The 72,089-nt window shown below is 40.8% G+C and overlaps 3 protein-coding genes across 3 annotated transcripts; all 3 read left to right on the top strand.

Moving 5' to 3' along the window:
* The first annotated feature begins 12,029 nt into the window (after positions 1-12,029).
* On the top strand, positions 12,030-13,426 carry LOC120033639 (zinc finger protein 239-like). The gene is made up of 2 exons (XM_038980074.1): positions 12,030-12,152; positions 12,429-13,426. The coding sequence occupies exons 1-2, from the start codon at positions 12,056-12,058 to the stop codon at positions 13,253-13,255; spliced, it is 924 nt and encodes a 307-aa protein (XP_038836002.1). The 5' UTR covers positions 12,030-12,055; the 3' UTR covers positions 13,256-13,426.
* A 6,528-nt stretch (positions 13,427-19,954) lies between these two features.
* On the top strand, positions 19,955-30,947 carry LOC120033489 (gastrula zinc finger protein XlCGF17.1-like; the record flags this gene model as incomplete). Its single annotated transcript, XM_038979857.1, has 2 exons — positions 19,955-20,000; positions 29,443-30,947. Coding segments are annotated over 2 exons (951 nt in total), but the record flags the coding sequence as incomplete, so codon positions are not given.
* Positions 30,948-69,724: 38,777 nt separating this feature from the next.
* Positions 69,725-71,026, top strand: LOC120033651 (zinc finger protein 271-like; the record flags this gene model as incomplete). Its single annotated transcript, XM_038980085.1, has 2 exons — positions 69,725-70,226; positions 70,311-71,026. Coding segments are annotated over 2 exons (1,218 nt in total), but the record flags the coding sequence as incomplete, so codon positions are not given.
* Between the last annotated feature and the right edge of the window lie 1,063 nt (positions 71,027-72,089).

Consider the following 72,089-nt stretch of genomic DNA (forward strand, 5'->3'; position numbering starts at 1 on the left):
AACTGACAGAAAAAAATCTTGAATTGTTGCATCACGTTGTGTTGTTGTTCTCCGGTGGTTAGTTAGCTAAAATCGTCTCTTTCCTAAATTAGCCATGGATGGAGAGAGAGATTTTGACTTGTGGCTTTACTTAATTCTCCATACTGGCCAATGATTATAACAGCGGTTCTGATCCAACCATACATTGCGCCCCTGGCCTGAGAGGATGGAAGTCCAATATGTAGCTAGATGTAGTATGCTAATCTTATCTAGCTGATAATGGTGTAAAGTACTTGAATAGAAAATACTTGAAAGTACTACTTTAGTTTTTGGGGGTGTCTGTCCTTTACTATGTATATATTTTTGCCAACTTTTAAAGAAAATAATGTACTTTTTACTCCATACATTTTCCCTGACACCCAAAGGTACTTGTTACATTTTGACAGGAAAATGGTCCAATTCACACATTTAAAGAGAACATCCCTGGTCATCCCTACTGCCTCTGGCGGACTCACTAAACACAAATGCTGTGTTTGTAAATTAATGTCTGAGGTGTTGTAGTGTGCCCCTGGCTATCCGTAAATTTAAAAAACTGTGCCGTCTGGTTTGCATAATAGGAATTTGAAATTATTCATACTTTTACTTTTGATACTAAATATATTTTAGCAATTACATTTACTTTTGATACTTAAGTATATTTAAAAACCAAAAACTTTTACTCAAGTAGAGTTGTACTGGGTGACTTTCACTTTTAGTTGAGTCATTTTCTATTATGGTATCTTTACTTTTACTCAAGTATGACAAATCGGTACTTTTTCCACCACTGCTAGCTGGCATGGCGCATCGTTGCCCATGAAAGTAAGTTAGACGAGTGAGCAAGCATTTTAGCCAGCTAGCCTAGAACAACAGAAACTAAAAGTGTTTCGTGTATGACAGAGTCATAGACCGTTTAGGCAACATGAAAGAAGATGGCATTGGTGTTTCTCTACAAGTAGGGTGAGACAACATGTTTATCTACTTGCATGCATGCACCCACAGAAATCAGTACTATGGACAGCCATATCATATTTAGCTTAGGTATTTTTTTGATCCCTGTATTAGTGTAAGCATAGGTGATTAGATTATGTTGAAATGTTGAAGTTGAAATGGTGCTGGAATAGTGGAGGCAGCTCTTGTTTTCTTTGTGACTTGCGGTAACTCTTGCGGTAGTTCTAAATCAATAGTTGTTTAGTAGTCCGAAACATTACCTTGCTTGAACATGCTCTAGGTAATGTAACGTTTTGTTACACACTATGTTTTGTAGACTTCACTGGACAGATGTTGCTCTCCGGTTTTGGAATGAAAACAAATGTGTGGTTGAATTTATTCTGCCACTGTGTCTTCTTATTGTCTCGAGCCTCAGGCCTATATATCACGGTGACAAGGCATATGAACTTACAGCTATAGCTGTAGCTGTAATTATCACAACACATGGTTTGTAATATTTTTTTACCTTCCTCAGTGATTTTACCCATGCACCACTTTTTGGTAAAAAGGATTTCTATTAATTTCACATTATCATTAGAAAGTTGTGAATGGCAGTTGTTTTGGAGAAAAGCATTGATTATCCTATAAGATACACATTTGCACAGGTGTTTTTTCTTGACTGGTTTAACTGGTCAAACAATTTGAGTGATGTGGTTATATTGTATGTCATATCATTAAACGAAGCGCACCGCCATTTTACCATTTTTTTTACACACAAAGCCAAAAACATGTAAATACATCGACTCTTTATTAAATTACATTTAAATGATACAAGTTCAAAAATAAAAAACCTACACCTCTAGCTACGTGATTTATAAAATCATTTATCATGTTTTCCCACTCACTCGGTTTGACATAAATAACACATACAACCTTTAGAAAACGTGGTAATACCTTGACGGATTTGTTACCTAGCATATGTTCTTTCGACATTAGAAAGTTTAAACGTGCTATTACATACCTGTAGTAATAAATAGAAACAGACTCAAAGGTTACCGTCTTCACAGCACAGTTCTAGCGCTTCCTTTATCTGAAGAATGGTGCGCGCTTCCCCGGAACTACTTCTTCTTCTTCGGAGTTTAACGGAGGTTGGAATCTAATATGTTACATTACCGCCCCCAACGGGACTATAATATAAACCCATTATACTTTTGATACAAAATGGGAAAAGGGGAAAAGCAAAAACGTTTTAAAAACGGCACAAAAATAAATAAATAAATACTTATAAAAAAACACTCAACTAACACTACACTCATTAAAAACCCAGTACCCCATTCCACTACGTTGACCCTATCTGCTCCTGCACCACGCCAATGGCCTGGGAGGACAGGACACCACCACTCAACACACCCTGTACCTCTTCTGAAGTCAAATCGCACACTGCCTGGGTTGTGCTGGCCTGGCTGAATTGGGCTGGCGTGGGAGGACAGGACACCACAATGATATGAATGCATAGGCCTCAATTCACACCAAAGCAAAACTCTATAATGGAAAGTCACATGTTGAAGATGACATAGGAGTCAGCCAAAGTTACTTAGAAGTAACTCAACTTTATTCTCTGCATCTCTGAATGTCCACAATATTGTAAAACATGTTACAAAGTAGACAGTCCCCGTTGCCTATACCTTCCCCTATATTGTACATGGTATGACACTGATGGGGTGATTTTAGAATTTTGTTCAGTACTATTTACAGATTGCTGAAAACAATTAACCGATTACACACTTTTCTGTTCTGATGAAAACAGAATGCATTCGGGGGTCTCTATTAAGGCGCACAAAAACATATTTAATGGGCCTAATAATAAGAAAGTCAATTCAATGGTTAAAATTAATTCCTGTTTAATGTGGCATCAACATAACCAGTCATGATATTTTCATCTGATTTGTCAAACAAATCACTTCAAAATGTTTGCTACTTTTGTGCATGCTCTTCCACTCCCAATTTATTTCCACATCCAAACTGCATGTGAAACCTACTAGCGCCATTTGATGAATGGAAATAGACATCTGTTACAAAACACCAAAAAGTTTGCCTAAAGAAGTTCATCAATTGCCATTTGATTCGGCCTACATTATTTGGTGCAACTTGCAGACAAATTGACATTTTTTGTTGTCTGAAAAGTCTAATGTGCCTACAGTATATCATATATGTAGCCTATTGGGTAACGGCAAAATCATTTGGGCTTTTTTGGGCTTGGGCTCATTAAATGTGGTTAATGTTAATGTAGGTAGGGCTCATTAAATGTATTTAATATATGTCTCATCAGGCTCCGGTAGCATCAGGTTTGAATTTTCATGCTGATCAAAGCTCCAATCAAATCCAGATATTTATATGCTTAATAATGCTTTTGAATGACACTTTCGGTTTTTGCGGGAAATACCTGGTTACGCGGGAGGAAAGTGATTTATTCTCGGGATGGAACATTTGTAAGATACCGTGAAAATATTGAACCCTAATGAGCATACAGTTTGATTCACAAGACACCAACCAAGTCACTTACATATACTGTACCTTCAACAGTTCTAATGGCATTTTATGTCCATGATATGAAGTTTGTTGTAGTGACTGAGTAAGCCTAATTGTAAATGTAAGCATCAAAAGTGCCATGTTTGTACAGTTTATTATGTGGAGGAAACATTAAGGCAGCCAGGACCATACGCCAGGCCCGTTCCGTAGGCCGTACTGTAGGCCTACCTCTCACTGCAGTCCAGTGCCATGGATGGACATCTTTGAAGTTTGTCCTCTAGTAATTTAGGGGGGCAACTTGATGAAGGCCTCCTCACAATGGCCTTATTATACAAGGCTCTACAGAAAGATACAAAAACGACACAGGCTATTTTTATTGTTCACATTATTTGTGTTGATGATGTATTGAAGTCAAGTGGTTCAACATTCAAATGCAGTTTGATGTACCACACAGGACAGCTAAAAGGGCGTTGAGCCACCATGAGCCAGAATAGTTTCAGTGCACCTTGGCATCCCTCATTTACTCAAGTGTTTCCATTGTTTTGGCATTTAGCTGTATTTTCATCTAACATGTGTTCCTTCCTGGATAAACTCAAGAACAAGGAGATTTTCCTCAGGAGGTCTCTGAAGTTCTACATCTGTCTGGGTGTTATGTGCTTAATATATTGTTTATTTTCTAGAAATATATCCTTAGATACATTGATGAACTCAGTTGACAGTGGGAGTTAGCTAGCTATATAGCTATTCCCCAGCAGTTTCATCCTAGCTAGCTACCTAATGGCCTTTTTATAATCTGGATAGATAATACAAATGTATGAAGTTTCCCCTCGCATCTAGAGCTGCCTAATACAGCAAGCCAGTTGATAGTACAATAGCTAGGATGAATGCAATGTGTGACATTACTAGCTATATGGGTGACATTAGCTAACCTTAGATAATTGAGTGATGAAATCCAAAGAACGACATCACATCAGAAAAAGGTTTATAGCCAGACTGGAATTACTGAGTCTACCATTACAGATATCCACTGACAAATCTTTACATAAATGAGATCATCAAAAACATGTTGAAATAGCATTTGGCTGAATTAGCTAGCTAGATTTCGTACATGATAACAAGCACCTTGCTGTGAGTCCACCATGTTGCAATGTAAACATCCTGTTGTATGGGTGCCACCACCCATTTATCTAGCCAATCAATGGCATTATAACGAAAAGTGCAGTAGTTGCATGGTAAGAAACAGAAGAGAAAAAACACAGCTCAATCAAAACCATCTAAGCTATAGCACTTTAGACACACCCACTCCTTTCCAGATGCACACTGCTTTCCTTTAGACACACCCACTCCTTTGCAGACACCTCCTACTTTCCTTTAGACACACCCACTTCTTTGCAGACACCTCCTACTTTCCTTTAGACACACCCACTCCTTTCCAGATGTCTAATACTTTCCTTTAGACACACCCACTCGCCCTTACTCCGTTAGCCATATAGAGCCCCACAGTGGAGGTGTAATAATACCCATAAAACCTAGCAGTCAAACAGGGAAATAGTTCCAATCGTTTTTTCCACCATTCATTTTTCGTTCATTTTAGAAACACTTAAGATAAGGGCTGTGTTTCGTGTAGGCTTACCCTGGCGTGACATTTTGATAACCATGTAAATCTCTCTCGGACAAGGTGACTTTTAGTAATATATTCGGCTCTATTTCCTATGAGATTATATCATGTTAATTAGCATCGAAGTAGACATCATGCAAAACTACAAATCCCTGCAAGCTCCTGCACATCATCTCTAGCTGACACCTTTGCTAACAGGCATTATGTTAATTTAAAACTATCACAATTCCCAGAGTGCCCTGTTTGGGTGAAAGAGGTTGAGGTGTCAAGGATCAGGACTGTACAGCAAATCTCCTATGTGGAGGTGGTGAAGAGAGTTATAGTGGCAAGAGGCCCCAGTTCTATAGAAGACATGGTGGTGGATGCACCGCAACCAGTTGCAAATGTTGTACGTCAATCAAGTGATCTGGATACACTTATTGTGAAGAAGGTGGATATTTTAGTATTTATAACCACAGTTATGAATTCTACTGCACAAGAAGTCCAAGAAGCTGGACATCATTATATCTGCAGCTGAGAAGTTTTTGGGCCTCCAAGACTTCACGGAAGAAGCACTGCAAGGACTACTGTCGCCAGAAAATGTTTCGCCCTTAGAGGATCCTTCTGAGCCTGTGTAGGAACCTGATTAGAACAGAAAAGCAGGCTGATTTTAGTTTAATTTACATTTTGTAATTGATATTTTGTATTATTTTTGTATACTGTATGTACTGAACAAAAATATAAACGCAACATGTAGTGTTGGTCCCATGTTTCTTCAGAGAAATGTTCCATACACACAAAAAGCTTATTTCTCTCAAATGTTGTGCACAAATTTGTTTACATCCCTATTAGTGAGCATTTCTCCTTTGCCAAGATAATCCATCCACCTGACAGGTGTGGCATATCAAGAAGCTGATTAAATTGCATGATCATCATTACACAGGTGCACCTTGTGCTGGGGACGGGAGTAGCTGAGTAGGTGCTGCCTTGGCAGCAGCTAATGGGGATCCCTAATAAATATAAATAGTACAATTCCACTCAAATGTTTAGTTTTATCACACAACCCAATGCCACAGATGTCTCAAGTTTTGAGGGAGCATGCAATTGGCTGTTGCCAGATAATTCTATGTTAATTTCTCTACCATAAGCCACTTCCAAGTTGTTTTAGAGAATTTGGCAGTATGCCCAACAAGCCTCTCAATTGCAGACCACTTGTATGGTGTTGTGTGGGAAGCATTTGCTGATGTCAATGTTGTCAACAAAGTACTCCATGGTAGCATTGGGTTATTAGCAATTGCATTTTATCGATGGTAATTTGAATGCACAGAGATACCATGACAAGATCCCGAGGCCCGTTGTCCTACCATTCATCTGCCGCCCATTTCTGAAGGATCTGTACACAATTCCTGGAAGCTGAAAATGTCCCAATTCTTCCATGGCCTGCATACTCACCAAACATGTCACCCATTGAGCCTGTTTGGGGTGGTCTGGATCGACGTGTACCACAGCTTGTTCCAGTTCCCGCCAATATATAAACTCAGCAAAAAAAGAAATGTCCTCTCACTGTCAACTGCATATATTTTAAGCAAACTTAACATGTGTAAATGTTTGTATGGAAGTACCAAGATTCAACAACTGAGACATAAACTGAACAAGTTCCACAGACATGTGACTAACAGAAATGGGATAATGTGTGCCTGAACAAAGGGGGGGTCAAAATAAAAAGTAACAGTCAGTGTCTGGTGTGGTCACCAGCTGCATTAAGTACTGCAGTGCATCTCCTCCTCATGGACTGCACCAGAGTTGCCAGTTCTTGCTGTGAGATGTTACCCCACTCTTCCACCAAGGCACCTACAAGTTCTTGGACATTTCTGGGGGGAATGAGATCCGGGCTCTTCGCTGGCCATGGCAGAACACTGACATTCCTGTATCGCAGGAAATCACACACAGAACGAGCAGTAAGGCTGGTGGCATTGACATGCTGGAGGGTCATGTCGGGATGAGCCTGCAGGAAGGGTACCACATGAGGGAGGAGGATGTCTTCCCTGTAACGCACAGCGTTGAGATTGCCTGCAATGTCAACAAGCTCAGTCCGATGATGCTGTGACACACCGCCCCAGACCATGACAGACCGCTCCAGAGAACAGGCCTCTGTGTAACGCTGATTCCTTCCACGGTAAACGCGAATCCGACCATCACCCCTGGTGAGACAAAACCGCGACTCGTCAGTGAAGAGTACTTTTTGCCAGTCCTGTCTGGTCCAGCGACGGTGGGTTTGTGCTCATAGGCGACGTTGTTGCTGGTGATGTCTGGTGAGGACCTGCCTTTACAACAGGCTTACAAGCCCTCAGTCCAGCCTCTCAGCCTATTGCGGACAGTCTGAGCACTGATGGAGGGATTGTGTGTTCCTGGTGCAACTCAGGCAGTTGTTGTTGCCATCCTGTACCTGTCCCGCAGGTGTGATGTTCAGATGTACCGATCCTGTGCAGGTGTTGTTACACGTGGTCTGCCACTGCGAGGACGATCAGCTGTCTTAGGCATCTCACAGTATGGACATTGCAATTTATTGCCCTGGCCACATCTGCAGTCCTCATGCCTCCTTGCAGCATGCCTGAGGCACGTTCACACAGATGAGCAGGGACCCTGAGCATCTTTCTTTTGGTATTTAAAAAAAAAAAAAAAATCATAAAAAAAAAAAATTATTGGTGAGGCGGGTTGCAGGAAAGTGTTTTGAAGTTGAGTTTTTGGAAATAATCTTTGAAAGACAGGGTCCTGAAAAAGGGACGTTTCTTTTTTTGCTGAGTTTAGCAACTTCGCACAGCAATTGAAGAGGAGTTCCAGCAAGCAAAACCCTGCCCTTACTGGGATGACGCTGGGCCAATCGTGCGTCGCCTCATGGGTCTCCCGGTCGCGGCTGGCACGGGGACGCACTTCGCACTGCTTGATGAGGCAGGTAGCCTAGTGGTTAGAGCGCTGGGCCAGTTACCGAAAGGTTGCTGTATTGTGTCCGCAAGCTGACAAGATGAAAATCTGCTATTCTGCCCCCGTCATTGGCAATACGAATTTGTTCTTTACTGACTTGCCTATTTATATAAAAGGTTACATTTTTTTTTTAAACGACCTGCTGCGCTGCTCGGGAGGCTCCATCTACAAAGTTGTTAATGCTTATCAATTGTCTTGCACAAAGTATCAAAATACTAAAATACAACATAAACAGGACTCTTAAAAATTAAAGAATTTAAATGTTAATCAAAAAAATTATCACAAGAACAATGAGAAAATATGGAAAAATATATAATTAATGTAATTTTAATTTTATAAAGCTGCCAGAGAGTAGACCCAATCGGCCCGAGACCCAAGTAATACATTTGGGTCAGATAACTCTCACCGGAATCGGCCCGAGCTCAGTCCCCGCATCCTAGCCATAAGTATTACTGCCCGGGCCAGACTCCAGCCACATGACTTCGGCCGAGTCTGATTCTCAGCCCAGATCCACTGTGCTAGCTGGTGTGGGACAACGTCAGTCAGCAGCGTAGCCTAGTGGTTAGAGTGTTGGACTAGTAACTGAAAGGTTGCAAGATCAAATCCCCCAGCTGACAAAGTAGCCCGTCATAGAAATTAAGAATTTGTTCTTAACTGACTTGCCTAGTAAAATTAAAGTTAAAAAAAATGTGTCACGGAGCGACCCCTTCTCATGTAATGGGGTTTGGCGATCCCGGAAAGCACGGAAGGCGTTAGTGGGGGAACAGGAAGTTCCGGACAGACGCATAGAAATAGCCAGAACGGTTCAGTTAAGAAGATAACCTTTGTGTCCGTTTCTATTTATTACTACAGGTATGTAATAGGTTTAAACTTTCTAATATCGAAATAATATGTCATACCATTTTAGGTAATATATCCGTTAAGGTATTATCACGTTTAGTAAAGGTTTGATGTGTCATTTTTGTGTGAAGCCGAGTGAAGAAAGTGATAACTATTTTACAAGTTACGTAGTTAGAGCAGTTGGGGTTTGTCTGAGTGGATGTACATCATTTTCTCACGGTAATTTCATAAAGAATCTATTTACTTGAGATGTCTGAATTCGTTTCACAAGTTATTGGTTTTGTGTAAAATTCACGAGCTGGTAAAATGGCGGCGCCACTCGGTCTGCATCAACGCACATCAGTTCAGGCAGTGAGGGTGCAGCAGAGAGACAATTTACGGTTGCACTACGGTTTTGAAGCTGAACGTAATGATTATCAGTTTTCTACACATGTACTAATATTCAGAGACATTCAGTTGTTTCTATCTTTGTCTATAAATGTTACTATGGTGTGAACGGAATTATTTTGATTGAAATAAAACAGTGAAGACAAGGTTATTCAGGAAAATAGTACATAGTGCTGCCTAAAACATACTGTAACCTTGTACTGAATGTTTTTTGAGGCTTTTATGCAATTTATGTCAATTCAGGAAATCTACTATAAATTAAGTGCATTTAAGTTGTGTAGCCTTATTTAAAGTGTATACTTTGTCTAATGTGAATTAATTAATGTTTTGTTGTCAATGCTTAGCTACCAGATCTATTGAAGTGAGATCAGTGCTTGACTTGGACAGCAGCTCACCGGAGCAGAGTACCGTCACCTCACATTTCTACTGTTTGAGCTCATGTTCCTCTTATAGAATATTAGCTCAACAGTATTGTGGAGCTCCTGCACTTAAATATAAACACTAATTTTAGAGAAAGAAATTGCCAGAACTGTCAAGACAATAACTTTTTGTCTGTTTGTCTTTATTACTACAGGACGACTAGAATTAAGTCTGAGGCCGGTAACATCAACAGTGAGGAGAAACCCAGCCTGCCTCTCTCCTTCCACACTGAGTCCAAACCTACAGTCACTGGGTCCTGATTGTGACAGTGGAGCCTAGTTTGCAATGCAGAATCCAGAGATGGCATCAGTGAAGCTGGAAGACTGCAGTCAAACACTGGAGCTGAATGTCAACATTAAAGATGAAGAAGAGGAGGAGAAGATTGGGAAATCTGTTTCTCATGGTAAGAGCAGGTTCTATCTAACTAAGTGTGTTGTTCGTTCCAACTTCCCACTGTGCATGAAAAGTTGCAGTAGAACTGTTTCGTGTTGAACTGTTTCAATGAGAAGGTAGATGTTATTTCATGCTACTGACACTTGCATGGTTTGACACCAGTATTGCCAGCATTTATTTTATTCACTGAGCTATCTAGAGTGCTCAGAGTAGACTGAAGAAGTGAAGTAGATAAGCTGCCAGTGTTTTAAAGTTCTATGAAGTGAGTCTGTGTAGTTTTTAACTCTTGTGATAGTGAGTGGAGGATGATATAGCTCAATGTTTTTATGATACTTATAGAATAATTTTATTCCCATTTTGTATTGCACAGCCTACTGATATGAATACTTTCAGGTAGCCTAGTGGTTAGAGTGTTGGGCTAGTAACCAAAAGGTTGCTGGTTTGAATCCCTGAGCTGACAAAGTAAAAATATGTTGTTCTGTCCTTGAGCATAGCAGTTAACACACTGTTCCCCGGGCGCCGAAGACGTGGTTGTCGATTATGGCAGCCCCCCACACTTCTCTGATTAGAGGTGTTGGGTTAAATGTGGAAGACACATTTCAGTTGAATGCATTCAGTTGTACAACTGACTAGGTATCCCCCTCTCCCATTCGGAAAGTATTTAGACCCCTTGACTTTTTCCACATTTTGTTACGTCACAGCCTTATTCTAAAATGTATCAAATTAAACACTCATCAATCTACACACAATACCCCATAATGACAAAGCAAACACAAGTTTTTAGAAATGTTTTAAAATTTTATCAAAAATTTGAAACAGAAATACGTTATTTACATAAGTATTCAGACTCTTTGCTATGAGACTCGACATTGAGCTCCGATGCATCCTGTTTCCATTGATCATCCTTGAGATGTTTCTACAACTTGATTGGAGTCCACCTGTGGTAAATTAAATTGATTGGACATGATTCGTAAAGGCACACACCTGTCTATATAAAGGTCCCACATTTGACGGTGCATGTCAGAGCAAAAACCAAGCCATGAGGTCGACGGAATTGTCCGTAAAGCTCCATGGAAGGAAGAATTCACAAGCTGGTAAAATGGCGGTTCCCACTCTGTCTATGTCAACGGACTTCAGTGCAGGCAGTGAGGGTGCAGCAGAGAGAGACAATTTCACAGTTGCTCTACTGTTTTGAAGCTAAATGTAATGATTATCGGTTTTCTACATGTGTACTAATATTCAGATGTATGCAGTTGTTTCTATATTTATCTGTAAATGTTACTATGGTGTGAATGGGAAATACTATTGGTTTTTGATTGAAATAATACAGCGAATACAAGGTTATTCAGGAAAATAATACATAGTGCTGCTTAAAGCATACTGAAACCTTGTACTAAATGGTTTTTGAGTCATTTATGCGAATTTGGGAAAATCTACGAGAGGTTAAGTTCACTTACGTTGTGTAGACAAATTTAAAGCAGGTACTTTGTCTAATTTTAATGAATTTATGTTTTGTTCTCAATGCTTATATACCTGATCTATTGAAGTGAGATCAGTGCTTGACTTGGACAGGAGCTCACCGCAGCAGAGTACCGGCACCTCACATTTCTACTGCTTGATCTCATGTTCCTCTTATAGTATATTAACTCAACAGTATTTTGGAGCTCCTGAACCTAAAAATTAGTACCGGCATCTATTTCAGTCCAAGTCAAGCACTGAATTAGATAATTGAACAAGAAGAAATATATTTAATAGAGAGTAAAGAAAGTGCCGGAACTGTCAAGACAATAACTTTTTATGTTTCTCATTGTTACTACAGGATTAGAATTAAGTCTGAGGCCGGTAACATCAACAGTGAGGACAAACCCAGCCTGCCTCTCTCATTCCACACTATGTCCAAACCTACAGTCACTGAGTCCTGATTGTGACAGTGGAGCCCAGTTTGCACTGCAGGATTCAGAGATGACACCAGTGAAGCTGGAAGACTGCAGTCAAACACTGGAGCTGAATGTCAACATTAAAGATGAAGAAGAGAAGATTGGGAAATCTCTTTCTCATGGTAAGAGAATACCAAGATTGTGCAAAGCTGTCATCAAGGCAAAGGGTGACTATTTGATGAATCGCAAATATAATATATTTTGATTTTTTTATCACTTTTTTTGGTTACTACATGATTCCAAATGTGTTATTTCATAGTTTTGATGTCTTCACTATTATTCTACAATGTAGAAAATCGTAAAATTAAGAATCCCTTGAATGAGTAGGTGTTCTAAAACTTTTTACCTGTAGTGTATATCACACCAACTGACTGGTTCTTCTGATTTTGTTCACACAGGAGACCATGTTGAGACATTCTCTACATCCAGAGAGCAACAGCAGGAAGATCACAGAGCTAAGTGGTCTCACCACTGCCCACATTGTGAGGAGAATTTTTCAGTTCTATCAACACTAAAAATACACTTGAAAATACACCTAGGAGAGAATCTGTATTCCTGTACTGACTGTGGGAAGAATTTCTCAACATCAAAGGTTCTAACAGTTCATCAGAGAGTGCATACAGGAGAAAAGCCTTACTCCTGCTCTGACTGTGGGGCTAGTTTCTCTCAACTGGGCACCTTAAAACGACATGAACGTGTACACACAGGAGAGAAGCCTTACTCCTGCTCTGACTGTGGAAAGAGTTTCTCTCGACCCGATGACTTAAAAACACACGAACGTATACATACAGGAGTGAAGCCTTACTCCTGCTCTGACTGTGGAAAGAGTTTTTCTCGACTGGGCCACTTAAAAACACATGAACGTATACATACAGGAGTGAAGCCTTACTCCTGCTCTGACTGTGGAAAGAGTTTCTCTCAACTGGGTGAATTAAAAATACATGACCGTATACATACAGGAGTGAAGCCTTACTCCTGCTCTGAATGTGGAAAGAGTTTCTCTCAACTGGACAGTGTGAAAACACATGAACGTATACACACAGGAGAGAAGCCTTACTCCTGCTCTGACTGTGGAAAGAGTTTCTCTAAACTGGACAACTTAAAAAGACATGAACGTATACATACAGGAGTGAAGCCTTACTCCTGCTCTGACTGTGGAAAGAGTTTCTCTCGACTGGGCCACTTAAAAACACATGAACGTATACATACAGGAGTGAAACCTTAATCCTGCTCTAATTGTGTAAAATGCTTCACATCAACTCACCTAAAAGTTAATCAGAGAACACACACGGGAGAGAAGCCTTTCTACTGCTCTGACTGTGGAAAAAGTTTATTTTGAATGTGCCTGTTAAAAAGACACCAAGGTAAACATAAAGAAGAGAAGACTTACCACTGATCTGACTGTATGTTATTATTTTTGTAAACAACAGCTGATCTAAAAGTTCATTAGAGAACAGACACAGGAGAGAAGCATTACTTCTGCTCTGACTGTGGCAGGAGTTTCTCTGGCCAGATTGGCAATGTAAAGACACAACAACTGATACACACTTGAGAGAAGCCTTATCACTGCACTGACAGTGAGAAGAGATTCTACAATTTGGGCCATTTTAAAAAGACACCATTGTGTACATAAAGGAGAGACCTCATCATTTCTCTCAGACCAGCTAAGGTTAGTCACTCCCCTTAATTCTCATGACATTAAATAATTGGCAATGTTGAATTGGATCAAATGAAGAAAGCGTAGAACACTATTGTAATCCTATAGTTTCTCACTGTGAGAGAACTACAGAGGAAAGGGAGTGTTATAGAATGTTAGCCTCTTTACTGATCAGTGTGCACCTTGTCAGTTTTGGTGTGTTTTTTTAGCTTCTACTGTAAAGATATTGAGATGACCTTGGATTTGCCCTTAGGGTTGAATATCCTCTGTGAGGTGTCCACTATGGAGTCTGATGGTTGACTGGGTGGTAGTAGTTCCCTCTGCAGTTTTCTGTGGGAAAGAGCTGGTAGACACAACATGTACAGAGTGTACAAAACATGAAGGGACACCTGCTCTTTCCATGACATAGACTGACCAGGTGAACCCAGATGAAAACTATAATCCTTATTGATGTAGTTTTTATTATGAATTTATTATGGATTCATTATGGATCCCCATTAGCTTTCAGCAGAAAACAAGAGACTGCAGTTGCAGTGGGCTAAGAAATGGAAAGACTGGACGCTGGAGAATTTGAAAAACATTTCCTGGTCTGATGAATCCCTGTTCCTGCTGTTTCATGCTGATGGAAAGACTAGGGTATGGAGGAAACCACGTACATGCATCCAGTGGTGGAAAAATTACCTAACTGTCATACTTGAGTAAATGTAATGATACCTTAATAGAAAATGACTCAAGTGAAAGTCACCCAGTTAAATACTACTTGAGTAAAAGTATTTGGTTGTAAATATACTTAAGTATCAAAAGTTAAAGTATGAATAATTTCAAATTCCTGAAATTAAGCACACCAGACTGCACAACTGCTGTTTTTTTATATTACGGATAGCCAGGGGCTCACTCCAACACTCAGACATAATTTACAAGCGAAGCATTTGTGTTCAGTGAGTCCGCCAGATCAGAGGCAGTAGGGATGACCAGGGATGTTATCTTGATAAGTGTGTGAATTGGACCATTTTCTGTCCTGCTAATCATAAAAAATGTAACAAGTACTTTTGGGTGTCAAGGGAAAATGTATGGAGTAAAAAGTACATTATTTTCTTTCGGAATGTAGTGAAATAAAAGTAAAAGTTGTCAACAATATAAATAGTAAAGTACAGATACCCCCAAAAAACGTAAATTCATAGCCTGTTTATCATTAAACAAAAATTGTTTAGTAATATAAAATAATCCACCGAAACTAATGCTAAAAACTGATCATCACACCATCTTTATCTGATATATACGGAGTGCACAAAATATTAGGAACACCTTCCTAATATTGAGTTGCACCCCTGTTTGTCCTCAGAACAGCCTCAATTTGTCAGGGCATAGATTGTCCAAGGTGTTGATAGCGTTTCACAGGGATGCTGGTCCACGATGACTCCAATGCTTCCCACAGTTGTGTCGGGTTGGCTGGGAGTGGATCACTACTCTGAATAGCTCGTTCCATCTCCTCCCACAGATGCTCAATTGGATTGAGATCTGGTGACTCGGCAGGCCACTGCAGTAAACTGAATTCCCTGTCATGTTCTTGAAACCATTCCTGGACAATCCTTGTGGCATGGGGCATAATGCTGCTGAAGAAATCTATTTGTGTTCCCCAATCCTGGTCCCAAAAGGGGTGGACATGTATGTTTTTGCCCTAGCACTCACATACCTTATTCGTTCCAAAGCCTTGAGTTGCTTAGTTGTAAGTGTTAGTGCAAAAACTAGAAAGCGTACCCCTTTGGGTCCCCTGGACCAGGATTGGGAAACACTGCAGTACATAGCAAAAAGTGTGATGATGCAAATTATATGCAATTATCATAAAGACATTATCCACTGTACTGGAAGTTTTTTTTAAATTTAACTAGGCAAGTCAGTTAAGAACAAATTCTTATGTAAAATGACAACCCACTGTTCTTAGGCTAACTGCCTTGTTCAGGAGCAGATTTTTCACCTTGGCAGTTCGGGGATTCGATCTAGCAACCTTTCGGTTACTGGCCCAATGCTCTAACCACTAGGCTACCTGCCATCCCCAAGTTCTCTATCTTGAAAACTTGATTGCTAACATACCATATTTCTGGCGTTGTGAAAACATCCCTTTCATAGAGCCTACCACTCCATTAAAGGAGTAGTTCACTATTTTACCACTTGAAGTCCTGTATGTAAGATTACTTGGTTTGTATTCAGGGGACAAGGTACAGTATGTACTCAGGAGATGAATCTCTGATCTTAGCAGCACCATTCTTACGCCTTCACGTCATTGCACTGTGGTTCTTCAATGCTTCCGGATTTTCTGTTTAATAAACCTGGGTCAATGGAAACCTGTCTATTGATGCCATCTCTGGATCCTGCAGTGCAAACTAGGCTCCACTGTCACAACCAGGACCCAGTCACTGTAGGTTTGTAGTATGGAAGAAGAGAGGCAGGCTGGGTTTGTCCTCACTGTCAACTCTGGATATTTTCCCAGTCCTAAATAGAAGTCTGGTCCGCCCCTGTGCATGCCACACCCCTCCCATTGTTACCCTCCCATCGACTGCATTTCAACGGCCTGACCCTCAATATAGTCCCAGTAGTGCAGTATATTAAACTCTAACAATGGGGTGTTGAAAGGGTTTGCAAGTTGGAAGGCCACCTCAATTCAAGAATGAATGACCCATGTAGTGTCACTATTATTTGGTCACCTCACCAGACCTCCATTTTGGTTGAGTGTGCTCCCTGTTTCACTAATCTATCCTCTAAAATTCATAGAATAAAAAGGAAAGTTTCACATCTTCCTAAATCTGAGGGTGGTTTTAACCTTCCAGATTAGGAATTGTATCAACTCACTACTCAAGGCTGTTACTTTCGACATATAGTTAAATGCACTAAAGAGGAACAATGGGTGTTTGGTTCATATTGAAGATGTGCATGTTCATCCCCAGAATATTTTACGTGTTTATATTCAAAAGATAAAGATAAAAACATTAATAACTTCATAGTTAAGAACATTATAACAATATGGAAGAAGATGAAACGTATTCTACAAGAATCAATATCACTCCCTAGAAACCACACGAATTAGTGGACACTGTTAATTAGTGGAATGTTACAAATACATGAAACATCGTTTCAAAGCCATTGTTCAAAATGTGATCATACATACAGTACAAACGGAGGGGTGTGGCCTGCACAGGGGAGGACCAGGAAGTTGATCTCAGAGTTGACAGATTAACAGTGAGTACAAACCCAGCCTGCCTCTCTCCTTCCACACTGTAAATCTACAGTCACTGGGTCCTGATTGTGACAGTGGAGTCTAGTTTGCACTGCAGGATCCAGAGATGGCATCAGTAGACAGGTTTCCATTGACCTAAGTTAATTAGACAAAATAACCCACAGAAAAAAAATCAGGCGACATTGAAGAACCACAGTGCAATGACGTGAAGGCGTAAGAATGATGCTGCTAAGATCAGAGATTCATCTCCTGAGTACATATTGTACCTCGGCCCCTGAATACCAACCAAGTAATCTGACATACAGGACTTCAAGTTGTAAAATAGTAAACTACTCCTTTAATGGAGTGGTAGGCTCTATGAAAGGGATGTTTCACAAAAAAAACTTTATTGTAGTATTTTGTTCATTAGCACACTGCAATCACTTTCAGTACAAAGCAAAAAGTGTGATTATGATAATGATATGAAAATGACAAATGATAATTGCATGTAATTTGCATCATCAGACTTTTTTGCTGTGTACTGCAGTGTACCCTAATCCTGGTCCAGGGGACCCAAAGGGGTGTACTTTTTTGTTTTTGCCCTAAAACTCACACACTGGATTTAACTCAGCAACTCAAGCCTTTGAACTGAATAAGGTATGTGAGTGCTAGGGCAAAAACATACATGTACACCCCTTTGGGACCAGGGTTGGGGAACACTGCTGTACTGAAAGTCCTCCATCTTCAGAACTTCACTGCTGACGTTCACATTATTGGGATTATATACAGGGTGAAGAAACCAAGGTGGACACTTGTAATTTGATTGTACATTTGTAATTTGATTGCCTTAAATTGCCGTTCCTTTAGGGTTACATTTAGTTAGAGGTGCATTTGCTCTAATCATGTGCTATAAATAAACATGTATTTTATAAAGAAAAATACTTTTGTCATCTCTTAAATCATTTTTACTTAAGTACTTTAGTTTACACCACTGAGGAGGCTGCGGCAGAGCATCTATCCCCTTCTCATGTAATGGGGTAAGGGCCATCCCAAGGACCCCGGAATGCACGGAAGGTTGCACTGTGGTAGTGGGGGAACAGGAAGTTCCCGGCAGGCGGGCACCATTCTTCAGAATAAGGAAAGCGCCAGAACGGTGCAGTCAAGAAGATAACCTTTGTGTCCGTTTCAATTTACTACTACAGGTATGTAATAACACGTTTAAAATGTATGTCGAAAGAACATGTCATACCATGCTAGGTAACAAATCCATTAGGTATTATCACGTTCGATGTGTAATTTGTGTCAAACCGAGTGAAGAACGTGGTAAACTATTTTACAAGTCACATAGCTAGAGACTTTGGGTTTGTCTGAGTGGATGTACAGTTTCCTCAAGGTAATTTCATAAAGAATCCTTTTATTAGAGATTTTTTTGTTGTTGCATGTTATTGGTTTTGTGTAAAATTAACAAGCTGGGAAAATGGCGGCGCCCGCTCGGTCTGTTACTGTAGTGTGAACGGGAAATACAATTGTTTTTTGATTGAAATAATACAATGAAGACGTGGTTGTTCAGGAAAATAGTAACAGTGCTGCCTAAAACAAACAGTGACCTTGTAATGTACTACATGGTTTTTGAGTCATTTTATGTGAATTTATGAAATCTACTATAAAGTGCTCTTACGTTGTGTGTCTAATGTGAATGAATTAATCTTTTCAAATCACATTTTATTTGTCACATGCGCCGAATACAACAGGTGTAGACCTTAAAGTGAAATGCTTACTTACAAGCCCTTAACCAACAATGCAGTTTTAAGGAAATACCTTTAAAAAGTAATAGCTAAGAATAATTAAAGAGCAGCACTAAATAACAATAGCGGAGCAATATACAGGTGGTACAGAGTCAATGTGCGGGGGCACCGGTGTCGAGGTAATTATGTACATGTAGGTAGAGTTATTAAAGTGGCTATGCATAGATAAGAGTAGCAGCAGGGTGGGTGGGGGCAATCTAAATAATCTGGGTAGTCATTTGATTAGCTGTTCGGGAGTCTTATGGCTTGGGGGTAGAAGCTGTTTAGAAGCCTCTTGGACCTAGACTTGGCCCTCTGGTACCGCTTGCCGTCCGGTAGCAGAGAGAACAGTCTATGACTAGGGTGGCTGGAGTCTTGGATCATTTTAGGGCCTTCCTCCGACACTGCCTGGTATAGAGGTCCTGGATGGCAGGAAGCTTGGCCCCGGTGATGTATTGGGCCGTACATACTACCCTCAGAGGCCAAGCAGTTGCCATACCAGGCAGTGATGCAACCAGTCAGGATGCTCTAGATGGTGGAGCTGTAGAACTTTTTGAGGATCTGAGGACCCAGGCCAAATCTTTGCAGTCTCCTGAGGTGGAATAGGTTTTGTCGTGCCCTCTTCACAACTGTCTTGGTGTGCTTGGACTACGTTAGTTTTATGTGGACTCCAAGGAACTTGAAGCTCTCAACCTGCTCCACTACAGCCCCGGTGTAGTACGATTCGATCTTAGTCCTGATGTTAATCCTGTATTTGTTGTCAATGCTTAGCTACCTGATCTACTGAAATGAGATCAGTGCTTTATTTGGACAGGAGCTCACCGGAGCAGAGTACTTACATTTCTGCTGCTTGAGATCATGTTCCTCTTATAGAATATTAGCTCAAAAGTATTGTGTAGCTCCTGCCCCTAAATATAAACAGTACCGGCACCCAAAATGAGCACGGCACCTATTTCAGTCAATGTCATGCAATAAATTAGATAATTGAACAAGAAGAAATATAGTTTTGGGGAATAAAGTGCCTGATCTGTCAAGACTAACTTTTGTCTGTTTTTCTTTATTACTACAGGCCGACTCAGATTAAGTCTGAGGCTGGTAACATCAACAGTGAGGACAAACACAGCCTGTCTCTCTCCTTCCACACTGAGTCCAAACCTACAGTCACTGGGTCCTGATTGTGACAGTGGAGCCCAGTTTGCACCGCAGGATCCAGAGATGGCATCAGTGAAGCTGGAAGACTGCAGTCAAACACTGGAGCTGAATGCCAACATTAAAGATGAAGAAGAGGCGGAGGAGATTGGGAAATCTGTTTCTCATGGTAAGAGCAGGTTCTATCTAACTAAGTTTGTGTTATTCATTCCAACTTCCCAGTGTGCATGAAAAGTTGCAGTAGAACTGTTTCAATGAGAAGGTAGATGTTAAATCATGCTTCTGAGGCTTGTATGGTTTGTCACCAGTATTGTCAGCATTTGTTTTATTCACAGGGCTATCTGGAGTGCTCAGAGTATTTTATTTATTTCACCTTTATTTAACCAGGTAGGCCAGTTGAGAACAAGTTCTCAATTACAACTGTGACCTGGCCAAGATAAAGCAAAGCAGTGCGACACAAACAACACAGTTACACATGGGATAAACAAATGTACAGTCAATAACACAATAGAAAAATCTATATACAGTGTGTGCAAATGAGGTAAGATAAGGGAGGTAAGGCAATAAATAGGCCATAGTGGCGAAGTAATTACAATTTAGCACTGGCGTGGTAGATGTGCAAGTAGAGATACTGGGGTGCAAAGTAGCAAATAAATAACAGTCTGGGGATGAGGTAGTTGGATGGGCTATGTGCAGTGATCTGTGAGCTGCTCTGACAGCTGGTGCTTAAATTTATTGAGGGAGATATGAGTCTCCAGCTTCAGTGATTTTTGCAATTTGTTTCAGTCATTGGTCGCCTTTCCTTCCTATTCTCTGCTTCCAGAGGAGGAATTGGCTTTGGTGGTGACCAGTGAAATATACCTGCTGGAGCGCGTGCTACGGGTGGGTGCTGCTATGGTGACCAGTGTGCTGAGATAAGGCGGGGCTTTACCTAGCAAAGCCTTATAGATGACCTGGAGCCAGTGGGTTTGGCGACGAATATGAAGCGAGGGCCAGCCAACCAGAGCATACAGGTCGCAGTGTTGGGTAGTATATGGGGCTTTAGTGACAAAATGGATGGCACTGTGATAGACTGCATCCAATTTGCTGAGTAGAGTGTTGGAGGCTATTTTGTAAATGACATCGCCGAAGTCAAGGATCGGTAGGATAGTCAGTTTTACAAGGGTATGTTTGGCAGCATGAGTGAAGGAGGCTTTGTTGTGAAATAGAAAGCCGATTCTAGATTTAATTTCGGATTGGAGATGCTTAATGTGAGTCTGGAAGGAGATTTTACAGTCTAACCAGACACCTCGGTATTTGTAGTTGTCCACATATTCTAAGTCAGAACCGTCCAGAGTTGTGATGCTGGACAGGCGGGCAGGTGAGGGCAGCGATCGGTTGAAGAGCATGCATTTAGTTTTACTTTCATTTAAGAGCAGTTGGAGGCCACGGAAGGAGAGTTGTATGGCATTGAAGCTCATCTGGAGTTAGTTAAGTGTCCAAAGAAGGGCCAGAAGTATAGAGAATGGTGTCGTCTGCGTACAGGTGGATCAGAGAATCACCAGCAGCAAGAGCGACATCATTGATGTATACAGAGAAAAGAGTCGGCCCGAGAATTGAACCCTGTGGCACCCCCATAGTCTGCCAGAGGTTCGGACAACAGGCCCTCCGATTTGACACACTGAACTCTGAGAAGTAGTTGGTGAACCAGGCGAGGCAGTCATTTGAGAAGCCAAGGCTGTTGAGGGTGCCGATAAGAATGTGGTGATTGACAGAGTCAAAAACCTTGGCCAGGTCGATGAATACGGCTGCACAGTATTGTCTCTTATCGATGGCGGATATGATATCATTTAGGACCTTGAGCGTGGCTGAGGTGACCATGACCAGCTCGGAAACCAGATTGCATAGCGGAGAAGGTACGGTGGGATTCCAAATGGTCGGTGATCTGTTTGTTAACTTGTTTTTCGAGACCTTAGAAATGCAGAGTAGGATAGATATAGGTCTGTAACAGTTTGGGTCTAGCGTGTCTCCCCCTTTGAAGAGGGGGATGACCGCTGCAGCTTTCCAATCTTTGGGGATCTCAGACGATATGAAAGAGGTTGAACAGGCTAGTAATAGGGATTGCAACAATTGTGGCGGATAATTTTAGAGAGGGTCCAGATTGGGGACCTTATATAGACAGGTGTGTGCGTGTCAGAGCAAAATCCAAGCCATGAGGTCGAAGGAGTTTCCCGTAGAGCTCCATGAAAAGGATTATGTCAAGGCACAGATCTGGGGAAGGAAACAAACAAACAAAAAAGTCCTCACATTTTCAATCAAAATAGATAAAGCCGAAGTACGGAGTAAAGGGTCTGAATACTTATGTAAGTGCGATATATATATTTTTTTTGTATCATTGTTCAAATTTTTAATTTAAGTTCATTTTAGAAGCACTTAAAATAAAGGCTGTGTTTCGTGTAGGCTTACCCTGGCGTGACGTTTTGATAACCGTGTAAATTTCTCTTGGACAAGGTGACTTTTATCAATATATTCAGCTGTATTTCTTCTCAGATTTGAAAACGCTAATTAGCATCTAAGTAGACATCATGCAAAACTACAAATCCCTGCAAGCTCCTGCACATCATCTCTAGCTGACACCTTTGCTAACAGGTATTGTGTCAATTTAAAACTTGCAGTAGACAGTTCACAGAATTGCCCATTTAAATAAATGTAACCTATTTATTCATTACTACATTTAGCTAACATTAGTTAACCCAGAGATCCTTACCTTGGTCTTGATTTGTCAGTCTTGTCTAGACCATCAGAATTTATAGTTGTTTATGATAGGCACATTAGCAGCTAATTACATGTCTTTTTGTGGGGTAAATACAGGCAAGTATATTGATAAGTCATCTTGTCCTAGAGAGATTTACACGGTTATCAAATCGCCAGGGTAAGCCTACATGAAACGCATGAAAAATTATTAGAACTATTTTCCTGTTTGACTGCTAGGTTTTATGCATATTAGGATGTATACCATGGTACTCGATTGGTATGCAGCTACCCGAAGCTAGTGGGGTGTGGATGAGCTGGATGAGCTGAGACACGTGGTAAAATGAATGGGGGATTGCACAAGCCTGGAAGATCTGATGGAGAAGATGGTGGACAAAAAGGATAAAAGTGGAATGTTTTGAGTTAGTGTGAAATGGAGGATCACACAGAACTTTTAGAAGAGCTACAGGAGGAAAGTGAACATGACGGGTGATGATGAATTAACTGCTGTGGCAGGTGCAGCGATGACCGCCGAGAATGAGCTGAGTGTAGAGGGAAGTGGTGTGGTGAGGAAAGGAGCTGAGTGTAGAGGGAAGTTGAGTTGGTGAAGGTAACTCGATGGTGATTTATTGTTTCTCCTATGTCCAGAGGGAGTGAGCGTGATTAGGGACAAGAATTGACTTCAATTGCTCTGCGGAATTGAAATGAGTTATAACGGGGTTAGGTTTAAGTGTTGAGGAGGAGGAGCAGTTGAAATGGAAGATTCCAGATGTCTGTGATGCCCGCCGTTTGGTGAGAGAAGACATCATCATGCGGAGTTCTGATGCAGAGTCTCTGTCAGAAAGGTGAAGGTAGGAAGTGTCAGTTATCCCGTGAATGCTTTTGTTCTGTAAATACTACAGTGTTTTAGGTCTCAGGTTTATGGACCTGTTGCAGCAGTGTGTAGGAGTGAGATGCCTAGATGTGAGAAGTGTGCAGGAGGGCATGAGATGAAGGAATGTGTGGTATCGTGGAGAAAGTTCTGTGTGTTAGTTGTGGGGGGGCCAATGGGGCTGGAGATCTGAGGTGTCAGGTGAGAGAAAGGCAGATTGAGGTTGCCAGGGTTACAGTAGTACAGAAAGTGTAGTCTGCCAAAGCAGTGAAGAGAGTGGTAGAGGAAGATGGGTACAGGGTGAGGGATCTTGAGAGGATTCCTGTGAGTAGGCGTAGACTGAGAGTGTGATGGGAAGAATATGTGCTTCAGCAAGGTGGGCTTTTTAGCATTTATAGCTGTGGTTGTCAATTGTACTGCAGAAATTGACAACTTATTGCTCTCAAATTTGTGTACAAATTACTCCCTTGGTGAGCTTTTCTCCTTTGCCAAGATAATCCATCCACCTGACAGGTGTGGTGTATCAAGAAGCTTATTAAATGGCATGATCATCATTACACAGATGTACCTTGTGCTGGGGACAAGAGTAGCTGAGTAGGTGCTGCCTTGGCAGCAGCTAATGGGGATCCCTAATCAATACAAAAATGCCACTCTAAAATGTGCTGTTTTGTCACAACACAATGCCACACTCTCAAGTTTTGAGGGAGCATGCTATTGGCAAGCGGACTGCAGGAATTTCCACCAGAGCTGTTGCCAGATAACTTAATGTTAATTTCTCTACCTTATGCCGCCTCCAACGTTGTTTTAGAGAATTTGTCAGTATGCCCAACCAGCCTCACATCTGCAGACTGCCGTGTATGGCGTTGTGTGGTTTGCTGATGTCAATGTTGTGAACAGTGCCCCTTGGTGGTATCAGGGTTATGATATGGGTAGGCATAAGCTACAGACAACCAACACAGTTGCATTTTATCGATGGCAATTTGAATGCACAGAGATCCCATGACAAGATCTTGAGGCCCATTGTCCTGCCATTTATCCGCCGCCATCACCTCATGTTTCAGCATGACAACGCATAGCCCCATGTCGCAAGGATCTGTACACAATTGAAAATGCTGAAAATGTCCCAGTTCTTCCATGGCCTGCATACTCACCAGACATGTCACCCTTTGAGCATGTTTTGGATGGTCTGGTACGACGTGTACGACAGCTTGTTCCAGTTCCCGCCAATATCCTGGAATTTTGCACAACCATTGAAGAGGAGTGGGACAACATTCCACAGACCACAATCAACATCAACGAATTCTATGCAAATGAGGTGTGTCCCGGGAATAGGCAGCAGCAGCTACCCACTTCTCCAGTGCTTAATTTGTAAATTGGGAAGTGCCGGAACCAAAAGTGAGCCCAAGAGGTGGTGACCTGGGGGGCTCTGAGGTACCAGAACACATTAAATTAAATACCTTTATAATAAAACCTGGAGTCTGGGGAAAAATGTGGCCTTTTGTAAATGGATTTCATGCAGTTCTACATCATTTTAGATGACTGGAGACTTTTGAAGAATATTTTTCAATACCTCACAAATGACCAAAATGACAGGCTACTTTGACACTGACAAACTGAGAATCTGAGATCAATAAAAACGACCTTGTCTCTAATCCATCAATAGCCTAGGCCAGGTGTGAGGAGAAACACATTGTACAATATGAGGAGGAAGTTATAGTCCTAAACAAGCTTTCCAGTTTCACTGACTCACCCAATGATGTGCAGCTCACTCACCGGCCAAAAGCTTCTCTCTCTTGCTTTACTTTGTAAAACATTGCTGTTTGCTCAATAGACCTATCTGGAAGTTGATAACTTGGTAACATACATACAGACTAGTATTTTCTTTTCAGCAGGATCCATTTGCTTTACAACCTGTGTTTTCCAGTGATTGTATTAGAAATATTGCTAAAGGCCTGTTTTGGCTGCATGCTGTTCACTGACAGATTTGCCACATGTTCCTGACTGTAGACATGCCTTGTGATTTGGCTACACACAATCCACAGCTGGGCTATTTTATTTAAATTAGCTATTGATCCTCTGTAGCTAAATACTCCTGGTGTAGTATTGGGGATGATTTCATTTCTTTTTGAACAGACTGCAGAGTGCTGCAGCACCTCCAGCACACTTCCCACAGCTATTATTCTATTCGGAAAATTACTCTGCTTTTATTAGGATTTTTACATTACAAACAGTGGAAATAATTTTTCGTGCCACTAGGTAGGCTACCTGATCCTGGCAAATGGGTTCCAGAAAAAAAGACTACAAAACTGAGAGGTGCCTCCGGATCCGGCTCAAATTAAGCACCGCCCTTCTCATATAGGGCCATCCCAAGGATCCCTGAATGCATGGACGGTTGCGCCAAAGATTTTATAACTAAACCAAGATGGACCACAGACGGTCGTTTACAATGGGAACAGATGAGTAAGTGGGCAATACCAAGCACGAGCTAGTGAGATCCTATTGGCGTGTTCTAGCACATATCTGCATATTTCTGGTAGGAAACGCGTCTGTGACGCGTATGTGCAATAACTCAATTCGACTTTGCGTTCCTTCTAAACAATGCAATTTCTTTTCTTTTTTTTACTTTTGCAAAGGGTGAAGTCTACAAAACTTAGTCCACTCTGTTCATAACAGATTTTAGTTTTGGGAGCAGAAAACTGTATTAAGATCAGATGTTTCATGGATTACAACATTTGCAGAATGTTGGCCAAAATCCATCTCGTTCCATCTTCTCCCACTGCCGGCCAGTGGGCTTCCTCTCACTACCATATTTGGTAGGGAGTGGAAACGCTAAGCGGATGCCTCACATTTATACATCTTTTGAAATATCTGTCTCATTGTTCTATCTGTGGATGCACTGTGGTAGTGGGGGAACAGGAAGTTCCAGACAGGCACACACCATTCTTCAGAATAAAGATGCTGTACAGTCTGTTTCTGTATTACTACAGGTATGTAATAGCTTTTCTGTCAAACAGTGAACGTGATAACTATTTGACAAAGTCCCATAGCTAGAAACTTTGGGTTTGTCTGAATGGATCTAAATTTTGGCAAGGTAATTTAATAATCAATTTATTTGAGATTTCGGATTTCATTTAGCATGTTATTGGTTTTGTGTAAAATTCACGACCTGGTTAAATGGCGGCGCCGACTCTGTCTGCGTCAAAGAACTTCAGTGCGGGTACATCAGAGAGACAATTTCACGGTGTCACAAACAGTAACCTCGTACTTTATGGTTTTGTGCATTTATGTGAATTGGTGAAATCTACTATAAGTTAAGCGCACTTAAGTTGTGCACCCTAATTTAAAGCGTCTACTTTGTCTAATTTGGATGAAGTCATGTTTTGTTGTCAATGCTTAGCTACCAGATCTATTGAAATGAGATCAGTGCTTGACTTGGACAGGAGCTCACCAGAGCTGAGTACCGGCACCTCAAATGTCTACTGTTTGAGCTCATGTTTCTCTTATAGAATATTAGTTCAACAGTATTGTGGAGCTCCTGCACCTAAATATAAACAGTACTGGCACCTATTTCAGTCCAAGTCATGTGGTGAATTAGATGATTGAACAAGAAGAAATATAATCTATTTTTAGAGAATAAAGTAAGTTCTGGAACTGTCAAGACAATAACTTGTCTGTTTCTCATTGTTACTACAGGCCGACTCAGATTAAGTCTGAGTCCGGTGACATCAACAGTGAGGACAGACCCAGCCTGCCTCTCTCCTTCCACACTGAGTTCAAACCTACAGTCACTGGGTACTGATTGTGATAGTGGAGCCCAGTTTGCACTGGAGGATCCAGAAATGGCATCAGTGAAGCTGGAAGACTGCAGTCAAACACTGGAGCTGAATGTTAACATTATAGATGAAGAGGAGGAGAAGATTGGGGAATCTGTTTCTCATGGTAAGCACAGGTTCTGTCTAAGTGTGTTGTTCGTTCCAACTTCCCACTGTGTATGAAAAGTTGCTATAGAACTGTTTCATGATGAACTGTTTCAATGAGAAGGTAGATGTTATTTCATGCTACTGACACTTGCATGGTTTGATACCAGTATTGCCAGCATTTGTTTTATTCACTGGGCTATCTGGAGTCTTCAGAGAGTAGACTAAAGAAGTGAAGTAGACAAGCTGCCAATGTTTTTACATTTCTATGAAATGAGTCTGTGTAGTTACTAACCCTTGTGATAGTGAGTAGAGGATGACACGCCCCTTTTTAGCTTTCAACTCTTACCCACTTTTAGAGTAGTTTTATTCCCCTTTTGTATTGTACAGCCTACTGGTATGAATACATATGTCACCCGGTACAGCCAGGTTCCAAGGTTCCTGCTTTCGGAGTTTTTCATAGCCACTGTGATTTTAGGCTGGATTTCTGTAAAGCACTTTGTGACAACTGCTGATGTAAAAAGGGCTTTGTAAAATAAATTTGTTTGACATGCACAGTACCAGTCAAAAGTTTGGACACCTACTCATTCAAGCCTTTTTCTTTCTTTCTACATTGTAGAATAATAGTGAAGACCTCAAAACTATGAAATAACACATGGAATCATGTAGTAACCAAAAGTGTTAAACAAATCCAAATATATTTGAGATTCATCAAAGTAGCCACCCTTTGCCTTGATGACAGTTTTGCCAACTTTTGGCATTCTCTCAACCAGCTTCATGAGGTAGTCACCTGGAATGCATTTCAATTAACAGGTGTGCCTTAAGTTAATTTGTGGAATATCTTTCCTTAATGCGTTTGAGCCAATCAGTTATGTTGTGACAAGGTAGGGGTGGTATACAGAAGATGGCCCTATTTGGTAAAAGACCAAGTCCATATTATAGCAAGAACAGCTCAAATAAGCAAAGAGAAACGACAGTCCATTACTTTAAGACATGAAGGTCAGTCAATCCGGAACATTTCAAGAACTTTGACAGTTTCTTCAAGTGCAGTCGCAAAAACCATCAAGCGCTATCATGAAACTGGCTTTCATGAGGATCGCCACAGAAAAAGAAGACCCAGAGTTACCTCTGCTGCAGGGGATAAGTTCATTAGAGTTACCAGCCTCAGAAATTGCAGCCCAAATAAATGCTTCAGAGTTCAAGTAACAGACACATCAACAGTTCAGAGGAGACTGTGTGAATCAGGTATTCATGGTCGGATTGCTGTAAAGAACCCACTACTAAAGCACACCAATAAGAAGAGACTTGCTTGGGCCAAGAAACACGAGCAATGGACATTAGACCTATGGAAATCTGTCCTTTGGTCTGATGAGTCCAAATTTCAGATTTTTGCTTTTAACCGCCGTGTCTTTGTGAGACGCAGAGTAGGTGACCGGATGATCTCTGCATGTGTATTTGCTACCGTGAAGCGTGGAGGAAGTGTGATGTTGTGGCGGTGCTTTGCTGGTGACACTGTCTGATTTATTTAGAATTCAAGGCACACATAACCAGCATGGCTACCACAGCATTCTGCAGCGATACGCCATTCCATCTGGTTTGGGCTTAGTGGGACTCATTTGTTTTTCAACAAGACGACCCAACACACCTCCAGGCTGTGTAAGGGCTATTTGACTGAGAAGGAGAGTGATGGAGTTCTGCATCAGATGACCTGGCCTCCTCAATCACCAGACCTTAACGCAATTGAGATGGTTTGGGATGAGTTGGATCGCAGAGTGAAGGAAAGCAGCCAACAATTGCTCAGCATATGTGTGAACTTCAAGACTGTTGGAAAAGCATTCCAGGTGAAGCTGGTTGGGAGAATGCCAAGAGTGTGCAAAGCTGTCAAGGCAAAATACAAGATATTTTGATTTGTTTAACACTTTTTGGTTACATGATTCCATGTGTTATTTCATAGTTTTAATGTCTTCACTATTATTATTCAATGTAGAAAATAGTAAAAATAAAGAAAAACCCTTGAATGAGTAGGTGTGTCCAAACTTTTGACTGGTACTGTATATTATACCAACTGACTGGTTCTTCTGATGTTCACACAGGAGACCATGTTGAGACATTCTCTACATCCAGAGAGCAACAGCAGGAAGATCACAGAGCTAAGAGGTCTCACCAATGCCCACATTGTGAGGAGATTTTCCCAATTCTATCAAAGTTAAAAATACACCTAAAAATACACACAGGAAAGAATATGTATTTTTGCACTGACTGTGGGAAGAAGTTCACAACATCAAAGGCTATGACAGTTCATCAGAGAGTACACACAGGAGAGAAGCCTTACTCTTGCTCTGACTGTGGAAATAGTTTTTCTCGACTGGGCGACCTAAAAATACATGAACGTATACATTCAGGAGAGAAGCCTTACTCCTGCTCTAATTGTGTAAAATGCTTCACAACATCAGGTAAGCTAAAAGTTCATCAGAGAACACACACAGGAGAGAAGCCATACTCCTGCTCTGAGTGTAGGGCGAGTTTCTCTCAACTGAGCCACCTAAAACAGCATGAACGTATACACACAGGAGAGAAGCCTTACTCCTGCTCTGACTGTAGGAAGAGTTTCTCTCAATCGAGCCACCTAAAACAACATGAACGTATACACACAGGAGAGAAGTCTTACTCCTGCTCTGACTGTGGAAAGTGCTTCATAACATCATCTGAGCTTAAAGTTCATCAGAGAACACACACAGGAGAGAAGCCTTACTTCTGTTCTGACTGTAGGGTTAGTTTCTCTCAACTGGGAAACTTAAAACAACATGAACGTATACACACAGGAGAGAAGCCTTACTCCTGTTCTGACTGTGGGGCGAATTTCTCTCAACCGTGCAACCTAAAAAATCATGAACGTATACACACAGGAGAGAAGCCTTATTCCTGCTCTGACTGTAGAAAGAGTTTCTCTCAAATGGGCCATTTAAAAAGACACCAAAGTATACATAAAGGAGAGTAGCCTTAATACTGCTGACTGTGCAAAATGTTTTAAATCATCAGCTGAGCTAAATGGTCATCAGAGATCACACACAGGAGAGAAGCCTTTCTTCTGCTCTTAATGTGGCAAGAGCTTCTCCCGATTGGGCAATGTAAAAACACACCAACGGCTACACACTTGAGAGAAGCCTCATCCGTTCTCTCAAACCAGCTGAGATTAGTCACCACTTAATTCTCATCTCATAAAATAATTGGCAACGTTGAATTGGATCAAATGAAGAAAGTGTAGAACACTATTGTAATCCTATAGTTTCTCACTGTGAGAGAACAATGCAGAGGACAGCGAGCGTTATAGAATGTTACCCTCTCTTTACTGATCAGTGTGCATCTTGTCAGTTTTGCTGTGTTCTTTTTAGCTTCTACTGTTTTTCTTCACATTTTCAAACAGCCATTTTTAAATTTTCCAACTGAGCTATACATGTGGGTGAGGTTTTTTTCTCGCCTGAGTAGCCTTGTTGCACTGCCAAAAATACAATTAAACCATCTAGTGTTCAGCGAAATAACAACACAATGTCAAATACAGGTAGCCTAGTCAAATAATTTACATCCAATCACGTTAACCGTTACTATGTATAAAAGCAACAGATACCATTAATAAGAAGGGGCTAGAAACGTCTTATACGGTGAGCTACCGAGTGGCTAGGACAGGCAAACACCATACTATTGTGGAGGACTTCATTCTTCCTGCTTCCGCAGATATGTCTGGGGGAAAAGGCCCCAAAAATTATAGTTTCACGATGCATCAGTGACATGCAGGAGATGTTTTGAAACAATTACTGCTTCGCATACAAGCCAGTGAATTATATGCGTTACAGCTGGATGAGTCAACAGACGTGGCGTGCATGGCACAGCTCCTTGTATATGTCCATTATGTTTTTGGGGGGTCAATTAAGGAAGACGTCCTCTTCTGGAAACCAGGACAACAGGAGATTATATTTTTAAAGTACTGGACAGCTTTGTGACATCAAATGGACTTTGGTGGTCAAGATGTGTTGGTATCTGTACTGATGGCGCGAAAGCCATGACATGGAGATATAGTGGAGTGGTAACGCTGGTGCAAGCAGTTGCTCCCGACGCTACTTGGGTACACTGCAGCATCCACCGAGAGGCTCTTGCTGCCAAGAGAATGCCTGACAGCTTGAAAGATGTTTTGGACACTACCGTGAAAATGGTTAACTTTGTTAAAGCAGGGCCCCTGAACTCTCGTGCATTTTCTGCACTATGCAGTGATATGGGCAGTGACCATGTAACGCTTTTACAACATACAGAAGTGCGCTGGTTATCAAGGGGCAATGTATTGACAATTTTCACTTGTCTGACCGCTTGCATGATGAGTTCCTCACACGACTGGCCTATCTGTGTGATGTTTTTTCTCGACTGAATGATCTGAATCTAGGATTACAGGGACTCTCCGCAGCTATATTCAATATGATGGACAGAATTGAGGCTATGATTAAGAAGTTGGAGCTCTTCTCTGTCTGCATTAACAAGGACAACACACAGGTCTTTCCATCATTGTATGATTTTTTTTTTTTTGTGAGCAAAGAACTCAAGCTTACGGACAAATGTCAAATGTGATCTTGCGAAGCACCTGAGTGGGTTGGGTGTGCAATTACACATGTACTTTTCTGAAACGGATGACACAAACAGCTGCATTCATTATCCTTTTCATGCCCTGCCTCCAGTCCACTTACCAATATCTGATCAAGAGAGCCTCATCAAAATTGCAACAAGCAACAAACAAGTTCTGTGAAAATGGAATTTAATCAGAAGCCACTGCCAGATTTCTGGATTGGGCTGCGCTCAGTGTCCTGCCTTGGCAAATCGCGCTGTTAAGACACTGATGCCCTTTGCAACCACGTACCTATGTGAGAGTGGATTCTCGGCCCTCACTAGCATAACAACTAAATACAGGTACAGACTGTGTGTGGAAAATGATTTGAGACTCTCCAATACAACCCAACATTGCAGAGTTATGTGCATCCTGTCAAGCACACCCTTCTCATTAACCCGTGGTGATTTATTCACAATTTTCAATGAACAAGTAAGGTTTTATATGTAAGATGGTTAAATAAAGAGCAAAATGTATTATTATTTGTGCCCTGGTCCTATTGTCACTTCCCACGAGCCGGGTTGTGACGACAACTCACACTAATTTCTTATGTTTAATAAATGTATAGTGTGTGTGTGGCTTACAATATTTGAGAGTGCGCTGACCCTGGTGCTAGAGGGGGTACGCAGCTGGAGGTTGAATGTTTGAAGGGGTACGGGACTATAAACATTTTGGGATCCACTGGTCTAGATAATCCCAGTTCCTGCTGTGTCATGCTGATGGGAAGACTAGGGTATGGAGAAAACCATGAGTACATGCATCCATACCGTGTGTCAGCATTGCGGGCTGGTGGTGATGGTGTGGGGTGAGTTTTCATGGAACACATTGGGCCCCTTGATAAAAGTGGAGCAACGTTTTAATGCCACAGGATGTCTAAACATCATTGCCAATCAAGCAATTCATGGCAGCAATGTATCCAGCTGCAAAATTATTTTTTTCAGCAGGATTATGCCCCATGCCACAAGGCTTGTCCAGGAATGGTTCCACGAACATACGTGAATTCAGCTTACTGCAGTGGCCTGCCGAGTCACCAGATCTCAATCCAATTGTGCATCTGTGGGAGGAGATGGAACGAGCTATTCGGAGTAGATATCCACTCCCAGCCAACCCGACACAACTGTGGGAAGCATCAGAGTCATCATGGCCCAGCATCCCTGTGGGTTTCTTTCGACACCATGTAGAGTCCATGGCCTGACGAATTGAGGCTGTTCTAAGGACAAAGGGGATTGCAACTCAATATTAAGATGGTGTTCCTAATGTTTTGTACTCTCAGTGCCAAAGAAAATTATTCAGACCCCTGGACTTTTTCCACATTTTGTTACGTTACAGCCTTACATTTAATTATTTTTAAATAATCCTAAATCTACACGCACACCCATAATGACAAATCGAAAACATTTTTTGTTGTTGTTGCAAATAATAAATAAGTATTCATACCCTTTGCTATGAGACTCGAAGTTGTTCTCAGGTGCGTCCTGTTTCCATTAAGTATCCTTGTGATGTTTCAACAACTTGATTGGAGTCCACTTGGTATATTCAATTCAAACAGGCACACACCTGTCTATATAAGGTCTGATAGTTGACAGTGCATGTCAGAGCATGGTGGCAGCATCATGCTGTGGGTATGTTTTTCAACAGCAGGGACTGGGAGACTAGTCAGGATCGAGGGAAAGTTGAACAGAGCAAAGTACAGAGAGATCCTTGACGAAAACCTGCTCCCGAGTGCTCAGGACCTCACACTGGGGCGAAGGTTCACCTTCCACCTTCCGATGTTTGCAAAAATTTCTAAAAACCTGTTTTTGCGTTGTAATTTTGGGGTATTGTGTGTAGATTGATGAGGGAACATTTTTTTTAATAGATTTTAGAATAATGCTGTAATGTAACAAAATGTGGAAAAAGTCAAGTGGTTTCAATACTTTTTGAATGGACTGTATCAGATAAAGATGATGTGGTGATCAGTTTTCAGCATTAGTTTTGGTGGATTATTTTTATATTACCAAACACGTTTTGTTTAATGATAAACAGGCTATTAATTGACTAGTGTTTATTAAATTGTCTTTTAATGCAAGATTCATTGTTTTAGTCGTTGATGAATTTATTTTAATAACTGTTGAAGTTAATTGATATGTTTGTACATTTAATTTGTTCTGGGCAACATCTTCTCTTGTGTATAATTTTAAATGAAACAAACTGTCTTAAATGATATGGTGTCTATATATGAACCAAATTTGATCACATTCACATTCTCACAAACAAATGGCCTACACTGTGTATATATAATTGTTGACATCCGATGGTCATTCTTATGGTGGGTTGCAAAATGCAGGATCCTTCCAAGTTGAACCCACCAGAGGGGGACTGTCATGACGGTCCTGTGAGGATCAGGTTACAGTGGATCCCGGTTCTACAGAGAGATCTCTCCCTCCCGAAGACGGGGAGAAGTATAGAGGGATTGATGGGGGGGTTTATGACCTCACGTCCATCGTAAATTATAAGGCAACAGCCCAACTCCATTCTGTTCTCTAATGTGAGAGACTGGAATGTCTGTGTGCCTTAGGAAGAGTTTACATCCCAAAACTACAGAACATCAAATAAATGGACTTTGGGACATGTATATTTGATCAACCACATGGTGGAAACAATGATGGATGGAATATGAAAATTAATGTCTATTATGATGTTTTTAAAAGTGAAATGAGGATGTTATAACGAAAACATTAACTTGAAGAGTTTTAATAATGTATATGTGATGTTGACATACTTTGTTGTGTAGAAAATATCCAGATGAAAGAGAATGTTTTGGTGACGATAAGACTGTGATTTTAGTTGTCCAAACGAGATCATAGTAAATCCTAATACCTTGCCTTGTAACTAGCTACGCCCTAGGGAACCCAGAGAGTGTGTCATAAAGATGGAAAAGCCCCTTTCTACTCTAGGGTATAAAACATGAGTAAAGAATTTACATATCAGACTAAGTTGACCACACGCTGCAGCCGAGGTCTACGGCTAGTCGTGACCCCGAAACGCAACACGAGGTTGAAGACAAAGTAAATCTCTGAACAATCAAGTTTATGGTGGAGTAGCTATTCTAAGTACTGTATCTAGGAAGTTGAATTTAAGCAGGACCATCCGGCTATTCTTTTCAAGTCACCGGTTGTCTACACGGCCCTCTTACCCACGTCGGGAGCATCGACACGGTTGATTAGCCTCCTCAGAAGCCCACTCTCACAGAACGAGTGCAAGGAAACTGACAACTAAGAGAAAGGACATTGTGACCTCGTTTGGAAAATCAGAGACTAACACCTGAAGACGAATGAACAAGGCGTTGGCCAAACCTTTCCCACTAAGCGGAACTCGACCCACAAAGAGATACCCAACAGAGATCTTCAACACATAAATACATGCATTACACTTTTTACACATAACAGGGGCAGTTCAGAGCAAGGTGTTAGGGCTGAAACTAAGCATAGTTTAGAAATGTATCCAAGTGTTGAATTTCTCTCTGTCTCTCTCTGTGTGTGTGTTTAAATCTCCATCTTGTGTTGGTCCACTAGGGACCTGTTGCCATTGTATGTAAGTTCTAACCAATAATCTAGACTGTTTGTATATATGTGTCTTATGTTATCATTTAGCTTGTTAGTAAATAAATAATCAACTCAATTTGTGTGGTACGGAATAATTAGTGAGACCCGGGTTTGTGCAGATTTACTAATTATGCGACATTCAGAATGAGACTGAGGAAATGAATTAATTGGTGACTGCTATGAAATCTATATATTCTTTGAGTTATTTCGGGAAATGGTAACTCATTAAACAGTAACTCATTAAACAAACTTCCCGTGGTGCTCCAGGTTACGGAGTTAATTGTTACAGGATTAATTTAATCACGTAATAATAAACAGTTAATTATACGAGAAATAGCATGTCATCCCATTAACGATAACGTCACGACATGTTGATGCCCCCGTGCGAGGAATCTAATATAAAACTTCAAATAGCCTAGACAGGTATGCTTCATCAATAACATTATTTAAATTGAACAATTACATTTGTGAGCTCATTAGAGCCAACTCCCACATTACTGATCTGGTATTGTTGGAAGTCCCGCCTTTGCTGGAATCCAGTGGGATTTCAGCTTTCAGGGATAAGTGGTGGTGTTGAATCGCAAGTAATTACATTTTTTAAAACATTTGGAGGAGCCCTCCAAACAGTAATCTTTGCCTCTCTGTCATGTTGTCAACAAGGCAGCTAGGTGCATCGACCAGAAACATGCATTTCTTTTCCAGAACAAAACTTTACATGTTCAAACTATACTGAACAAAAATATAAATGCAACATGTAAAGATGTAAAGAAATGTTCCACATGCACAAAAAGCTTATTTCTCTCAAATTTTGTGCACAAATTTGGTTACATCCCTGTTAGTGAGCATTTCTCCTTTGCCAAGATAATCCATCCACCTGACAGGTATGGCATATCAAGAAGCTGATTAAACAGCATGATCATTACACAGGTGCACCTTGTAAACAGCAGGGGACCCTACAGATTTGACTGATTTTAATATAACTGAAATAACTGTTTGATACATGGAACTAGGAAGCACTGAATTAAGTGACATATGTGTTGTCATGTGTAAACAAGGGAGCTACTTTGTCCCAAAATGCTAATAGAATTCTATGAATTCTTGAATTCTAATTCCCCAATAGTAAGTGGGCCATTCTTGAATTCTAATTCCCCAATAGTAAGTGGGCCATTCTTGAATTCTAATTCCCCAATAGTAAGTGGGCCATTCTTGAATTGTTGTGGTAATGCTGTCCCTGGACTGTGGCATCTTATACAACTATTCAAAATGGAAATAGACAAATACATTTTTCATTGTATTTAACTGGTTTTACATAAGAAAACATAACATTGTAGAAAAATACTGGTGGCTAGCAAAATGGCTTGTCCCCGTGGTGATGTGTAAAGGTGTAGTGACATGTTTTTGAGTAGATAAATGTAAATATATTTTGAATGCCATGATTTAAACAAAAACATTGTATTTTCTGTAAAGATAACCCAGATAACCAGCAAAAATGTATGTAGAATATTTATTTTTCATTAGTAATTCAATTATATTCATTGCAGTTATCCAAATACATTAATCATCAATGACTAAAATAGTGAATCTAGTTTTAAAAGACAATTTAATAAACACATGTATTTGTTTTATAACCTGTGTATCATTAAACAAAAACCATTTAGTAGGAATAAAAGTATCCACTCAAACTAATGTTGAAAACTGATCATCACACCATCTCTATCTGATACATGTTGTGTCTACCAGCTCATTCCCACAGAAAACTGATCATCACACCATCTCTATCTGACACATGTGTCTACTAGCTCATTCCCACAGAAAACTGCAGAGGGAAGCAGTACCACCAAGTCAACCATCACACTCCATTGTTTTAACAAGAGATCCCTCAGAGGGATTTCAACGCTAAGGGCAAATCCAAGGTAATCTCAATATCTTTACAGTAGAAGCTAAAAAAACACACCAGAACTGACAAGGTGCAGACTGATCAGTAAAGTAAAGATAGGCTAATGTTCTATAATGCTCCCTTTTCTCTGCACAGTTCTCTCACAGTGAGAAACTATAGGATTACAATAGTGTGTTACTCTCTCTTAATGTTATCAAATTCACTGTTACCACTTCCTTTATGAGATGAGAATGAAGTGATGGAGTGACTTTAATCTTAACTGGCCTGAGAGAACTGATGAGGCTTCTTTCCTTTATGTATACGTTGGTGTGTTATTAAGTTGCTCTGTTGAGAGAAACTCTTCCCACAGTCAGAGCAGGAGTAAGGCTTCTCTCCTGTGTGTGTTCTCTGATGAACTTTTAGCTCAGATGATGTTGTGAAGCATTTCACACAGTCAGAGCATGAGAAAGCCTTCTCTCCTGTATGTATAAGTTGGTGTGTTTTTAAGTTGCTCTGTTGAGAGAAAGTCTTCCCACAGTCAGAGCAGCAGTAAGGCTTCTCTCCTGTGTGTGTTCTCTGGTGTACTTTTAACTCAGCTGATGTTGTGAAGTACTTCCCACAGTCAGAGCAGGAGTAAGCCTTCTCTGCTTTATGTATATGTTGGTGTGATTTTAAGCTGCTTTGATGAGAGAACCTCTTCCCACAGTCAGAGCAGGAGTAAGGCTTCTCTCCTGTGTGTATACGTTGGTGTGACTTTAAGCTGCTCTGTTGAGAGAAACTCATCCCACAGTCAGAGCAGTAGTAAGGCTTCTCTCCTGTGTGTGTTCTCTGATGAACTTTTAACTCAAATGATGCTGTGAAGCATTTTCCACAGTCAGAGCAGTAGTAAGGCTTCTGTCCTGTGTGTATATGTTTGTGCGAGTTTAAGCTGCTCTGTTGAGAGAAACTCTTCCCACAGTCAGAGCAGGAGTAAGGCTTCTCTCCTGTGTGTATACGTTGGTGTCTTTTTAAGTGACCCAATCCTGAGAAACTCTTCCCACAGTCAGAGCAGGAGTAAGGCTTCTCTCCAGTGTGCACTCTCTGATGAACTGTCAGAGCCCTTGATGTTGTGAAGCGTGTCCCACAGTCAGTGCAGGAATAAGGCTTCTCTCCTGTGTGTATTTTTAGGTGTATTTTTAGCGTTGATAGAAATGGGAAAATCTCCTCACAATGTCGGCAGTGGTGAGACCTCTTAGCTCTATGATCTTCCTGCTGTTGCTCTCTGGATGTAGATAATGTATCAACATGGTCTCCTTTGTGAACAACATCAGAAGAACCAGTCAGTTGGTGTGATATACATGTCAAATGTATACATGCCATATCATCCTCCACTCATTATCACAAGGGTTAGTAACTAAAAGGGTTGTTGTCAATTCAATTTTTAATTACAGTCAATTCAAATAAACCAAATTTAAATGTTCCTCTTTGAAAAGCACTGAAGAAAATTGTAATTAAAGTTATCTTCCTGAAATAACTGGAATTTAATAAAACAAATTCTGACAATACTAGTGTCAAACTATGGAAGTCTCAGTAGAATGAAGTAACATCTACCTTCTCACTGAAACAGTTCATCATGAAACAGTTCTACTGTAACATTTCATGCACAGTGGGGAGTTGGAACGAACAACACAAGCAATAGAATGTCAGGGGTCATGTGTGAGTCAGAATTACAGAATTCTACCAAGCAATAGACTGGGCGATAACTTATGGAGGTCTAGCTTATGAAGATAACTTATAGATAGAACCTGCTCTTACCATGACTAACAGATGTAGCAATCTTCTCCTCCTCTTCTTCATCTTTAATGTTGACATTCAGCTCCAGTGTTTGACTGCAGTCTTCCAGCTTCACTGATGCCATCTCTGGATCCTGCAGTGCAAACTGGGCTCCACTGTCACAATCAGGACCCAGTGAATGTAGGTTTGGACTCAGTGTGGAAGGAGAGAGACAGGCTAGGTTTGTCCTCACTGTTGATGTTACCAGCCTCAGACTTAATCTGAGTTGGCCAGTAGTATTAAAGAGAAATGGAAACAAAAGTTATTTTCTTGACAGTTCTTGCACTTTCTTTAAAAAATATATATATTTTTTGTATATTTTTCAACTATCTAATTTCAACAGCTCAAGTAGCTAAGCATTGACAACATTCATTCACAGTAGACAAGTGCACACTTTAAATTACACAACATTAGTGCACTTAACCTATAGTAGATTTCCTACATTAAAATAATGCATAAATTAATCACAAACCATCTAGTACAAGGTTACAGTATGTTGTAGGCAGCACTATGTACTATTATACTGAATAACCTTGTCTACACTGTATTGTTTCACTCAAAAACCATTGGTCAGTGGTGGAAAAAGTACTAAATATTCATACTGGAGTGAAAGTAAATGTCATACATCAAATTCCTAATATTAAGCAAACCAGATGATTTTCTAGTTTATGTATTTATTTACAGACGGAAGGGGCACACTCCAACACTCAGACATAATTGACAACTTTGTGTGTCTCCCCTTCTCCTAGGCCCATTTTATGGAGACATATTTATTGATATGTTTGTCATTGTTAGCAGAGTAGACTAGGCTACCCTGGATTTTTTTCGATTTTACAAATATTCTGCTAATGTCTCCAGTCATATAGAGTGTAGTAGAATAGCATTAAATGTGTTTCTAAAAGGCCAAGAAACGTATCTGATATAGCTCGCCTTTTCTACGCAACTACGTGCTCAGCCATGCATTGAACAGTATTCTTTGCAAACAGCGATTGAGTTATATTATTATGCTAAATTATGACTATACAATCTACTGTCTCAGCGCTCTACGAACAATTCCTTCGACCAAATGGCTTGGCTTTTGCTCTGACATGCACTGTCAACTGTGGGACCTTATATAGACAGGTGTGTGCCTTTCCAAATCATGTCCAATGCATTGAATTTACCCCAGGTGGACTCCAATCAAGTTGTAGAAACATCTCAAGGATGATCAATGGAAACAGGATGCACCTGAGCTCAATTTCGAGTCTCATGGCAAAGGGTATGTAAATAAGGTATTTCTGTTATTTATTGATTTTACATTTGCAATTCCTTAACCTGTTTTCGCTGTGTCATTATGGGGTGTTGTGTGTAGATTGATGAGGAAAACATATAATTAAATCCATTTTAGATTAAGGCTGTAACGTAACAAACTGTGGAAAAGGAAAAAGGGTCTGAATACGTTCCGAATGCACTGTACTCGTGGGTAAACAAAACAACCTGGTGGGTTAGTATTGTGGATAGAGCTAGCTTGCAATTGCATTTTTATTCATCAAGATGGCCAAGCTTTGTGTGGTAGCAGGTTGTAGCAACACTTGCTGTGCAAATGTGACTCTATGGCCACGCAAATGAAACGCTTGAAAAAGTGGGATACATTTGTGGCCACAATGCGGGCGAATGTGACATCTACTCGTCAATCTGCGGGGGACATTAAACTTTCATGGCTATCAACAATGGAAGGAGGGCTTCAGCAAAACGTTATTTTTCAAAGTGGATCCTGTCCATACCAACAACGTGGTTAGAAAGTATCACTAACAGCCAGCAGCAGCAAAGACCGAGCATTATAGCTTCACCAGGTAACTTAAGTGGAAGAGCTAACTTACTATGCTAGCTAACTACAGAGCTACCGCATTCAGATCACGTCTTCCATCTAAATCAACTTGGCCATCTCTTCTTCATGTGATTTTACACCTAACACCTAACCACACTGATTAACGCTAAAGTAACATGTCTGCTAGATGTTGGTAGCTAACTGCTGCTGCTGTCATACTATAAATCCTGCAAACATACGGGATAAAATAGTAGTTTTGGTCACGATGGAGGTTAATGTTTACGTATAGAGCCAGGTACGTGCACAGAAAGGGCTCTCCCTCTGCAGAGCACATTCCCATTTGCCCTTCCAGTCTCCAAAATGCCCTTTTCGGCGGGGGTGTGTTATATATTGTAATGAAACAGCAGGGAGCAGGTCTCGAACCCTCGACCTTCTAGCCCGAGGTCCGGCGCGCTATCGACTGTGTCACAAGAGCATGCTTTTTTTTGTGTGTGTGTTGTTCTGAACCCACTGCCCGCAAGTCTTTTATAAATTCTCATCTATGCTTCAGAACCAAAACGTCTTGATTGTTGATCAATGACTGTAGAAAAGGCCCATGGAGTTGGTGGAAGGAATCCTTTAATTCATGGCACTTGCTCAGCTGGGTCAGGGGCGCTTTAATTAGGTCCGGTGGAAATGTCCGACAGATCTCAACTCATTAAAAGGAGGAAATCGCCACCTCCAGACCTCGCTGCTTTCTCTTCCCCAACTCCGTCTAATCCAGACATTCTGTGCGTCCACGAATCAACGTAAATCCACCGAATCGGTTCTCTTTCATCTGAACTATCTGTTGCGATTTATTGTTTATCGTTGTTACCGCGCAGCGCGGCTTGGAGCGCTATTGTCTTAAATAAACGGCCAATGATCACGGCCCTACAGATCATCACAGGACAATTATGCCATTTGATATCTGGTTAAAATGTAATGAAATTACACGTAGATATGAAGACAAACCTGGAAGGATGAAATATGAAACGTAATTATTATTAGCTGAATTGATTAATCCTGATATCAAACTGATTGAGATTATAGATTGAATAACCAATCACTGATTGAATTATTTATATTCTTCTAATGATTATGATGAATAGTTACGAGCCTAAATGACTCAAGGATGATTCCTATTGACTTCTTATTTAACTGAATTGCTGAATTACCTAATTATATTAATAATGAATGATTGTTATGATTTGGTGTTTTTGATTATGAATTTGATTGGATACATGTTATTCTGCTTGCTTTGTTATGCAGCACAGACTACCCAGTAAATATACCACTTTATGGTTAAAGGAATTCCTGCCCCAGTCTCATCCATTCCTCTGTCACCTGACCCGTGACTACCTGTTCACCTTCAGTGTCAGTCATCCTACCTGTCCAGCTACCCACACAGATTCCACTAATCTTTCAATGACAGTCAGCAAAAAAAAGTATGTGTTTCATTTCCTCCAGTTTGGCAAAAACAGAGTAGGCCTACGTTTATCATCCATATAGAATACAGTTTAGCAGCAATCTACTACCACCTCGTCTCTACCACCGACTCCTCTTTGCCAAAACCTAATGATTTGATTGATCATTTTCCTATTTCATACAGGCTTTGTTTGGGTACCTACTGGCTATATGTCTATAGATAAGCAGCTGTTAAATCACACTGCCTTCAATATCATAGGATGAAGATTTAACATGGTGAATTTATGATATTTGTGTGGAAGAACAGGGCTACCCGGCTGGCAACAAGCATATGCACTCTGCAGGCAGGCTGCCCTCCACAGTGATGGCTGGTGCAGACAGCACATGCTTTCCATCTGATCCTGCAACCTCCTCTGCTACAAGTAGCTGTATGATTCTGACATGATATATCCCTACTTGATTCTGCTCTGGACTCCAGAGAAGTGACATGATATTGCCTGCTAACATGAATGACTTTCAGCTCCAAATGTAGGTGTAAAACGCAGTTTGTTTCTGTAGCCTATCTTGCCTTTTATGGCTGTAATGACAGGCTACATTTGCATAGCAATTGTGCGCTCATGTTTGCGTGTGCACGCATATTGCACAATATTGTACCAGTCCTTTTTGTGGGTCGCGGGTCAAAAAAGTTTGCAAACCACTGGGATACACGATAGTGGCATTAAATGGAGTTGGGTTGGCTATAGTCATGGTAGGATACATGATAGTGGCAACAAATGGAGTTGGGTTGGCTATAGTCATCGTAGGATACATAATAGTGGCAATAAACGGAGTTGGGTTGGCTATAGTCATCGTAGGATACATAATAGTGGCAATAAATGGAGTTGGGTTGGCTATAGTCATGGTAGGCTACAGTATGTCTTACAATCTTCTATTTTGACTGGAATTCAGAAGCCTTTTTAAACCTCAATTACACTTGAAGTTTTGCATTTCCTGTTCTAAATAGTTTATCTGAATACTTTACTCCTCAGATGGTGCTGCTTTCCCCTCTTCTTGTAATAATAGCTCAACAGAGCCCCACAGTGGAGGTGTCATAATACCCATAAAACCTAGCGGTCTAGAAAGGAAACGGTTCCAATCCATAGGGGATTTCTATTATGATTTTTGTCATTCATTTGTATTGAAGAGCACATAAAGAACATGTACCACACATACACAACATATATTTGCTGTCTTTACAAAGGAGCGGAATTACATTCACATGTTAAGGGTACATTTTGCCTGTATAGAGCAAATATTTCAAGAGTCTGAATAAGAATACACTTTGGATGAAGCCACAGAAAAACAGAAATCATTTTTTTAAATCCAGAAATTACAGAATAAGAGCAGTACGTTATGTCAGGAACTGTGGCCAGATCATAGGGGATTTGTTGATAACCATGTAAATCTCTTTTCTCCAATATATTTGGCTCTATTTCCTCTCAGATTTTAAAATGCTAATTACAGTCAAAGTAGACATCATGAAAAACTACAATTCCCTGCAAGCTCCTGCACGTCATCTCTAGCTGACACCTTTGCTAACAGGTATTGTGTCAATTTAAAACTTGCACAAGACAGTACACAGAATTGGTAATTTAAATAAATGTAGCCAATTTATTCATTACTACATTTAGCTAACATCAAATAGTTAATCCAGAGATTCTTACATTTTCCTCACTTGGCAATCTCATCCAGATCAACATGGTATTTGTAGTTCTTTATGATAGCCACATTAGAAGCTAATTAGCATTTCTTTTTTTGGGAGTGGGGGTAAATACAGGCAAATATATTGATAAAAGTCACCTTGTCCTAGAGAGATTTACAATGTTATCAAAATGTCACGCCAGGGTAAATCTACATGAAACACAGCCCTTATTTTCAGTGTTTCTAAAATCCCCCATGGGAACAATGAATGGTGGAAAAACGATTGGAACCATTTCATGTTTGACTGCTAGGTTTCATGGGTATTAGGAAAGGACGGGGGGGGATACATACAACTGAATGTACAACTGAATGCCTTCAACTGAAATGTGTCTTCCACATTTAACTGAATCAGAGAGGTGGGGGGGGGGCTGCCTTAAATTGACATCCACATCTTCGGCGCCCGGGGAACAGCGGGTTAAAATGCCTTGCTCAGGGGCAGAACGACACATTTTTACCTTGTCAGCTCAGGGATTCGATCCAGCAACCTTTCAGTTACTGGCCCAACGCTCTAACCACTAGGTACTCTATGAGTCTGTGACCACAGTTGCTGGGAATTCTTTTTTGGGGGCTGCCCTTTTTTAGCTTGAGCACATGCTCCCCAAAAGGTCTGTGCATGGCTCTGTATAGAGCCCTGTGGCTGGGGTCAAAACTGTGTGTGTGTGTGTGTGTGTGTGTGGATGGTGTGCTAAACCAAGATGTGGCCATGTATTCCATCGTGGATCGGTTGCCATTTTGGAGTAGTCCAGGAGCCAGGTTTTCTTTAGAGGGGTGGATTTTGCTCAATGGGAAAGTTTATTTTGGAAGTTAAGGACCAATGCTGTCACAGTTGCTTCTTGTTGAAGAGGCATCAGCTAACCTTAGCTTGCTCCGATTCTGAATAAATTTGTGTCCGTTTCTTTCTAGCTCGCAAAATAAGTGAGCTAGACTTTGTTTGGTCCTGCCATGTGTCGATAACATAGCCACGTTTGTCACTGGTATGGCTTAAATATCCTAAACCTAGACAGTGATAGCAGCAAGCTAAAACCAGGGAGAGGGGGGAGATAATTTAGGTTCTGTTTCACCTGCTGCTGGCTTGATAACGTTTTTCCACATGCAATTGATTAAATGAGATTTGTATTCTCTAAAGATTGTAATTGTGTTCATATCTGATGAATATTGAAGAAAATGATCACAATCATCACAGCCATTTGTCATACCAAAATGTGAACTACAATTTTGTGCGCACCACACCATTTTACCATGTACAGTAGGCAGTAAACTCACCATGTGTCATCAAAATTACCATCTTGTGTACGTGGTTTATATATGAGGGGAGCATAAATTGTACAATTGTAAACGAAAAAATAATGTTATAAGTTAGAACCCATGTATATTAGTTAATATACTGCACCAACTACATAAATATATGATCGGGTCCATTGGCTTCTATCTGGACTTTAAAACGCAGACAGCGGACGCCGCCATTTTACCAGCTCGTGAGAGAATTGTTTTACACAACCAATAACCATATTAAACGAACTCAGAAATCTCAAATAAATAGATTATTTTTAAATTACCTTGACGAAATTGTGTACATTAACTCAGACAAACCCCAAATCTCAAGCTATATGACTTCGTTTTCATCACGACACAAAAATAACACATAAAATCTGGTAATCTCTTGACGGATTTGTTCCTATCATGTTATGACATGTTCTGTCGATATTAGGAAGTGTAAACGTGCTATTACCAACCTGTAGTAGTAGATAGAAACGGAGACAAAAATGATCGTCTTCACATCTGCTGCTTTCTTTAATCTGAACAATGGTGCGCATCCATAGAGATGGATAGAGGACTCATCTTTGTATCTGTGTCATTATAGCGTCTGTGACAGAATATGCAGCGGCATTGAGGGGATTCGATTAATCTGGCCTGGGCGCCCGGATAGGCGTGTATTTGCAAGGGGTGAAAATTGATGGCATTCGTTTTGGAACTGGGCTGCCTTCCAGGCGGGAGACAGGTGCCACATTCAAAGCCCACAGGGAAGTCTCCTCAAAACAAAAGTGTTGTAATTAAGCACTTGGCGCAATGAGTAGGATTCTGTGTTTTCACATGAAACAAGTATTTTATGGAAGAGATGTATGTTTCTGGATGATGCACCTTGTTGACTAAATGACAGAACAGTAATCTGCACCTTTCTATTTGAGAAGAGCGCTTCTCCCTTGCCGCATTTGCCTGTTCACCGTTTACATCACAGGCCATAAAACGGTGCCCTGTGGCTCAGCATAATCGAATATGCCCATTCTCCATTTGAAGTGGTACATTTTCTACTTCAGTATTGGCTTATCCCTCCTGATGACCCAGTTGGACATGACTCCAACGGAGTCACCAGGAGATCTCAGCCAATGAATTTGGAAGTCCCACCCAGTTGACTACATTAAAATGGTGGAAGCCCACAATGCATTTAGTTATAATAAGAACTAGAGACAGCCTCCAAGATGGCCGACCGTTGTTTTGAACTTTATCTACTCACGGTTGCATACGCCTGTTCAAGGAGGCTGACATCTTGCTAGGTCTGGATTCAGGAGCCCATTAGTAAATGTCAGTGGCGGTCGGTGGAGTTTAAGATGAGGGAGGGCCGTTCTTTTTTTTTTTTCATGACCACGGCCTTATTTCTAAAAGAGTATGTTGGATGACTGTAATTCATATGCCATTCACCCAGCTCAATGTAACATCAATAGGCTTAGGCTACTACATGGTACCCTAATTTTCCCCATACCCATCCTGTGCTTGCTACAACTTAGCCTATGAATGAAAGTTTACAACGTAGGTGCACAGGTCGAGAGAAATTTGAGACAGACATTGACACATTCAATATCGCCCTGCACACTCTTGCCTGTATCTAGCTGCTCTAGGGTGTAATCATTAGTCCAAGAGTTTCTACTGGACAAATTCTGGTATGTTTATCCCTGTTTCGTTACGTTTGCTTCTGTTTTTAAGAAAAGTTTTTCAACAGAATCGGCAGAATGAATACACCCCTGATCACACACAGTTCACTTTCAAAGCAGCCACATACAAACAGCAGATCCTGGACTATCCATTCACTTCAGTCAGTCTGTCTCATCTTCCAATGTCAGGAATCCATCACATTGAAGGAGCAGGTCCTGGATGAGAGCATGTAAGTGATTTCCATTGTTTTTCCTTCTGTATGTGGCACAAGCTCTTCCATGTAATAGCATGAATATAAAACGTTAATAACTTCGGCTGTGATTGGTGGGGGGAAAAATCGGTCTCGAAGACAATTCATGAAAAAATTCTATGGATTTGTTTGGCACAAAGGTGATAACGAATTGCCTTCTCTATGGGAATTATCTTTCTGGAAAGATGGCATCCTATGACGGTGCCACGTTGAACGTCACTGAGTTCTTCAGTAAGGCCATTCTACTACCAATGTTTGTGTCACACCCTGATCTGTTTCACCGGTCTTTGTGCTTGTCTCCACCCCCTCCAAGTGTCGCCCATCTTCCACCATTATCCCCAGTGTATTTATACCTGTGTTCTCTGTCTGTTGCCAGTTCAATTTGTCTCCTCAAGCGTACCACCGTTTTCCCGTTTGCTCCTGTTTTTTTCTAGTTCCTGTTTTCCTGTTTTCCCGGTTTTGACCATTCTGCCTGCCTGCCTTTATGTACCTTGTCGCATCACCCTGGATTACTGACCTCTACCTGCCCTTGACCTGTCGTTTGCCTGCCCCCCTGTTTTAGTAATACACTTTTGTTACTTCTAAAATATCTGCATCTGGGTCTTCTCCTGAGCCTTAATAGTTTGTCTATGGAGATTGTATGGCTGTGTGCTCCATTTTATTCACCTGTCAGAAACGGGTGTGACTAAAATAGCCAAATCCACTAATTTGAAGGTGTGTCCACATACTTTTGGTAATGTAGTGTATAATCAGTTGGCTATAGGCCTATTTCAATGTAATGTTCAATCAAGTGAGTTCTATTTTTCTACTTGTAGGGTGGCTACTGTCTGTAATGTGTGTCAATAGACGCTGAATGTACAAAACATTAGAAACACCTTAATACTGAGTTGGACCCCCTTTGCCCTCAGAACAGCCTCAATTCATCGGGGCATGGACTCTACAAGGTGTCAAGTGTTCTACAGGGATGCTGGTCCCTGTTGACTACAATGCTTCTCACTCAAGTTGGCTGGTAGTTGGCTGAATTCACTGTCATGTTCATGGAACCATTCTTGGACAATCCTAGCCTTGTGGCATGGGGCATTATCCTGCTGAAAAAAATCAATTTGCAGATGGATAAACTGCTGCCATTGAGGGATGCACCTGATTGGCAATGATGTTTTAGATATCCTGTGGCATTCAAATGTTGCTACACTTTTATCAAGGGGCCCAATATGTGCCATGAAAACACACTCCACACCATCACTACCAGCCTGCAATGTTGACACGAGGCATGATTGATGCATGTACTCATGTGGTTTTCAAGATGGTGCCGATATAAACTCAGCAAAAAAAGAAACGTCCCTTTTTCAGGACCCTGTCTTTCAAAGATAATTCGTAAAAATCCAAATAACTTCACAGATCTTCATTGTAAAGGGTTTAAACACTGTTTCCTATGCTTGATGAATGAACCATAAACAATTAAGCAGCTTAAGCAATTAAGGTCACAGTTATGAAAACTTAGGACACTAAAGAGGCCTTTCTACTGACTCTGAAAAACACCAAAAGAAAGCGGCTCAGGGTCTCTGCTCATCTGCGTGAACTTGCCTCAGGCATGCTGCAAGGAGGCATGAGGACTGCAGATGTGGCCAGGGCAATAAATTGCAATGTCCGTACTATCAGACACCTAAGAGAGCGCTACAGGGAGACAGGATGGACAGCTGATCGTGTAACAACACCTGCACAGGATCGGTACCTTTGAACATCACACCTGCGGGACAGGTACAGGATGGCAACAACAACTGCCCGAGTTACACCAGGAACACACAATCCCTCCATCAGTCCTCAGACTGTCCGCAATAGGCTGTGAGAGGCTGGACTGAGGGCTTGTAGGCCTGTTGTAAGGCAGGTCCTCACCAGACATCACCGGCAACAACATCGCCTATGGGCACAAACCCACCGTCACTGGATCAGACAGTACTGGCAAAAAGTGCTCTTCACTGATGAGTCGCGATTTTGTCTCAACAGGGGTTATGGTCGGATTCAAATCTATCGTCGAAGGAATGAGCGTTATACTGAGGCCTGTACTCTGGAGCGGGATCAATTTGGAGGTGGAGGGTCCGTCATGGTCTGGGGCGGTGCGTCACAGCATCATTGGACTGATTTACTCTCCAAGGAAATTCCACTGATTCCAGGGGCTGTTCCAAGGCACCGCAGACGGAGAAGAGGTGTGCAGAGTGGACTTTTGGTTCGACTTGCGGTAGGTTTAGACCAGAAGCGGCTCCTCCACTTGACAACACTACGCTCCAAAAGATTGGCCGATTCCTTGGATTAATCTATTCAAGTAAGTCAGTAAATATATTTTGAAAATGCTAAAAAACTCTATATTATTAGCTAGCTAGCCACAGCAGGCCACTGTGTGTAGGCTGATGAGCTGCTAGCTAGCAACTTTACATACTAGAGTGAAGTTAAATATCATCAGCTAGCTAACGCCATATTAGCTTGTTATCTTAATGTTTACCTATTTATCATTGTAAATTAAAAACTCATAATCCAAATGCATTTGTAGATTACAGCAATGGAAGAGGGTGAATGGATGTCAGAAAAGGGAGTATTGGTACTAGTTACAGGGCAGGTTGTGGGAGGACATTATGACAAGATTCTACAGTTCGAGTCCTAGAGAGGAAAACTATGAAACCAGAGAGATAATAGTCAGGGCTGTCTAATTGGAATATAATGAAGCGTGTTTCTTTGTGATGTCTGTCCTCAGATACGGAGAGCTGTGAAAGCCTGTCTGCAGATGAAGAGGTCCCAGTGACGGTCCAAGAGACTGTCTGCAGATGAAGAGGTCCCAGTGACGGTCCAAGAGACTGTCTGCAGATGGAGAGGTCCCAGTGACGGTCCAAGAGACTGTCTGCAGATGAAGAGGTCCCAGTGACGGTCCAAGAGACTGTCTGCAGATGAAGATGTCCCAGTGACGGTCCAAGAGACTGCCGGCACATCCTTGTATACCATGGGTTGTATGTGTACTTATGTTAGCACATGTTGTACACAACAATACAGTTCAAATTCACACACAATGTAGGCTACAAACGTATTACAACTGTAGCAGGCCAATCCTGCTCCTGGAGGTCTGCTGGGTGTGCAGGCTTCTCTTCCCACCCTGCACTAACACACCTGATACAAACGTATCAATCCTAATGACTTGATAATAATGTGTATTATTGTTGGGCTGGAATAGAAGTCTGCTCACCCAGTAGATCAGGGAGTGGATCAAGGTTGGCCACCTCTGGTATGGATATTTTTGTTTTTCTAAAAATGATGCTTTAGTAGTAATAATAGCCTACTTACTAAGATGTCTAACATTTACAAACAAGTTAGCTTATTTGTACATTGAAATTATATGTTGATTCATTCCATTTTTATTAATTGTTTAAACTTGTTTTAATTGTTAATATAAAAACATTCACAATGAACTAGTATCAATGTTCATTAATTACAGATCACAATTCTACAATAGAAAGGTGTGAAGGGGATTTGTCTCTAGTTTAGCCATATGTCTACAGTATGTTGGCATTACTGGCATAATGGACATCCTGCCATCAGTCAGGATGTTGCCCAGAAGTTAATTGACAGCATGCCTGGGCGGATTGCAGAGGTCTTGAAAAAGAAGGGTCAACCAAATATTGACTCTTTGCATCAACTTCATGTAATTGTCAATAAAAGCCTTTGAGACATGAAATGCTTGTAATTATACTTCAGTATTCCATACTAACATCTGACAAAATATCTAAAGACACTGAAGCAGCATTCCTCAAACATACAAGTATTTTACACCATTTTAAAGATAAACTTGTTGTTAATCCCACCACAGTGTCCGATTTCAAGAAGGCTTTACGACGAAAGCACACCATCTGATTATGTTAGGTCAGTACCTAGTCACAGAAAAACACAGCCATTTTTCCAGCCAAAGAGAGGAGTTGCAAAAAGCAGAAATAGAGACATAATTAATCACTAACCTTTGATGATCTTCATCAGATGGCACTCATAGGACTTCATGTTACACAATACATGCATGTTTTGTTCGATAAAGTTCATATTTATATCCAAAAATCTTAGTTTATGTTCAGTAATATTTTGCCTCCAAAACATCCGGTGATTTTGCAGAGAGCCACATCAATTTACAGAAATACTCATAATAAACATTGATAAAAGATACAAATAATATACATGGAACTTTAGATAAACTTCTCCTTAAAACGCTGTGTCAGATTTCACATTTTTTTTACGGAAAAAGCACACCATGCAATAATCTGAGTACATTGCTCAGAGACCAAAACAAGCCATACAGATACCCGCCATGTTGTGGAGTCAAGAGAAGTCAGAAATAGTATTATAAATATTCCCTTACCTTTGATGATCTTCATCAGAATGCACTCCCAGGAATCCCAGTTCCACAATAAATGTTTGTTTTGTTCGATAACGTCCATAATTTATGTCCAAATACCTCCTTTTTGTTTGCGCGTTTAGTTCCAAAATCCAAATTGATGACGCACAGGCTAGACGAAAAGTAAAAGAAATCCATTACAGTTCGTAGAAACATGTCAAACGATGTATAGAATCAATCTTTATGATGTTTTTAACATAAATCTTCAATAATGTTTCAACCGGAGAATTCCTTTGTCTGTAGAAATGCGATGGAACGCATTCGCAGCTAACGCAGCCTGAGTGAGCTCGTGGCACTCTGCCAGAGCCCTGACTCAAACAGCTCCCATTCCCCCCTCCTTCACAGTAGAAGCCTCAAACAAGGTTATAAAGACTGTTGACATCTAGTGTAAGCCTTAGGAATGTGCAATATGACCCCATAGACACTGTATATTGGATAGGCAAACCTACAAACTCAGATTTACCACTTCCTGGTTGGACTTTTTCTCAGGTTTTTACCTGCCATACGAGTTCTGTTATACTCACAGACATCATTCAAACAGTTTTAGAAACTTCAGAGTGTTTTCTATCCAAATCTACTAATAATATGCATATTTAGCAACTGGGACTGAGTAGCAGGCAGTTTACTCTGGGCACCTTATTCATCCAAGCTACTCAATACTGCCCCCAGCCATAAGAAGTTTTAACAGACTTTCAGCATGCTTATATAGAAGGGCACTCAACATGTACTGCACTGACATAAATGACTGATGATTGGTTGAAAGAAATTGATAATAAGAAGATTGTGGGAGCTGTACTGTTAGATTTCAGTGCAGCCTTGGATATTATTGACCATAACCTGTTGTTGAAAAAACTTTAGAGCTAAGGCTTTTCAACCTCTGCCGTATCGGGGATTCAGAGCTATCTATCGAAAATAACTCAAAGGGTTTTATTTAATGGAAGCGTCTCGAATGTCCAACCTGTATGTGGTGTACTCCAGGGCAGCTCTCTAGGCCCTCTACTCTTTTCTATTTTTACCATTGACCTGCCACGGGCATTTAACAAAGCATGTTTGTCCATGTATGCTGATGATTCAACCATATACGCATCAGAAGCCACAGCTAATGAAGTCACTGAAACCCTTAACAAAGGGTTGCAGTCTGTTTTGGAATGGGTGGCCAGTAATAACTGGTCCTGAACATCTCTAAAACTAAGAGCATTGTATTTGGTACAAATCATTCCTTAAGTGCTAGACCTCAGCTGAATCTGGTAATGAATGGTGTGGCTGTTGAACAAGTTGAGGAAACTAAATGACTTGGTGTTACCTTAGATTGTAAACTGTCATGGTCAAAATATAGATTCAATGGTTGAAAAGATGGGGAGGTCTAGCAGTAATTAAGCGATGATCTGCTTTTTTGACACCACACTCCAAAAAGCAAGTTCTGCAGGCTCTAGTTTTGTCTAATCTTGATTATTGTCCAGTTGTGTGGGCCAGTGCTGCAAGGAAAGACCTAGTTAAGCTGCAGCTGGCCCAGAACAGAGTGGCATGTTTTGCTCTTAATTGTAATCAGAGGGCTAATATTAATACTATGCATGCCAGTCTCTCTTGGCTAGGAGTTGAGGAGAGACTGACTGCATCACTTCTTCTTTTTATAAGAAACATTCATGTTTCCAAAATTGTTTGCATAGTCAACTTACTCACAGCTCTGACACACACACACAATTATCCCACCAGACATGCCACAAGTGGTCTTTTCATAGTCCCCAAATCCAAAACAAATTCAAGAAAATGTACAGAATTACATAAAGCCCTTATTGCATGGAACTTCCTTCCATCTCATATTGCTCAAATAAACAGCAAACCTGGTTTCAAAAAACAGATAAAGCAACACCTCGCGCAACAACGCCTCTCCCTTATTTGACCTAGATAGCTTGTGTGTATACATTGATATGTAGGCTACGTGTGCCTTTTTAAAAATGTATGTAGTTCTGTCCTTGAGCTGTTCTTGTCTAATGATGTTCTGTATTATGTCATTCTGTATTATGTTTCATGTTTTGTGTGGACCCCAGGAAGAGTAGCTGCTGCTTTTGCAACAGCTAATGGGGATCCTAATAAAATAACAAATAACAGGCGTATTGAGACTGGTATGGCCGTAAGCCAGTGACTTTATTGTGTATATATGATATGTAATAATGCCGTAAGTGAAGGAATAACTCTTACTACACTATATCAAGTTTATGTCACTTGAAAAAGTGCAGTGTGAAATCATTGAAATAGAATCAATGGGATAAATAGACATAGTTACTTTAACACAGGCAGAGTTACAAACCTTGTATACATTTAACGACATATATTTGAGTCTTGTGAAAATAGCAGGCCTATCAAATAATGACTTCAGACAAATACATCAGATAACGTTACCTGTATGTGAGGCAGTCTCTAGTATGACAATTTTCTATCAATTTCGCATATAGCATTCTGTGTTTCCCTTGCCCATTCAACTATTTTCTTAAAATGTAATGGGATAATTTCAGCTTTTGGCTTACTATTCTCCCACTCCACCATGAACCTTAATGGTACAGACAGCCAGAATTTTATAAAAATTTGACATTTGTTTAGAGAAGATGACAAAATACAACAAACGTTTGAGAGGAAGATGAGGGAAATCCCTTCCACCAGCCTCTATAGTCTGGTACATACGGATGTACTCATATCCTCCCCAAAATAATTTAAACAGTACCCATATGAACGTTTTTCTTAGAGACACCGGCATGGGAAACACATAGGCAAGGTGAAGTAATGAAGGCAGAATGTGCGCTTTCAGCACTAACACCTTTTCAGCTAAAAGATAGTCGCCTCACTTTCCACAGTCCCAATCTTTAATTAAGCGAAAATATTTTTTCTTTCCAATTAAACATGTCATCTTTAATTTAATTTCCGAAAGATATCCCAAGCACTACCATTGGTCTGGTGCACACAGTCAAACCACATAACCGATCAGTTCTCCATTTCCACTATATTTTATTTCTGTTTTATTCTTATTTATCTTCGACCCGGAGGCAACAGAGAATTCATCATGTAGCTATCATCTCTATCTATGCAGGAGAGTGCATCCGACTGGCAAGACATCAGTAGATTTATAATTGAACACATTTATGAAGATTTTACACTATTATGGAGAGATGTACTGCTTAGATTTTTTTTCCCCTACAATAGAAATAATCTGCAACAATTTTATGTAATTAACTTCATTATTATTTTTTCATATTCACAAATGTAAATGTACAAACCAAACACCACATTTTCTTACCTTAGAAAAAGAAATTGAACTACAGTGGGGAGAACAAGTATTTGATACACTGCCGATTTTGCAGGTTTTCCTACTTACAAAGCATGTAGAGGTCTGTAATTTTTATCATAGGTACACTTCAACTATGAGAGACGGAATCTAAAACAAAAATCCAGAAAATCACATTGTATGATTTTTAAGTAATTAATTTGCATTTTATTGCATGACATAAGTATTTGATACATCAGAAAAGCAGAACTTAATATTTGGTACAGAAACCTTTGTTTGCAATTACAGAGATCATACGTTTCCTGTAGTTCTTGACTAGGTTTGCACACACTGCAGCAGGGATTTTGGCCCACTCCTCCCTACAGATCTTCTCCAGATCCTTCAGGTTTCGGGGCTGTCGCTGGGCAATACGGACTTTCAGCTCCCTCCAAAGATTTTCTATTGGGTTCAGGTCTGGAGACTGGCTAGGCCACTCCAGGACCTTGAGATGCTTCTTACGGAGCCACTCCTTAGTTGCCATGGCTGTGTGTTTCGTGTCGTTGTCATGCTGGAAGACCCAGCCACGACCCATCTTCAATGCTCTTACTGAGGGAAGGAGGTTGTTGGCCAAGATCTCGCGATACATGGCCCCATCCATCCTCCCCTCAATACGGTGCAGTCGTCCTGTCCCCTTTGCAGAAAAGCATCCCCAAAGAATGATGTTTCCACCTCCATGCTTCACGGTTGGGATGGTGTTCTTGGGGTTGTACTCATACTTCTTCTTCCTCCAAACACGGCGAGTGGAGTTAGACCAAAAAGCTCTATTTTTGTCTCATCAGACCACATGACCTTCTCCCATTCCTCCTCTGGATCATCCAGATGGTCATTGGCAAACTTCAGACAGGCCTGGACATGCACTGGCTTAAGCAGGGGGACCTTGCGTGCGCTGCAGGATTTTAATCCATGACGGCGTAGTGTGTTACTAATGGTTTTCTTTGAGACTGTGGTCCCAGCTCTCTTCAGGTCATTGACCAGGTCCTGCCGTGTAGTTCTGGGCTGATCCCTCACCTTCCTCATGATCATTGATGCCCCACGAGGTGAAATCTTGCATGGAGCCCCAGACCGAGGGTGATTGACCGTCATCTTGAACTTCTTCCATTTTCTAATAATTGCGCCAACAGTTGTTTCCTTCTCACCAAGCTGCTTGCCTATTGTCCTGTAGCCCATCCCAGCCTTGTGCAGGTCTACAATTTTATCCCTGATGTCCTTACACAGCTCTCTGGTCTTGGCCATTGTGGAGAGGTTGGAATCTGTTTGATTGAGTGTGTGGACAGGTGTCTTTTATACAGGTAACGAGTTCAAACAGGTGCAGTTAATACAGGTAATGAGTGGAGAACAGGAGGGCTTCTTAAAGAAAAACTAACAGGTCTGTGAGGGCCGGAATTCTTACTGGTTGGTAGGTGATCAAATACTTATGTCATGCAATAAAATGCAAATTAATTATTTAAAAATCATACAATGTGATTTTCTGGATTTTTGTTTTAGATTCCGTCTCTCACAGTTGAAGTGTACCTATGATAAAAATTACAGACCTCTACATGCTTTGTAAGTAGGAAAACCTGCAAAATCGGCAGTGTATCAAATACTTGTTCTCCCCACTGTATATTTTAAGACAATTAAATACTCTATCAACAAAAAAGCTGTTTTTTGTTGCAAGGCATACAGAATGCTTTGCAAAGCATACAGAATAATAAGTATCTGTATGTCCCTTAAGATCCTTGTGTAATGTGATATTGTACACCCTAGCCCCGCCCCCAGCCCCGCCCCCTATCCCCCCTAGCCCAATTGTCCTTTGTATATTATTTATATATACTTGTGTTCCCCCCAAGTACTTTTTGTATTGATTTGTTGTTAATAATAATAATTATAATAAAAAGAGTGCATCCGACTCAGTTTCCTTACCAGAAAACACGTGATACCATAAAGTGCTGTGGATTTGCGCACAAAAATTTATGAGGAAAGTGAAGAGCTAGTGGATGGTAAATCTAAGATTAAACTTAACAATAGATACATTCCATGTTGTGTCTTCCTTCTATGTTTTAAGATTCTCCAACACATCAGACAACTGTTTGTAAAAATGATCAAAGTTAGCTAGCTAGCTAGCTATGAACTTTGACAACTGAAGACCACCATGTTGAATGAACGTACAGCACATTACCTACGTTGATGAAGTCTGTTACATTTATCTCCAAACGGCTGCAAACTCATTGGGTTTGCTTCTTGCCAAAACAAAATATCCTAAAACATGTTATGCTGTTCATGTCATTATAACAAAGGGAAAATTCTGTGCACTCAAAAATTAAGTGTCAATTTAGCACAACTATTTCACCAATACAGTGTTGCCTTCAATCAAATAAATAAATTAATCAGTTAATTTAATTGAACTGTTGGGGTTACAGAGGGTAAAGGAAGCATTATGAAAGGTAGTCAGTCAGAGTGACCAGGAGGGGTTTTGAATTGTATTTATTACTGATCCCCATTAGCTGCTGCTAAAGCTTCCTGAGGTACAGCAAAATTAAGGCAGTTTATACAATTTTAAAAACATTACAATACATTCACAGATTTCACAACACACTCTGTGCCCTCAGGCCCCTACTCCACCACTACCACATATCTACAGTACTAAATCCATGTGTATGTATAGTGCGTATGTTATCGTGTGTATGCGTGTGTCTGTGCCAATGTTTGTGTTGCTTCACAGTCCCCGCTGTTCCAAAAGGTGTTTTTTTTTAAATCTAATTTTCTGCTTGCATTAGTTACTTGATGTGGAATAGAGTTCCATGGTGTCATTGCTCAATATAGTACTGTGTGCCTCCCATAGTCTGTTCTGGACTTGGGGACTGTGAAGAGACCTCTTGTGGCATGTCTTGTGGGGTATGCAGGGCTATCCGAGCTGTGTGCCAATAGTTTAGACGGACAGCTCGGTGCATTCACCATTTCAATACCTCTCATAAATAAAAGTATCGATGAAGTCAATCTCTCCTCCACTTTCAGCCAGGAGAGATTGACATGCATATTATTAATGTTAGCTCTCTGTGTATGTCCAAGGGCCAGCCGTGCTGCCCTGTTCTGAGCCAATTGCAATTTTCCTAAGTCCTTTTTTGTGGCACCTGACCACACGACTGAACAGTAGTCAAGGTGTGACAAAACTAGGGCTTGTAGGACCTGCATTGTTGATAGTTTTGTTAAGAAGGCAGAGCATCGCTTTATTATAGACAGACTTCTCCCCATCTTAGCTACTACTGCATCAATAAGTTTTGACCATGACAGTTTACAATCTAGGGTTACTCCAAGCAGTTTAGTCATCTCAACTTGCTCAAATTCCACATTATTTATTACAAGATTTAGTTGAGGTTTAGTGAGTGTTTTGTTCCAAATATAATGCTTTTAGTTTTAGAAATATTTAGGGCTAACTTATTCCTTGCCACTCACTCTGAAACTAACTGTGGCTCTTTGCTGAGTGTTGCAGTCATTTCAGTCGCTGTAGTAACTGACGTGTATAGTGTTGAGTCATCCGCATACATAGACACTCTGGCTTTACTCAAAGTCAGTGGTATGTCGTTAGTAAAAAAATTAAAAAGCAAGGGACCTAAACAGCTACCCTGGGGATTTCCTGATTCTAACTGGATTATATTTGAGAGGCTTCCATTATAGAACACCCTCTGTGTTAGACAAGTAACTCTTTATCCACATTATAGCAGGGGGTGTAAAGCCATAACACACAAGTTTTTCCAGCAGCAGACTATGATCGATAATGTCAAAAGCTGCACTGAAGTCTAACAAGACAGCCCCCACAATCATGTTATCATAAATTTCTCTCAGCCAATCATCAGTCATTTGTGTAAGTGCTGTGCTTGTTGAGTGTCCTTCCCTTGATTTTCCAATATCTAGACTGTTCTCCCAGCAGTATTGAGACAGAAAACATAGGGTTAATTAATAGACATGTGTAAGCAGAATAAAGGCTGAGCTCAGGAGAATGTACAGACTGGGTCAGCATGGAGTTAAACACTAGACATGCAAAAACAAGAACATAAGCGGAAAATGTATGCCGTGCTGTTGTTATAGGCATGAGGAAGTAATTACATAGGTCCTATGACTTAATTTGAAACATGCAATTGCATTATGTATGTCTGCCGTGCTGTTGTAGGCCTGAAGGAAGTCATTGCTTAGTCTTGTGACGAGCATTAAGGCATGTGATTGTATTGTATGTGTATGTCTGTGCCATTATAGGCTTGGGGAGAGCCATTGTGTAGTCCCATGAGTATCATGGGACAGACACATGCATTTGTGTCAAGAATTGAGACAGAAAGATAATGGTGGCAAGAGGCCAAGGGGTGTTAATCATCTACATAGAGGGGAGTGACCATGTGTGTTATCTGAAAGTGGAAACCTATAAAGTCTGAGGTCTGTGGAAAGAGAATGTGGTTCTTCCATGGAAGTGCACGGCTTTGCTACTTTGTAATAAAGTCTAATTTGAATTCACAGGTTCCAGTAAAGGTCTAATATTTCTGAGTCAATATTCCACAACACTATCAAATCAAATCAAATGCATTTATATAGCCCTTCTTACATCAGCTGATATCTCAAAGTGCTGTACAGAAACCCAGCCTAAAACCCCAAACAGCAAGCAATGCAGGTGTAGAAGCACATTGTATCAACCATACAATTTTTCAATTCCTCATCAATCCAAGGAGATTTAACCGTTTTACAGTCATTTTCTTAATGGGCGTGTGCTTATTAGTAACTGGAATAATCAATTTCATAAATGTGTCAAGTGCAGCGTCTGGTTGCTCCTCATTACACACCACAGACCAGCAAATATTCTAGAAATAGCATTACACAATCAACATCTTGATAAACTCTATGCAAAGGAGAAGTGTCCTGCAGGAGGCTACGACCCCTTCTCATGTAATGGGGTAGGGCCTTCCCAAGGATCCCAGAATGCACGGACCGTGTTAGTGGGGGAACAGGAAGTTCCGGGCAGGCGTGCACCATTCTCCAGTGTAAAGAAAGCGCCAGAACGGTGCAGTCAAGAAGATTAGCTAAGTGTCCGTTTCTATGTATTACTAAAAGTATGTAATAGCACGTTTTAAACTTTCTAATATCAAAAGAATGTCATACCATTTTAAGTAATACATCCGTTAAGCTATTATCACGTTTGGTAAAGGTTTGATGTGTTTTTGTGTCAAGCCGAGTGAAGAACGTGATAACTTATAAAATAGTTAACGTTAACGTTACATAGTTAGAGCCGTTGGGGTTTGTCTGAGTTGATGTACATCATTTTCTCAAGGTAATTTCATAAAGAATCTATTTACTTGAGATGTCTGAATTCGTTTTGCAAGTTATTGGTTTAGTGTAAAATTCACGAGCTGGTAAAATGGCGGCACCACTCGGTCTGCGTCAACGGACTTCTTTATTTTTTTATTGCGACAATAATAACAACATTCCACGTCAACACAGGGACATTCCTGTGAATACAATGGAACAAATTTAAAGTGCAGCCAGTGAGGGTGCAGCAGAGAGAGGGTTGCACTACTGTTTTGAAGCTGAATGTAATGATTATCAATTTTTCTACATGTGTACTAAATTTCAGATGCATTAACGTTACGTTGTTTCTATCTTTATCTATGTATGTTACTATGGTGTGAACAGAAATACTATTCGGTTTTGATAGAAATAATACAGTGAAGACAATGTTATTCAGCACGACATAGTGTTGCCTAAAACAAACGGTAACCTTGTACTAAATGGTTTTTGTCATTTATGCATTCGGGAATTCAGGAAATCTACTATAGATTAAGTGCACTTAAGTTGTGTAGCCTGATTTAAATTGTAAACTTTGTCTAATATGAATTAATTCATGTTTTGTTGTCAATGTTTAGCTACCAGATCTATTGAAATGAGATCAGTGCTTGACTTGGACATCAGAGCTGAGTACCAGCACCTCAAATTTCTACTGTTTGAGCTCATGTTCCTTTTATAGAATATCAGCTCAAAAGTATTGTGGAGCTTCTGCACATAAATATAAACAATATAAACAACAACAATTTTAGAAAATAAAGTGGCAGAAATGTCAAGACTAACTTTTGTGTCCGTTTCTCTTTATTACTACAGGCTGACTCAGATTAAGTCGGAGGCCGGTAACATCAACAGTGAGGAGGACAAACCCAGCCTGCCACTCTCCTTCCACACTGAGTCCAAACCTACAGTCACTGGGTTCTGATTGTGACAGTGGAGCCCAGTTTGCACTGCAGGATCCAGAGATGGCATCAGTGAAGCTGGAAGACTGCAGTCAAACACTGGAGCTGAATGTCAACATTAAAGATGAAGAAGAGGAGGAGAATATTGGGAATTCTGTTTCTCATGGTAAGAGCAGGTTCTATCTAACTAAGTTTGTTGTTCGTTCCAACTTCCCACTGTGTATGAAAAGTTGCAGTAGAACTGTTTCATGATGAACTGTTTCAATGAGAAGGTAGATGTTATTTCATGCTACTGAGACTTGCATGGTTTGACACCAGTATTTGTATACAGTTGAAGTCGGAAGTTTAAATACACCTTAGCCAAATACATTTAAACTCAGTTTTTCACAATTCCTGACATTTAATCCTAGTAAAAATTCCCTGTCTTAGGTCAGTTAGAATCACCACTTTATTTTAAGAATGTAAAGTGTCAGAATAATAGTAGAGTGATTTATTTCAGCTTTTATTTCTGGGTCAGAAGTTTACATACATTCAATTCGTATTTGGTAGCATTGCCTTTAAATTGTTTAACTTGGGTCAAACGTTTCGGGTAGCCTTCCACATGCTTCCCACAATAAGTTGGGTGAAATTTGGCCCATTCCTCCTGACAGAGCTAGTGTAACTGAGTCAGGTTTGTAGGCCTCCTTGCTCACACACGCTTTTTCAGTTCTTCCCACAAATGTTCTATAGGATTGAGGTTAGGGCTTTGTGATGGCCACTCCAATACCTTGACTTTTACCTACAACTTTGTAAGTATGCTTGGGGTCATTGGCCTCATGATGCCATCTATTTTGTGAAGTGCACCAGTCCCTCCTGCAGCAAAGCACCCGCACAATATGATGCTGCCACCCCCGTGCTTCACGGTGGGGATGTTGTTCTTCGACTTGCAAGCCTCCCCCTTTTTCCTCCAAACATAACAATGGTCATTATGGCCAAACAGTTATTTTTGTTTCATCAGACCAGAGGACATTTCTCCAAAAAGTACGATCTTTGTCTCCATGTGCAGTTGCAAAACGTAGTCTGACTTTTTTTATTGTGGTTTTGGAGCAGTGGCTTCTTCCTTGCTGAGCGGCCTTTCAGGTTATGTCAATGTAGGACTCGTTTTACTGTGGAAATAGATACTTTTGTACCCGTTTCCTCCAGCATCTTCACATGGTCCTTTTCTGTTGTTCTGGGATTGATTTGCAAAGTACGTTCATCTCTAGGAGACAGTACGCGTCTCCTTCCTGAGCGGTATGACGGCTGCGTGGTCCCATGGTGTTTATACTTGCATACTATTGTTTGTACAGATGAACGTGGTACTTTCAGGCGTTTGGAAATTGCGCCCAAGGATAAATCAGACTTGTGGAGGTCTACAATTTTTTCCTGAGGTCTTGGCTGATTTTCTTTTGATTTTTCCCATGATGTCAAGCAAAGAGGCACTGAGTTTGAAGGTATGACTTGAAATACCTCCACAGGTACACCTCCAATTGACTCAAATGATGTCAATTAGCCTATCAGAAGCTTCTAAAGCCATGACATAATTTTTGGGAATTTCCCAAGCTTTTTAAAGGCACAGTCAACTTAGTGTATGTAAACTTCTGACCCACTGGAATTGTGATAGAGTGAATTATAAGTGATATAATTTGTCTGTAAACAATTGTTGTAAAAATTGCTTGTGTCATGCACAAAGTAGATGTCCTAACCGACTTGCCAAACGATCGTTTGTTAACAAGAAATTTGTGGAGTGGTTGAAAAACAAGTTTCAATGACTCCAACCTAAGTGTATGTAAACTTCCGACTTCAACTGTAAATCCCTCTCGGTCAAGGTGACTTTTATCAATATTTGGCTCTATTTCTTCTCAGATTATATAATGCTAATTAGCATCAAAGTAGACATCATGCAAAACGTATCACTGCAAGCTCTTGCACGTCATCTCTAGCTGACACCTTTGCTAACAGGTATTATGTCAATAAAAAAATTGCACAAGACAGTTCACATAATTGTCTATTTAAATAAATGTAGCTTATTTATAAACAACTAAATTTAGCTTACATAATTAACCCAGAGATCCTTACCTTTGCCTCGATTCGGCACTCTTGTCCAGATCATCATGGCGTTTGTAGGTCCTTATGATAGCCACATTAGCAGCTAATTAAAATTTCATTTTTGTGGTTGGTAAGTACAGGTGAATATATTGATAAAAGTCATCCTGTCCTAGAGAGATTTACACGCTTATCAAAACGTCAACCAGGGTAAGCCTACATGAAACACAGCCCTTATTTTAAGTGTTTCTAAAATCCTCTGAGGAAAATGAATGGTGGGAAAATGATTGGAACCATTTCCCTGTTTGACTGCTAGGTTTTATGCGTATTAGGATTTATACTGTGGTACTCTATTGGTATGCAGCTACTCGAGGCTAGTGGGGTGTGGATGAGCTGGGACACGCGGTAAGATGGCGGACCAGAAAAAAAGTGGAATGGGGGATTGCAGTGGGGGATTGTACAAGCCTTCTGGAAGATCTGATTAAGAGAAGATGGTGGACCAGAAAATAAGGAGAGAAGTGGAATATGTTTTGAGTGAATATGGAATGGAGGATCACACAGAGCCTTTAGAAGAGCTACAAGAGGAAAGTGAATGTGACAAGAGTGAGGATGAATTAACTGCGATGGACAATAAATACTTACATGTTTATACTGGAATGAGCGTTCTTTCCACAAATTCACTTGAATATAATGTATAGTGAATTTCTTCACGTTTCTGAGTAAATCCTATAACATGCACTGCGGGAACACAGTGACATTTTCTTACAGAACTTCCTAGATGGACGCGACTGTGCAAATAATGACCCCCGAGAAGGAGCTGAGTGTAGAGGGAAGTTGAGTTGGTGAAGGTAACTCGGAGGGAACTCATAATGATTTCTCCTATATCCAGCAAGCGCTCCGGATTTCGCGATTGGGAACAAGAATTGTGACTCAAATTGCTCTCCGGAACAGGGCGGCATTGAAAGAAGTGATATTGAGATTAGGTTTAAGTGTTAAGGAGGAGCAGTTTAAATGGAAGATTCCAGGTGTCTGTGACGCCTGTCGTTTGGTTGGTCTTAGATCCGGTGTAGAGCGTGGGGAAACAGAAGGCATCTGTCATGCTGAGTTTTGATGCAGAGTCTGCCAGATAAGGTGAAGGTAGGAAGTGTCAGTTATCCCATGAGCGCTTTTGTTCCATAAATACTACAGTGTTTTAGGTGTCATTCATGGGCCTGTTGCAGCAGTGTGTAGGTGTGAGATGCTTAGATGTGAGAAGTGTGCATAGGGTTGCAAAGGGTCGGAAGCTTTCCCGTAAATTTCCATGGGAAGTTGAGCCATGGAATATTTTGGAATTTTGCTTAAATTCCTCAAAAAAGTTAGTTTATAACAGTGATTTTTTTCTGGGATACACAAGGCAATTCTAGGTCTTGTGGCATATTTTGCATCTTGCACATGAGATGCTATTGAGCCCACACTACTACACTGTCTGAGCCAAGGACTACATGCTTTCTGGTACGTTTTGATTACAATACTGGGTGAATATATTTTATGACATATATATTATTTTTTGTTAACTAGGAAATAGTAACCTACCGCAAAGTGTGTTTGCTAGTTAGTTGTTTCTACCATGTGGGTTTTGGCTTGTTTGAGCCTGCTAACTGAGTGTTAATTCATCTCCATACATGTTTCATTTTTTTTTTTTATCTTACCAAGGAGTTGTTTAATCTAACTGCTTAACTATTTATCTGTACATGGAATAGCATTTGTTTTGTTTTTTACTCCTTTGTTTCTAATCTTTACAGGAAAATGCCACAGGCACTTTCTGATGTGTGGAGACATTTCACTGCAGCTAATGTAGAAGGAAAAGCTGTGTACATTTGCAAATACTGTGCCAAATCATATGTGAAGAATGCGGCTAAGATGCAGAATCATCTGGCCAAGTGCATAAAGTTCCCTCAGCTCTCACACAAGCAACCTCTGACAAAAGTCCCTCTACTTCTATTCGAGGTGAAAATGATGAATCAGTCACCTTATCGATAGCAACAGCTCATGGTCCTCCTGGAATCAGAAGTTTTTGTTGACTCATTGGAGGAACGTAGTCAGAGAAATGCTGATGAATGTCTTGCTCGAGCTGTGAATGCAACTGGTTCACCTCTGATGCTCACAGGCAATGTGTATTACAAGAGATTTCTGAATGTTCTTCACCCAGCATAGACCCCTCCAACCAGATATGCTTTATCTACTAATTTGCTGGGTACAGAGTTCAAGTGAAGGTCCAGCAAATCATAGAGAAAGCAGACTGTATTGCAATCATCTCTGATAGGTGGTCGAATGTTCGTGGGCAAGGAATAATTAACTACATCATCTCCACCCCTCATCCAGTATTCTACAAGAGCACAGACACAAGGGACAACAGACACACCGGTCTCTACATTGCAGATGAGCTGAAGGCAGTCATCAATGACCTTGGACCACAGAAGGTATTTCCACTGGTGACAGACAATGCTTCGAACATAAAGGCTGCTTGGTCTAAAGTGGAGGAGTCCTACCCTCACATCACACCCATTGGCTGTGCTGTTCATGCATAGAAATCTGCACGTCAAGGACATCATGGCACTGAAAACAATGGATGCACTCTACAAGAGAGCGAAGGAAATGGTTAGGTATGTGAAGGGTCATCATGTTATAGCAGCAATCTACCTCACCAAGCAAAGTGAGAAGAATAAGCACCACATTGAAGCTGTCCAGCAACACCCGTTGGGGTGGTGTTGTCATGTTTGACAGTCTCCTGGAGGGGAAGGAGTCTCTCCAAGAAATGGCCATATCACAGTCTGGCGGTATGGACAACCCCATCAAGAGGATCCTCCTGGATGATGTATTTTGGGAGAGAGTGTTAAGCAGCCTGAAACTCCTGAAACCTGTAGCGATTGCACGGATTGAGGGAGACAATGCCATACTGTCTGATGTTCAGACTCTGTTTGCAGATGTAAGAGAAGAAATTTGTACTGCCCTGCCCACTTCACTGTTGCTCCAAGCAGAGGAAACTGCAGTTCTGAAATACATCAAAAAGCGTGGAGACTTTTGCCTGAAGCCCATACACGCCGCAGCATACATGTTGTACCCCAAGTATGCTGGCAAGAGCATCCTGTCTGGTGCAGAGATCAAGGCCTATGGTGTCATCACTACCGTGTCTCGCCACCTTGGCCTGGATGAGGGCAAGGTTCTTGGCAGTCTGGCGAAGTACACTTCCAAGCAAGGGCTTTGGGATGGAAATGCAATATGGCAGTCGTGCCAACATATCTCATCAGCCACCTGGTGGAAGGGACTTTGTGGATCTGAGGCTCTTTCCCCATGTTGCCTCCAAATCCCACCAACATCAGCCGCCTCAGAGCGCAACTGGTCCTTGTTTGGGAACACACACCAAAGCACGCAACAGGCTGACCAATACAAGGGTTGAAAAATTGGTGGCCATCCGGCCAAATTTGAGGCTTTTTGGGCCTGACAACGAGCCATCCTCAACAAGGTTGGAAAGTGGCCGTGAAGATGAGGCCTCAGAGTCCTATGTTCAAGAGGTGGACATTGAGGAGGTCCAGGGAGAAGACATGGAAGCCTGAGAGGAAGAAAACCAACGCTTTAGTTTCTAGACTATCAGTTGCCACACGTTCCTGACTGTAGACATGCCTTCTGATTTGGTTACATACAATCCACAGCTAGGCTATTTTATTTAAATTAGCTATTGATCCTCTGGCTAAATTATAGGTTTACTCCTGGTGTAATATTGGGAATTACTTCATTTCTCAGACTGCGGAGTGCTGCAGCACCTCAACACACTTCCCACAGCTATTATTCTATTAGGAGATAAATGAAGAAGTGCAATGCTGGAGAGATGAGTTGGCGGCGCATGTCTATAACAGCACAGAGAGGGAGAGAGATGATAGAAAGTTAATCTCATTTTAGTTCTGTGAGAGATACAGGCGTGCTTCTCTCTCACCACAGCAATGGTCACGCCTTGGTCTACATAGGCTACAATGTTTCACAAACCATAAACCCGGGACGGCCCAACATGAATAAATTCTTAGAATATCAGGCACGTTTTCATATTACGATTTTTAGGGGGCATGACAATTACAGAGGAATCCAAATGTAACTACTCTGATTGCTTTTATGAGGATTTCTACATTGCAAACATTGGAAATTATTTTTCATGCTATCTGATCCTGGCAAATGGGTTCCGGAACGAAAGACTACAGAACTGAGAGGTGCTGGAGGATCCGGCTCAATTAAGCACCGCCCTTCTCATATAATGGGGTATGGCCATCCCAAGGATCTCTGAATGCGCGGACAGTTGCACCAAAGTCTTTTTATAACTAAACAAAAATAGACCACAACCAGTTGTTTCCAATAGGAACAGATGAGTCATATTGGGCAGAGTCAAGCACGAGCTAACAAGATCCTATTGGCGCGTTCTAGTACACATTTATGTTAGGGAACTCCTCTGTGAAGTGCTCGTGTACAATAACTCAATTCGCCTTTGCTTTCCTTCTAAACAATGCTATAAAAAGAATTACTTTTGCAAAGAGTAAAATCTACAAAACGTAGTCCACTCTGTTCATAACAGATTTTAGTTTTGGGAACAGAAAACTGTATCAGATGTTTCATCGATTAGAACATTTGCAGAATGTCGTCCAAAATCCATCTCGTTCCATCTTTGGTTTGGTGTAAAATTCACGAGCCGGTAAAATGGCGCTGTCCACTCTGTCTGCGTCAACGGACTTCAGTGCTGGTGCAGAGAGACAATTTCAGGTCACACTACAGGTTTGAAGCTGAATGTAATGATTATCATGTGTTCTAATATTCAGACACATTCAGTTGTTTCTATCTTTATAAATGTTACTATGGTGTGAACGGGAAATATCATTGATTTTTGATGTGAAATAATACAGTGGTATTATTATTATTAAGGTTATTCAGGAAAATAGTACATAGTGCTGCCTAAAACATACTACAACCTTGTACTGAAAGTATTTGTCATTTCTGCATTTATGTGAATTTGGGAAATCTACTATAGATCAAGTTCACTTACGTTGTGTAGATTCATTTTAAAGCATGTACTTTGTCTAATTTTAATTATTTCATGTTTTGTTGTCAATGCTTAGCTGCCTGATCTGTTGAAATGACTTGGACAGGAGCTCACCGGGCTGAGTACCGGCACCTCAAATTTCTACTGTTTGAGCTCATGTTCCTCTTATAGAATATTAGTTCAACAGTATTGTGGAGCTCCTGCACCTAAATATAAACAGTACCGGCACCAATTTCAGTCCAAGTCAAGCACTGAATTAGATAATTGAGAAGAAGAAATATAATATATTTTTAGAGAATAAAGAAAGTGCCTGAACTGTCAAGACAATAACGTTTGTGTCTGTTTCTCATTATATCTACAGGACGACGAGAATTAAGTCTGAAGCCGGTAACATCCACAGTGAGGGCAAACCCAGCCTGCCTCTCTCCTTCCACACTGAGTCCAAACCTACAGTCACTGGGTCCTGATTGTGACAGTGGAGCCCAGTTTGCACTGCAGGGTCCAGAGATGGCATCAGTGAAGCTGGAAGACTGCAGTCAAACACTGGAGCTGAATGTCAACATTAAAGATGAAGAAGAGGAGGAGAAGATTGGGACATCTGTTTCTCATGGTAAGATCAGGTTCTAACTAACTAAGTTTGTTGTTCATTCCAACTTCCCACTGTGCATGAAAAGTTGCTGTAGAACTGTTTCATGATGAACTGTTTCAATGAGAAGGTAGATGTTATTTCATGCTACTGACACTTGCATGGTTTGACACCAGTATTGCCAGCATTTGTTTTATTCACTGGGCTATCTGGAGTGCTCAGAGAGTAGACTAAAGAAGTGAAGTAGACAAACTGCCAGTGTTTTGAAGTTCTATGAAATGAGTCTGTGTAGTTACTAACCCTTGTGATGGTGAGTGGAGGATGACACGCCCCTTTTTAGCTTTCATCTCTTACCCACTTTTAGAATAGTTGTATTGTACAGCCTACTGATATGAATACATATGTCACCCGGGTACAGCCGGAAGCGGACTGGCCACCTCTTTGGGCCTGTTTCCTCTCTACCTTTCTTCCAAAGTTCCTTCTTTCTAGGGAGTTTTTCGTGGCCACTGTGCTTCTACATCTGCATAGGTTCCTCTTTGGGTTTTTAGGCTGGGTTTCTGTAAAGCACTTTCTGACAACTGCTGATGTAAAAAGGGCTTCATAATATACATTTGATTGACATGTATATCACACCAACTGACTGGTTCTTCTGATGTTGTTCACACAGGAGACCATGTTGAGCCATTCTCTATATCCAGAGACCAACAGCAGGAAGATCACAGAGCTAAGAGGTCTCACAACTGCCCACATTGTGAAGAGATTTTCTCAATTTTCTCAAAACTAAAAATACACCTAAAAATACACACAGGAGAGAATCAGTATTCCTGTACTGACTGTGGGAAGAGATTCACAACATCAGGGAATCTGACGGTTCATCAGAGAGTACACACTGGAGAAAAGCCTTACTCCTGCTCTGACTGTGGGGCGAGTTTCTCTCGACTGGGCCACTTAAAAACACATGAACATATACATACAGGAGTGAAGCCTTACTCCTGCTCTGATTGTGTAAAATGCTTCACAACATCAGCTGAGCTAAAAGTTCATCAGAGAACACACACAGGAGAGAAGCCTTTCTTCTGCTCTGACTGTGGAAAGAGTTTCTCTCAACTTTCCCACTTAAAAACACATGAACGTATACATACAGGAGAGAAGCCTTACTCCTGCTCTGACTGTGGAACGAGTTTCTCTCTACTGTGCAACTTAAAAACACATGAACATATACATACAGGAGTGAAGCCTTATTCCTGCTCTGACTGTGGAAAGAGTTTCTCTCTACAGTGCAACTTAAAAACACATAAACGTAGACATACAGGACTGAAGCCTTACCCCTGCTCTGAATGTGTAAAATGCTTCACAACATCAACTGAGCTAAAAGTTCATCAGAGAACACACACAGGAGAGAAGCCTTACTCCTGCTCTGACTGTGGAAAGAGTTTCTCTCTACTGAGAACCTTAAAAACACATGAACGTATACATACAGTAGTGAAGCCTTATTCCTGCTCTAACTGTGGAAAGAGTTTTTCTCAACTGGGCCACTTAAAAACACATGAACGTATACATACAGGAGAGAAGCCTTACTCCTGCTGTGACTGTGTAAAATGCTTCAAAACATCAGCTGAGCTAAAAGTTCATCAGAGAACACACACATCAGAGAAGCCTTGCTCCTGCTCTGACTGTGGGAAGAGTTTTTCTCGACTGGACCTCTTAAAAACACATGAACGTAGACATACAGGAGTGAAGCCTTACTCCTGCTCTGACTGTATAAAATGCTTCACAACATCAGCTGAGCTAAAAGTTCATCAGAGAACACACACAGGAGAGAAGCCTTACTCCTGCTCTGACTGTGGAAAGATTTTCTCTCAACTGGGCCACTTAAAAACACATGAACGTATACATACAGGAGTGAAGCCTTACTCCTGCTCTGACTGTATAAAATGCTTCACAACATCAGCTGAGCTAAAAGTTCATCAGAGAACACACACAGGAGTGAAGCCTTACTCCTGCTCTGACTATTGAAAGAGTTTCTCTTGAATGTGTCAGTTAAAAAGACACCAAGGTAAACATAATCTGATCTGATCTGTAGATTTTTTTTAAACAACAGCTGAGCTAAAAGGTCACCAGTGAACAGACACAGGAAAGAAGCCTTATTTCTGCTCTTAATGTGGCAAGAGTAACTCAAGAAAAGGTGAAAGTCACCAAGTAAAATACTACTTGAGTTAAAGTCTAAGTATTTGGTTGTAAATAGACTTAAATATCAAAAGTAAAAGTATGAGTAATTTCAAATTCCTTAAATTATCCTCTCCTGCAGGGGTGGGCAATTCCAGTCCTCGAGGGCCTGATTCGTGTCACAGTTTTGCCCCAGCCCCAGCTAACACACCTGACTCCAATTGTCACCTAATCATGATCTTCAGTTTAGAATGCAATTTGATTAATCTGGATGGAGAAAAAGTGTGACACCAATCAGGCCCGAGGACTGGAGTTGCTCACCCCTGCTCAACAGGATGGGTGTCCCTAAACCGGGACGGTAGTTGCTAACATGTGCTAATGTGACTAGAATGACGTTGTATACAACAGACAACTTTCTGGGACATAGACATGTCTTTATATCGGCAGAAACCTAAAATTATTGTTAATCTAACTGCAGTGTTCAATTAACAGTAGCTATGACAGTGAAAAAATATCATGCTATTGTTTGAGGAGAGTGCACAACAACAAAACATATCTAAACATCATTGCCAATCAGATGCATCCCTTCATGGCAGCACTGTATCCATCTGCAAGTTGATTTTCAGCAGGATTATGCCACAAGGCTTGTCCAGGAATGGTTCCAAGAACAATACAGTGAATTCAGTGAGCTGAATTCACTGTAATTGTGCATCTGTGGGAGGAGATGGAATGAGCAATTCGGAGTAAATCCACACCCAGCCAACTTGACACAATTGTAGGAAGCATTGTAGTCAACATGGGCCATCATCCCTCTGAAACGCACACAACACCTTGG

This window comes from Salvelinus namaycush, chromosome 40 (assembly GCF_016432855.1).
Source record: "Salvelinus namaycush isolate Seneca chromosome 40, SaNama_1.0, whole genome shotgun sequence".
NCBI lineage: Eukaryota > Metazoa > Chordata > Actinopteri > Salmoniformes > Salmonidae > Salvelinus > Salvelinus namaycush.

Excerpts from the sequence above, each read along its gene's own strand:
- LOC120033639 (XM_038980074.1), top strand. The coding sequence starts at position 12,056 with ATGACACCAGTGAAGCTGGAAGACTGCAGTCAAACACTGGAGCTGAAT. Across the intron at positions 12,153-12,428 it reads TGGGAAATCTCTTTCTCATG|GAGACCATGTTGAGACATTC; the intron begins GTAAGAGAATAC and ends TTGTTCACACAG.